The sequence below is a fragment of the Schistocerca serialis genome, chromosome 8 (assembly GCF_023864345.2).
Source record: "Schistocerca serialis cubense isolate TAMUIC-IGC-003099 chromosome 8, iqSchSeri2.2, whole genome shotgun sequence".
Classification (NCBI taxonomy): domain Eukaryota; kingdom Metazoa; phylum Arthropoda; class Insecta; order Orthoptera; family Acrididae; genus Schistocerca; species Schistocerca serialis.
Genome location: NC_064645.1, coordinates 321,570,232 through 321,642,320, shown reverse-complemented (window position 1 = coordinate 321,642,320; position 72,089 = coordinate 321,570,232).

The window sequence follows — 72,089 nt, the reverse complement described above, 5'->3', positions numbered from 1 at the left end:
TGATCTCATCCCGAGGTCGGCTTTTACTAGTTTTTCCATTCGTCTGTAAAGAATTCGCGTTAGTATTTTGCAGCTGTGACTTATTAAACTGATAGTTCGGTAATTTTCACATCTGTCAGCACCAGCTTTCTTTGGAATTATAATATTCTTTTGGAAGTCTGAGGGCATTCCGCCTGTCTCATACATCTTGCTCACCAGTTGGTAGAGTTTTGTCATGACTGGCTCTCCCAAGGCTGTCAGTAGTTCTAATGGCAAGTTGTCTACTCCCGGGGCCCTGTTTCGACTCTTTCAGTCCTCTGTCAAACTCTTCTCGCAGTATCATATCTCCCATTTCATCTTCATCTACATCCTCTTCCATTCCCATAATATTGTCCTCAAGTACATCGACCTTGTACAGACCCTCTATATACTCCTTCCACCTATCTGCTTTCCCTTCTTTCCTTAGAACTATGTGGATATCATTGTGGACCACCTGCATCGCTTCATGTTTGAAGTCTCCCCCTATGACAATGGCATATTCCTACAGGATAATTGACCGTGTTGCAAGGCCAGAATCGTGCTACAGTGTTTTGAGGGGCATTACAGTGAACTCGTATTGATATCTTGGTCAGCAAATGTACCTGATCTGTACCCATTGGCACACATATCGGGCGCCCGTAAACTACGAGTATCATCTCATCTGCTGGAACTGCTTGAACTGTACGTAGAGATCTAGAGCCACATATATCTGTAATCCTTTCAAGCACTTGTATAATCGGTGCCAAGCAGACTCTCTGTTGTAATGCGTTGAAAATTGAAACAACGCGCTATTAAACAGGTGTCTCATCTTCTGCGCAGAACCGAGTCAGGAGAAATGAGGCAAGGAAGGAGACTGCACTGCGGCAGATCTCGTTCATGGTTGTTGCGTATCCGACCATGAGAGCCTTGTCGTTTGGTACTGACATATGTAAAACTCATCTCAGCTGTTGTTAAGAAATACTTCGATTTCCTCTATCATTTACGAAAATGTCAGGTAGTATTGGAGAGCAGATTCTATAGAACGAGAATTCTGTCTAAGCTAGTGCTAGTGGAAGCACCTAAAGCACCACTGAAGTGTGAATTATGAAGAAACAAGATCACTCATGTGATTTTGAGTCAAAAGCATAGTGCATTTCGGAGTGTCAACAAGTTAACTGCTGCTAGTGAGTTCTTCGCTACACAAACTTAGATTTCAAGTATTGCCTTTTGTTTACATGTATTAAAATTATCTTTTATTGTTTATTTATACACAACTGACACCATTCTATATAGGACTGTGACAATGTCTAGCAGAAATAATAATAGTGGAAATGTTAAATTACCTCAGTGGTACCTCTGGATTCTGACTAAACAATATGAGGCTGCACCAAACAAAACATGTAGCATATACATTTTTCTCACTTTCATTAACAGGGAAAGATGGGGAATTCAGGACACAAATGGGATGAAAATAACATGAAAAAAGAATAACATGAAAGAAGAAAAAAGACTTCTTGAAATGAAAATCAGGGAAGCGAACTAAAAATGTTTCTCCAGGAAATACGTTAAGAACATTCAGTGATGAGTAAGAAACAATACAATACGATCAAAGGAACCTTCGAAGAAGACTGGATTCAATGCTGTGTCTGTGAGGGTTGGGCCCATGATAATTGTGCCCATATAAAGTTAAACAACCTTTACTACAAGTTTGATAGACGTTTCAATAAAGGTTAAATTAATATTGGGATTTAAGCTTATTCTACTCAAAACTTTGATTTAATGACTTTATCATGAATGTTTCCTTATTTCAGTCAGTTTTCTTCCGATTTGGAAACACAGTATTAAGTTGTATAAATTGACTTATTCTGGTTTAATATTTTAAACCATTTACGGTCCAAATAAAATGTTTGTAACAAAAACGGTTTTTACCAGTTACAATTACACATCTGATTCAAGCCTCCAAAAATCAAAACGATCAAAATGCAATGGGAGAGCAAAATATAAAAGAATCAACGCACTAATATTCTTATGACGCTGAGTTCTATATTTCTATTAATTAACGTATCGTAGTATGGTCTACTGCGAAGAATGTTTCAATACAACTTTTAAAAAATACATAATTTCGAGAAAGCTTACCTTTCTGATATTACCCGACCTACCCTTATACCTTATAAACTGTTAACAGCTGTAGCAGCACAATGCGGAATATACACAAAATTATGCGAGTCTGATGTGATACGCATATGTCTGAATCAATAGGGCACAACGTAGACAAGCCATTTTAAGGTGACGTGATGGAGAAGGAATTGTAATCGACAGTTTCTCGAATGTTGAAAAGGGACTATTTCTTAGCAGAAACTAGAACTAGAGTTCATCGGAAATCCAGATAGGTTTGAAACTCAAAGAAGAGGTAGGAACACTATTATCGCTGTGATCAGCAACAGTAATTAAACCGTCTCTAGCTTTGTTCTGCCATCAAATATTTTACTCTGCCCATGCTTTCTTTGGTCGAAGTATCTTTCGTCTTGGTTGCCTAGGATTTTAGTTGCAGTTCACCTGTGACTTTGGCGTTCTGCTTTCTTACATTTTTGTTACATGCTATATCCGTTTCTCTCCATGCTTCATTGTTTTCTCATTTAGGTATAATACGTTTAGTTCTTTCTGACACCTGAACTTATGTTCCTTTTAAGCAATGTGTAGCTAAATACGCTCTGTGAAATGTCATCTCCACTCTTTTTACCCTTCTGATACGTCGCTTAGTAAGTGTTGAGCATTCACATCCATACCCATAAAACATCGCTGGCACTCTTATTCCTATATATAGTATAAGTAACATACGTTTGCTGCTACTTTTTTTAAAAGGCCATTTGATTCTCACTCATTGGTATAGAAATTTCTGTAGCCTTCAACTTTACTATTCAGATTCGGATATCATGTAATATTTAAGTAATTTCACATCTCACATAATAAAAGCATATCATTGGGACTAAGGAATGGAAAGTCTATTGTAACACGCTCGCCCGTGGGAAAATAACCATACTATCGTGTACGACCACTCTTATTTTGGCCACAGTTCCTTTTAAGGACATTGTAATGCAACTTGAATTAGAGTGATCGGGGCATCCAATAAACTCTATGTTTTGTTTTAAATGATTGGCATGTGAGTATTCTTCTAATTTCGCGCCCGATTCTCTTGACGGTTACTGTCCATTTCCTGTATTTAGCATCTGTACGTCATGGAAGTTACATATTGCTTTCACTGGACCTCTTGTCAAAAAGAATTTAATTTTTCCTCCAGTCTCTGTTTTACTATTCGGATATACCATATGATGAAACTTTAGGTCACGGAAATCGGTTGTACCGACAAAGGATTATTCAACAGCTGCTGTGGTTTTGTTTAATAAGAATGCGTTCTTACAGCTGTGGTTGTCCACAATACAAAGTGTGTTGCTAACCTAAAACAACCTTTCCACAGAAGAGAAATCCTTGAAAAGGTTAATGTTGTTACTTTTTAGTTTATCAAAAGTCGGACCTCCTTCTACCCGGCGTAGTGCCGCAACTCTACAAGGTGCGTTTGAGAAGTCCGTGCAAAGTCCGAGTGATGGCACCACCGGCGCGTATCGATAACATTTTTAGCTAGTAGCATCTTTGGAAAGAACGCACACCAAGTTTCAGCCGTATTGGTCTACTTCTTTGTGATTGGCATTCGTATGAATCAAGAAAGTCGAGTGATTGTCAAAAAATGGACGAAAAAGAATTTCGTGTGGTGATTAAACATTACTTTATTAAAGGCAAAACGTCTCAGGAGACTAAAGAGAAGCTTGACAAACATTATGGTGACTCTGCACCTTCGATTAGAACAGATTATAAGTGGCTTCAAAATTTTCGGAGTGGCCATATGGGCACAAGTGACGCTGAACGTTCTGGACGCCCTGTTTAGGTTACGACTCCAGAAATCATTGATAAAATCAGTGATATGGTGACGGATGACAGAGGGCATCACGTATGAGCGGGTACATAATATTCTGCATAAACATTTGGATATGAGAAAGCTATCCGCAAGATGGGTTCCGCTATTGCTCACGCTTAAAACGGAATCGTGTGAAGTGTTGCAAGGATTGTTTACAACTGTTCAGGAAAAATCCTCAGGACTTTAAGCGTAGTTTCGTCACTGTGGATGAAACATGGACACATTATTATAGTCCTGAGACCAAACAACAATCTAAACAATGGGTTACCAAGGGAGAATCTACACCAAAAAAGGCGAATACCAGTCCTTCGGCTGGGAAGGGCATGGCGACTGTCTTCTGGGATTCTCAAGGGATAATTCTTATCGACTATCTGGAAAATGGTATAACTATTACAGGTGTATGTTATTCATCGTTATTGGACCGTTGCAAAGCCGAGCTGCAAGAAAAACGCCGGCGATTGGACCGCAAAGGAGTCATTTTCCATCACGACAATGCACCAGCACACACCTCAGCTGTTGTGGTCGCAAAATTATTGGGAATAGGATTCCAACTCGTTTCACATCCGCCCTGTTCTCCAGACTTGGCTCCCTCGGACTACTATTTGTTCCCCAATTTGAAGAAATGGCTGGCGGAACAAGGATTTTATTCAAACGAGAAGGTGATTGCAGCAACTAACAGCTATTTTGCAGACTTGGACAATTCATACTATACGGAAGGGATCAACAAATTAGAACAGCGTTGGACGAAGTGTACAAATCTAAAAGGAGACTATGTCGAAAAATAAAAAAGGTTTACCCCAAACACCTAAGCGGATTTTATTTTGCACCGACTTTTCAAACCCCCCCCTCGTACTTGGCGTGGACTCAACAAGTCATTGGAGGTCCCCTGCAGAAATATTGAGCCACACCGCATCTACAGCCGTCCATTTGAATTTGAAATTTGTGGTAAGGTCTTATGGGACCAAACTGCTGAGGTCATCGGTCCCTAAGCTTACACACTACTTAATCTAACTTAAACTAACTTATGCTAAGGACGACACACACATCCATGCCCGAGGAAGGGTTCGAACCTCCCGCGGAGGAAGCCGCGCGGACCGTAACAAGACGCCCTAGGCGTCGCGGCTACCTCGCGCGGCAAAGCCGTTCATAATTGCGAAGGTATTGCGGGTGCAGAATTTTGTGCATGAACTAACCTCTCGATTATGTCCCATAAATATTCGATGGGGTTCATGTCACGAATCTGGATGGCCAAATCATTAGCTCGAATTGTCCAGAATGTTATTCAAACTAATAGTGAACAATTGTGGCCCGGTGACATGGTGCATTATCATCGATAAAAAAATTCCGTAGTTGTTTGGGAACGTGAATTCCATGAATGCCGGCAAATTGTCTCCAAGTATCCGAACACAACCAGGACGCAGTTCGTTCCATGTGAACACAGACCACACCACAATGGAGCCACCACCAGCTTGCACAGTGCCTTGCTGAATAGGCCATGGCCTCGTGGGGTCTGCGCCGAAGTCGAGCCCTACCATCCAGCTCTCAACAGCTTAAATCGGGAGTCATCTACCCAAGCCACTGTTTTCCAGTCGTGTAGCGTCCAACTGATATGGTCACTATTCCAGGAGACGCCATATTAGCTGCACTGTCCTAACGGATACGTTCGACTTACGTAAAACATTGATTTCTGCTGTACTCTCACGTTGGGTTGTCTGTCTGCTAGTGCTCACAGCTCTACTGAAATGCGGTTGCTATCGGCCTCTCTTGGTGAGAGGTAATGCCTGAAATTTGCTATTCTCGGCACGCTCTTTACACTGTGCATCTCAGCATATTGAATTCCCTAACGATTTCCGAAATGGAATGTCCCATTCGTCGAGCTCCAACGGTCGAAGTGTTAATTCCCGTCGTGAGGCCAGAATCACATCGGAACCCTTTCCACATGAATCACCAGAATACAAATAACAGCTCCGCTAATGCACTGCCCTTATATACACTGTACACATGATATTACTACCATCATCTGTCTTTGAGCACATCGCTTTCCCATGACTTGTCACATCAGTCCAAGCCGTTTTATTATGTACTGTGCCGTGACATGAATACGCTTATATGAGAAAGCTGTATTTTCATTGTTTGTATTATATCACCAACTGAAATATTATTTTATAGATTAGGAGTCTCTGGAAAGTAAACAACCGAATACGAAAGTGTTACATGATGGTATTGTTTTTATTCTTGTGCTGTATGCCAGAAAAACAAATATTTAGTAAAAATATAAGTAAGAATATCAATGAACTAAATTAAACATGCAACTGACTTATACTATAAAATGAAATATGTTAATCTTTCAGAACAGGAATAAATTTCGGTACAAATAGACTTGGTGACATGAAGTATGTAACTGTAAAGCACCTTGTGCTAATACATGTTAATAAAAAGTCAATGAAGCAAAAGAAAATTATTGATGCGCCCCGTCACAAATTCCTCCCCTGTGTCAACATTTTCATCTAAGAGTGGCACTTGCAACCTATGTGCTCAGTTATTTGCTGGATGTATTCTAGTCTCTGTCTTCCTGTACAGCTTTTATCCTCTACAGCTTGCTCTAGTACAATGAAAGTCATTCCCTAATGTCTCAGCGGGTGTCCTACCATCCTCTCCCTTCTTCTTCTCAGTGTTTTCTATATACTCCGTTCCGAGTCGATTCTCTGGAGAACATCCTCATTACTTACCTTATCAGTCCACCCAATTTTCAACATTCTTCGGTAGCACCACAACTCAATCCTTTATTTCTCTTTTTTTCGATATTTCCGCAGTCCATGTTTCACTACCATACAATGCCGTGCTTCAAACATATATTCTTAGAAATTTTCTTCGTCAAATTAAGACCTATTTTTTATATTAGTCGACTTCTCTTTGTCAGTAACGCCCTTTTGCAGTTGTTAGTCTGATTTTTATGTCCTCCTTTCTCCGACCGTAAGGGGTTATTTTGCTGCCTAAGTGACATAATTCCTTACCTTCATCTACTTCGTGATCCCCAAATCTGACCGTGAGTTTCTTGCCCTTCTCATTTCTACTACTGCTCATTACTTTCTTCTTTATTCCATTTACTCTCAATCCATATTATGATCTCCTTACACTGTTCATTCCATTCAGAAGATCCTGTAATTCTTCTTCGCTTTCACTGAGGATAGCAATGTCATCAGCGAATCGTATCAGTGATATCCATTGACCTTGAATTTCAATTCCACTCTTGAACCATTCTTTTATTTCCGTCTTCGATTTTCAGTTCCACTCTTGAACCATTCTTTTATTTCCGTCTTCGATTTATCGATTGAACAGCAGGGGCGGAAGACTAAATCCCTCTCTTACAACCTTTTTAATCCGAGCACCTCGTCTTTGAACTTCCAGTCGTAATGTTCCCTCTTGGCTCTTGTGTGTATTGCATATTACCCGTCTTTCCCAATACTTTATCCTATTTTTCTCAGAATTTCGAACATTTTACACCACCTGAAACTGTCTAAAGCTTATTCTGGGCGACAAATCCTGTGAAAGTAATAATTTTTTCATAATGTGGAGCCACAGTCATAATATATTTCTTTAAAGTCAGTACCGCCATTAGACTGTTTTTTATTTGCAGTGTTATATTTACACGATCAAGATTTCGGCTTTAAAGTACCATTATCAAGTGTTTTAATGTTATACAGTGCCTAAGATGGCATATTGTCGTATTTAAAATACACTATTAGACACACTGTGTAAGGGTGAATATTTCAGGTGAAAGCCTACTGCTTTGTTTTATCACTGAGTATATCATCTTGATTTTTCTTTAGCTTTGCTTTCTTTATCAACCGCAACGTTAGAATTTCCTCTCTAATGGCTTTACCTTTCTTAAATCTAAACTGACCGTCATCTAACACATCCTTAATTTTCTTTTCCATTCATCTGTATACTATTCTTGTTATTAAATGTAGGAGCCGTTAAGCTGACCGTGTGATAATTCTTGCACTTGGCGGCTCTTGCTATCTTCGGAATTGTGTAGATGATGTTTTTCCGAAAGTCAGATGGTGGTACATCGCCAGACTCATACATTCTATACACCAACGTGACAGCCGTTTTGTTGCCACTTCCCCCAGTTATTTTGAAATTCTTATGGAACCGTTATCTGCCCCTTCTGCATTATTCTTAAGTCTTCCAAAACTTTTTTACATTCTGATTCCAATACCGAATCCCCTATCTCTTCTCTATCAAGTCCTGTATCCTCTTCTATGACATCACTGGACAAGGCTTCCCCTCATACAAGTACTATTTCCACCTATCTGCTATTTCCCTTGCATTTAACACTGAAATTCCCATTGCACTCTTAATGTTACCACCTTCGCCTTTAATTTCATCGAAGTTGCTTTGACTTTTCCATAAGCTGAGTCAGTCCTTCCGACAAACATTTCTTTCTCGATTTCTTCACTTTTTCATACAGCCGTTTCGCCTTAGCTTCCCTGCACTTCCTATTCATTTCATTCCTAAGTTACTTGTATTTCTGTATTCCTGAATTTCCCTGAACATTTTTCTACTTCCTTCTTTCATCGATCAGGTGAAGTTACCCGTGGTTTCTTCGCAATTACCCTCTGTATACCTATGTTTTTCAGTCCAAATTCTGTGACTGCAGTTCTTAGAGATGTCCATTTCTATACTACTGAACTATTCATTATCGCAGTATCTACAGACTCACAGAACTTGAAGCGTATCTGTTCATTCCTTGGTACTTCTGTATCCCATATCTTTACACATTGATTCTTCTTGACTAACCTTTTAAACTTCAGCCTACTCATCGTCACTACTAAGTTATGATCTGTTCCTGGGTACGCGTTACAATCCAGTACCTGATTTCGGAAACTCTACTTGATAATGGTGTAACGTAACTGAAATATTCCTGTGTCTCCTGGACTTTTCCAATTATAGCTCCTCCTCTTGTCCATCTAGAACGGATTATTCGCTATTACTATCTGAAATTTATTGAAAAACGCAGTTAATCTTTCTGCTCTCTCATTCTTAATACCAAACTCATATTCTCCTGCAACTCTTTCACATAGTCCTTCTCCTATAACTCCATTCCAGTCTCCCACGACGGATGTACCTTTACGTACTGAATATCCATTCAATATCCTCACAGAACTTTTTTGTCTCTTCATCTTCTGCTTACGACGTCGGCATGTATACCTGAAACATCGGTATCGGTGTTCGTTTGCTGTCGATTCTGATGAGAACGTCCCTGTCACTGAACTGTTCACAGTAACACTACCGAATCCTTCTCGCGTTGTATCATTTTCTGCAACTGTTGATTTTATGCTGTACTTATTTGACCAGAAATCCTCGCTTCTTTCTGTTTGACTTCACTGACTCCCCTCCCTCTACATCTAGACCCAGCCTTAGCATTTCCCTTTTCAGATTTTATCGCTACGCTACCATGTTCAAACTTCCGACAGTCCACTGCCCGGGTAGTAGAACATTATCATTTCGTTGTCTATGCAATGTTTTTCTTGTTGTCACCTCCCCATTGGCAATCTCCTCCCTGAGATCTGAATGGGGAACTATTCCGGAATCTTTTGCCAATGGAGAGATCTTTATTACACACTTTCAACTGCATGCCATATGTGCTGTGGATACACGTTACATGCCGGCCAGGGTGGCCGAGCGGTTCTAGGCGCTACAGTCTGGAACCGCGCGACCGCTACGGTCGCAGGTTCGAATCCTGCCTCGAGCATGGATGTGTGTGATGTCCTTAGGTTAGTTAGGTTCAAGTAGTTCTAAGTTCTAGGGAACTGATGACCTCAGATGTTAAGTCCCATAGTGCTCAGAGCCATTTGAACCATTTTTTCTTACGCCGGAAGTCTTCGGCCGCCATTCCTAACACATTTTATTCAATATTTAAGCAGAGGCGGGGTTCGAATTCGTGACCAAGAACGCTTACTAATACACTACTGGCCATTAAAATTGCTGCACCACGAAGATGACGTGCTGCAGACGCGAAATTTAACCGACAGGAAGAAGATGCTGTGATATGCAAATGATTCAGCTTTTCAGAGCATTCGACACAAGGTTGGCACCGGTGGCGACACCTACAACGTGCTGACATAAGGAAAGCTTCTAACCGATTTCTCATACACAAACAGCAGTTGACCGGCGTTGCCTGGTGAAACGTTGTTGTGATGCCCCGTGCAAGGAGGAGAAATGCGTACCATCACGTTTCCGATTTTGATAAAGGTCGGATTGTAGCCTATCGCGATTACGGTTTATCGTACCGCGACATTGCTGCTCGCGTTGGTCGAGATCCATGACTGTTAGCAGAATATGGAATCTGTGGGTCAGGAGGGCAATGCCGAACGCCGTGCTGGGTCCCAACGGCCTCGTATCTCTAGCAGTCGAGATGACAGGCATCTTATCCGCATGGCTGTAACGGATCGTGCAGCCACGTCTCGATCCCTGAGTCAACAGATGGAGACGTCTGCAAGACAACAACCATCTGCACGAACAGTTCGACGACGTTTGCAGCAGCATGGCTATCAGCTCGGAGACCATGGCTGCGGTTACCCTTGACGCTGCATCACAGACAGAAGCGCCTGCGATGGTGTACACAACGACGAACCTGGGTGCACGAATGGCAAAACGTCATTTTTTCGGACGAATCCAGGTTCTGTTTACAGCATCATGATGGTCCCATCCGTGTTTGGCGATATCGCGGCGAATGCACATTGGAAGCGTGTATTCGTCATCGCCATACTGGCGTATCACCCGGGGTGATGGTATGGGGTGCCGTTGGTTACACGTCTCGGTCACCTCTTGTTCGCATTGACGGCACTTTGAACAGTGGACGTTACATTTCAGATGTGTTACGACCAGTGGCTCTACCCTTCATTCGATCCCTGAGAAACCCTACATTTCAGCAGGATAATGCACGACCGCATGTTGCAGGTCCTGTACGGGGCCTTTCTGTATACAGAAAATGTTCGACTGCTTCCCTGGCCAGCACATTCTCCAGGTCTCTCACCAATTGAAAACGTCGGGTCAATGATGACCGAGCAATTGGTTCGTCACAATACGCCTGTCACTACACTTGATGAACTGTGGTATCGTGTTGAAGCTGCATGGGCAGCTGTACCTGTACACGCCATCCATGCTCTGTTTGACTCAATGCCCAGGCGTACCAAGGCCGTTATTACGGCCAGAGGTGGTTGTCCTGGATACTGATTTCGCAGGATCTATGCACCCATATTGCGTGAAAATGTAATCACATGTCAGTTCTAGTATAATATATTTGTCCAATCAATACCCGTTTATCATCTGCATTTCTTCTTGGTGTAGCAATTTTAATGGCCAGTAGTGTTAAAGACACTACCCCTAAACCTCGGGTGCAAATTCTATACAACGTAGGTAAACTCAAGTAATGAGCTGCTATACTAGACGAGCTTCGCCTCCTGAGATTGAGGTAAGTTGGCGGACAGTGAGCCGCAGTTGTCATTTTGGAGCACGACGCGGTCCGAGACAGGCGACACGTCCTCTTCCCGCATTAAATACCGAAATAGCCTGCCCCGACGAACTGTCAATGTGAAAAATGTCGGCGCCGCAATAACACTAAACTTTGAGGACTCGTCCCCCTCACCCTCCTCCATTCCCCACCACGCACACAGACACACACGCCCACACGCACGCACACATACACACTCACACACACACACACACACACACACAGAATGGAGCTCCCGTCACGCCACAGTGTTCCGCCCAATATAAACGCAACGGAATCTCCAGCGACGCTAGACGCGCCCTATAGCTCGCTTCGTCGCTGTCAGTCCGTGGCCCCAGTATATATACCAAGGAACCGGCTCGGCGCCGGCAGTTGGTGAGGACCTCTTGGGAGGCGTGACCTTCCCGGAGGATACCTGGAGAGCCGCACACAGGTCACCGTTACCTGCACTGGAGGCGGCGGCGGAGGTGAGTACCTGGACCACAGTCTGATCCGCTGCCATTCTGGTACCTCAGATGTGTCCTTCTTTCTGTTTTTAATTTCTGGTCGCGTAGTGAGTATGCAGTTTGACATGAGGATGTACTACATCTGCAGAACTTACAAGAGATGCTCATGAAAATCTGGCAGTGAATCCAAGACACGTTCGCATGTCGTGTGACGGATTACGTGTGTATAGGTAATTTGGCTTAAGGGGAGGTTTTATATCTTTGTCCCGAAAAAAGCATGTTCTTTGAGAAGTTTTTCTCGGGCTGTGTTATAGATATCAATGTCAAATTTGGTCAAAATGTTTATTGATATTTCCTCTACAAACTGGAATTCTGTCGACCGGAAATGTCGAAGAGCAAAGGCGGAAGTGTAGACCTCCACCCGCGGTATGTCACAGGTCAGCCGCCTCGTCTGAAATCAAAATTGAGCTGACGTAAGCGTTTATAAGATTTGGACAATAGGAAACAAAATGGCGGCAATTTGAAAAAATAGTTATTTTTTTCATCGATTTTTCGACTTCGTCGGCCAAGGTGGTACAACTCCTAGACAATGTAGTTAGCCTCGTCGGAAGCAAAGAATCATGCCAATCGGTTCAGTAGATTTGAAGTTACCATACGCGCAACAAAAAAACGTCATTTCAAGAAAAACGCATTTGAAGTTATGACTACATATAAATGCAATATTATGCAACGTACGTTGAATCTGCTACTGCGGGTCCATAAACTAGACCTTCCTCTTCCTCATAGAGGGCGTTCTGCTCGATCTGGGCCATTCTGCGATGCTCCAGAGCCGCTCGTACGGCCTGTGACAAGCGGTTTTCGGCCGCTGGAATCCGGTGGTCGTCCGAGTGCTTGGCGAACTACGTCGAATAGAGTCCCAGGGTCACGTCCATCGTTGTCATAGTCTTCAGAATTGCTGAATACCCTTCGCTGAAGTTGCTCACTGCCAGCGCAATCTCCGCAGTCTTCGCAACAGAATGCAAACACTTGGGGGCTAACTTCCAAACACACGCATTCAAACTGTCATTTGATTTTGTTCGTTTCCTCCAAAGTACCGGTACAATAACTTGTTCTACGAAAGAAAAAAACTGGTGCGTGAAAAAGGCCGATTTTGTTGAACCGCGAATAACAAACATTTCCGTTCCGTATTCGGAAAAACCGTTTCAGGGGTGGATTCTAAACACTTTTATGGATCCAATAATACAATTTTTTTTAAAAATGATTTTTTGAACTAAAAGATAGTAAACCACTCCTTAATTAGAAAAAATCCATGTGATCGCTCACTACCTTTTTTTAGAATTTTTTCTTAGCAATTATTTCCCAACACAACCTACGATCCAACACTTTTACGCTTTCCAGGTTGTCTCTGTCCACTCTGTTTATACAGGGAGATTCAGTGACGCTGTTACAAACTTTCAGGGATAATGCAGAAGGGTGAATTTTTCAATCTGAGCTAAGGGACTCTGTCCCGGAAACTTCCGAACAGATTTATAAGCGAAAATCGTTGTGTTACCTCGACCAGTGGTAATATTGTAGGATAGGACATTCAGAGGTGTAGAGGTTCAGTAATAACTGATCCATTGCACATGGCGTACTGTGTGCTGACAGGAACATTCCTGATGTACAACGTCTCTACCGTACTACACTGCAGTCTGCGTTCACGAGTTGAAGTAATAACGTCAAACAGTGTTCACCAATTGGATTTGAACTCCGAGACGTAACTTGCAGGCACAATTTTCGGGAGCAGCAGAGACACGGGAAGGTTTTACATGACCAAATATCCGCCTAGAAGACATCTGTCTCATGCCGTGTTTCCACGGCTGTTCCAACGATTAAGTGAAACAGGGCATTTGGCAGCACAGGACAGGGGCACAGCGAACAACATGGGCCCCCGATTCAGAAAGTGTAGCGCTTGCTCGCGTGGGCGAGGCGCATGCAATCAGATCTCGATCGGCGGTGCACGTGAAATGAATTTTACGCAGAGCACTGTGCGGCAAGCATAGAGGAAATGCAGCTACGATACTTTGCGTTGTGTTTATTCAATGGTTCCTGCAGTGCCTTGCAGTTGATCCTCACTTTCTTGCCTATGTACTTTTCACCGATGAGGCCTGTTTCACCAGAGATGGAATGGTAAATAGTCGCAATAGTCATGCTTAGGCCGATGTGAATCCCTATGCTACAGTTATGAATAGCCATCAACACAGATTATCAGTCAACATGTTGGCAGTCATAATTATTACGTACGAAGACTGCTTTTCGCTACATCTCCCCCCCCCCCCTCCCGGCTTAAATGCATCACTATCCCCTCCTCCCCTCACTATTTATAAGATACAAACTAGCCAGTTTTCTGGAATATACCACACTCTCAGTTCGTCAGCAGATGAGCTTCCAACGTGATGGAGCCCCAATTCGCTTTGGTCTGAGGGCTTGTGAACAGCTGTATCGGACATTTCCTGAAAAGTGGACAGGGAGGTTCTGATTTGTGGCCAGCACTCTCACCTGGTCTCATCTCTCTTGATTTATTCTTGTCGGGCCAGGTGAAAAGTCTTGTGTATGAGGACGCCTGCCGAGACTGAAGAGGACCTCCTGGTAAGACTTCTCACTGCCTGTGGCACTCTTCAAATGACACCGGAGATATTAGAATGCATACGACAGAACTGTTTCCATTGAGACTGCGGGACGCCAGTTTCAGCAACTGCTGTAAATGTAGCAACTTGTGAAACTCATGTAGGTAAATGGATGTTGCTAGTAATGTACAACTGACTGAGGATTTTTGGTCTCTCTGATAGCAAGTAACGTGTGGCGTTACTACACGAGTACAGGGACGATTAGTAGAGTGTATTGTGGAGTATTTAGAGGAATTCAGGACGTCATGATCAACGTTCCCAAGTTGGTGCCCCTAATTTGAGCGCAGCTTGAGGCTAAGGCAAAACTAATTTTTCGCGTATACCTTTCGACTTGGTCGTTTCCAGACTTGCGTCCCTTCTCTCACACTGATAGTTATACCCTTCTTTACCATCGCTGAAAGTAACATCAAGGAACCGCCCTGAATTGTGCGACTTTGGTGACCCAGTGGGTAGAGCATTAGACTTTGACCGTAGAGGTGCTAGGTTCAGTCCTCGATATGCGAGGGAATTTTTGTTCCACTCCCTCCACGACACCACCGGTCACTCAGCTTGCAATCAAATGCGAACCACGGATGGTTCCCCGGGTTAAAAGGCGACAGGGGCGCTGGGTTCGCCACACACTTACTCCCAGAGCCGCGGCGAAGAAAATTAAGCTAATAATCTGGTCTCGAGTTTGTCCTGCAGACTGTCTTGTAGTGTGAGCGAACCATACGAATTTTTGTTCATTATACCAACAGTGGTCACAGTTTCCCTTAGATGTCATGTCCTCTGTTATGGAACTAATTTCTTCTCCTTACTCTGTAATAGATGACTGACTTAAGCAAATGGCGGCTCAGCACTGGTGACTGGTTAAAACGGTTTGTCTGTTTGGGCCATGAACATCGATAAAGGCTCTTCCAACCCAGCTATCCCAGAACGTCACAAGCATAATTTGCTACATGTGCACAAAAGACAAAGAGTTTAGCTTTTCGACTTCTCATCAAGCTAAAAACTTATAAAAATAGTTCCACCCCAGATTTAACAACAATTAGTCCAAAAAAGCACTTTCCTGCGAAAGGCAAAGGTCCCGAGTTGAAGTCTCGGTCCGGCACACAGTTTTAATCTGCCAGGAAGTTTCATATCAGCGCACACTGCTCTGCAGAGTGAAAATCTCATTCTGGAAACAATTAGTCCAGCTTTTAGTTCACTCGCCAGGTTAGCCGAAAGCGAAAATGCGCTGCTTCCTGGGTTCGGGTAGGCGCGCCAGCCCCGGACCTACTCCGCCGGCGGATTAATGTCGTGGACTGGAGTGCCTGTCAGACTGGATGTGGTTTTTAGGCGGTTTTCCACATCCCACTAGATGAATACCGGGCTGGTTCCCACATCCCGCCTCAGTTACACGACTCACAAACATTTGAAACACGTTCGCACACTTTCACGGTTTACACTAGTCGCAGACAGCTGGCGTGCACTGATTCCATCCCGGAGGGTATGAGGTGGCGACAGGAAGGGCATCCGGCCACCCCTTTAAATTAACCATGCCAGATCCGATTGTAACAACGCCGACCTTGCGAAAACTGTGGGTTAAGGCACAAGAAAAAGAAGAAGAAGAGGAGGAGGAGTCGAGCTTTTAGTCCCATCATTTCCTTACCCTCTGATGTAGTTCATTACGGCACAAATACTGAAAAACCCAGAAAGCTCGAGCTACAAAACAATGCTGGCGTAAGACATGTGTGACGTTCGACTAAATTGTCCCACTCAGCTGTGTTCGATGCGACTGGATAGGTGATGTGATTTTCACACGCTCTCTTTACTTCACTGATTTCTTAGCCACGGGTGGCCTCAGTACCTCTCCTGGGATATCATAGCTGAAACAGCAGATCGGATACCTCCAGCAGCACTATATCTTTCTCCATCTGCGTCTTCATTTCAGCTGTACCACTTTGGAACAAACTGTCCAGTAACCTGCATCTTGTCCAAGACCACTCTGCATTCGTGAGGATATTAATCCTTTATCTGCTATCATCAGCGAGCTTCCCTCTCGGCGTATCCCAGCTGTTTTCTTTTTGTACAGCTGGAAACTCGTGTCTATGCCACGTTGCAAACTATCTATACTTTTCTTAACCCTTTCTATTTCTGCTTCTTCTTTCCATCTCATCTGGTAATCTCATCCCGTTATTTCCCGCTGTTTCTCTGACCAGTCAGTTTCTTGCCCCAGTGGGTCATTCTGCACTGGTTCCACACGTTTCTGTTAGACGCCATTGCTCACATTGAACATGAACTTAATGAGGAAGTTGCTTAATATGATATTAAATAAGAGTGATAGTTCTTAAATTTCATTTATTCACATACATATTGTCATTATTATTTTTAGAACTTTATTATTATTATTATTATTATTATTATATTGCTCCCGTTCTATACAAATTGTGATGTTGACTCAAAGTGGATGTTTGGTTAGACGTAAAAGAAAACCTGAAGGCACTAGTCTTGCCAGGTGAAATAAATGCAAAAATAAAACAGTAAAGTGGATTCTACAGCAAAAACTGACGAGATAATTACATGGCCTACGTTAATAAATAGCAGTTCCCTTCAACGAAAAAGAAGTTTCTATTTCCAGATTCACTATGTTGCCCATTGAAGTACGTTTAAACGGCCGTCAGTAATGCCCACAGACGTAAACAGAACTTTTGGAACGTCTAAACAGACTGCGTATGACCGATTTCAAGCACGTGGATTCTGTGAGGACAACATCGCTAATGACAACAACAGCAACTTCGTGTCTCAAAAGGGAAATAGCCATTCTGACAGAGAAAAAGAAAGTAAATAATTCCACCTCTTTCCACCTCCCATCAAATACAAAAAACCAGTGTTACCTTTTGGCTGCAAGATTACAGAGCCAATAAAACATGTTCACAAGTTTTTTTCTGAACAATTTTCTGCTTCCTCGCAATGACAGCAGCTCTTGCACAAACTTGTCACCAAGAACTATCTTACACATTACAACGTTCGAGTAAACATGTCGACAAACAAAAATCTTATAGAATGCGTTTGTAAAGTTGCTGTTTGTACGTATTACTAGTTGTTTTAGGCTGCTCAGACATTGCAAGTGATCTGTTCGAACAAGAAAAAAGACCCAGAAACGTATCCGTAAATTAGGCAATGAGTATGAAATCTCACTACTGTATACCGTTTATTTCACTACTTTTTGATGATTTCTGTTGACTAAGATGACACTGAGACCAACAGTAATGTGATATTCGACTGAAATTAGTAACTTCAGAAACTACTTTGTGGATGAAAAAAAAATGGAATATAAGTTCTCTGCAAAGGCAGCTACATCTCTGAACTGATCCGTTATCGGAAATACAATGTCGACAAACATGCGGTGGGAATTTAATTATTTCCTTGGTAGAACTAGGGAAATTTTCCATCTACCTTTGATCTAGTCTTCCCCTTTCAACGATGTCAGGAATTGCCAGGAACGAAATATGATTTGGATTCCAGGTGAAACTATAGATCCCCTTTTCTCAAGTAAATAACTGCGGTAGCTTAGGCACACGTAGGTCTCCGAAGTGACGTCCAATTGAGAAAGTTGCACCCAGCCACTTAGCCACACGAAATTCTTATTTACTTAATCAGCATGAATGTTTTTAGCAATTGTCAAACTTCATCGCACGTACGTTTGGTTAGACAGAAACGCACCTTCGAATCCGAGGTATTCCACAAGACTGATAAGCAGCTAATAGTGCCTGAACGAGTCCTATTGCAGGCAAAACCCGTCAGACTCGTTTCTGGAGTAAAGGTAAAAAGAATAGTGATAACGTTTTCGTGAGATAAATTCTTTTTATCTTCTCTTCGTTCGTTTATTTATTTTGCAATTCCCGGATGTTCCGTCACTTTGATAGGAATGTCAGTTTTGCTCCTGTCTCAAAACATGCCACGCACTATTCATTAATGAATATTTTGGTCAGCAAAATATATTACTGTGTACGGAAATCTTCAGACTGATCAAAACAGAGTCAATTTTTTTAGAAAAAAAGTGGAAAATAGAAATGAGTTAATGGCAGATAGGAGTCCTAACTAGTAAGAGTATTCCTTCACAAGTCAAGGGTCGGCTGTTCGAGTCGCAGTCAGTCATAAAGTTTTAACCAGTCGGCAAGTGCCATGATTTCCTGTTTGTAACCTGTTACCATGAATTAGTGTAATTTATTCTAGAATATCTCTTTAAGAGAGATGCTCGACCATGTAGTATTTCTTACATTTGTAGCACAAACCCCTTTATTGACACACGCAGAAATAAACGAAATCTTTACTAAATATTGAACCTTTTTTTCGAAGGAGAACAGGGACATCTGTTGGTCAGTCGTGCAAACTTTATACTGACGACTGGTTGCGAAGTAATCATATGGTAGGACGACTAAACATCCTGAACAGGTGAAACATCTTTCTGTTGACATTAAACAGTTTGGCTCCTAACTGCCACGCTGCAACGCAACCAGTGTAAATCTGACGCTGGATTGTATATGGATCCGAAATCGGTCATTCACAATTTGCGATGCCACTATGTTATATTAAACTCTTACGAAATGGGGTCGTCAACATTGTAACATTTATTTCTTCTCCTCAAGTGTTTTCAGGTGCAGTGCGTTTACGCATAGTTGTTGGTTTAAATTTCATAGCATTTAAGATGCTGTAATACGAATGACAAAATAGGCGGTAATGACGACCTACATAAATAATATATATTTGTTCAGTCGGACAGTTAGTACAGTGACTGGAAAAATGAACTGTGCCAACAGTGCTGTCTCCATTTGCACATTACGACAGAACTTCATTAGGTAAAGATTCTAAGTATGATCGCGGTGGAATGCGCTCTGCTAGTAAGAGTACCAGAATTTTTCTTGGTTATGCTTCTGAAAACAAAGGTAAGTTATTGGTTTACGCGTCATAAAACAGTTTGTGTCTTTTGTCCTTTTCAGCAGTAACAACGATTCCAAAGCTTCTTTTCAGTTTAACAAAGACAGGGAAAACAAGGCGAAGGCACCGTCGTCGCACCGTTCGGAGGCCATTTCCATAGCAATTAATGGACAACACTCCAGTATTACATGTAATAAAAACCATTCTTTTGTACTAAGAATGATTAGTTTCTGAGAAGTATATCCATGACTCTCTGTCTGTGGACGTGACGTACTACGAACAAGAGAGAATACTAGAAGGTACAAACACACTTTTTAAAACTGTCGGTAGTTTTTGAACATACTGTTATTTCCAGAAGAATAATTAGAAACATACTTCGTCGCGTATAGCTCATTCGTGTTCACCACGTAATGTCTTCTTAGTGAGAATTGCTAAATTTATGAGTTCTATTATTCTGCCATATATTGTTTTTGGAATGAATTACAGTAAAAAAATTACAAGGGAATAGCTGAAATGGTTTTCATTACAATAAAAATTAGATAAGACGATCTTTCATCCCAGTTCTAAATCTTCATTCTCGAAGAAGACTTTTTTTTTTAGACTTAATGATCGCATTTTTCGTTCGTAGACGTGGTGGACTTTATCAGAGATTTTCAAACCGTTCATAGTCTTCCCCTCTGTTTGCATAGTACAACCTGGAGCCGTCAATTAATGTATTAGGTACTAAACTGTTGCGTATATCAGAGTTTAAAATACTGCAGTTATTACGATGTTTCTCTAGCTGTTACTCTACGTAAAGATTCAACTATCCGTCCAAAGCAAACAAGAATAATAATCAAGGTCTTGACAAACTGTGGACAAAACCCTAGCGCCACTTAATCCGCCGAAAGATACGAAACAAGACTAAGAGATAAAACATTTTGCAGGTAAGAATTTCAGCAATCATTACATCATAGAAGACCTAGCATTATTATTACAGGAACAAAGCCGTTTGTAAACCAATGGGAAGAACTACATTGCAGTAATTCCCAAGACATAAATATAGCTATCAAGGCAGAAGAAAAAAGTAGCTATAAGGCTACGTAAGGCCTTTACACAATCCGTCATCAAGAGTTGATTTGTACAGAACGAGAATCCCTGTGGGTGCTTTGATTGGCAGAAGAAATTTTTAGCACGTCTCTCACACTGAAAACTGACACTTTCGCGAAACTGATAAGTCTGCCTTGACGTAACAATTTTTTAATCAAGTGAAACACGCCCTTACTGTATTTCAGGAGGGATGGTAATTACTGTAGAAATTATTTTAAATACCACAAAAAGTTGTGCATGAGGCTTGCGACCATTTTGAAATAAAGTCAACCCACAATAATGTGACCACCGCCTACGTTCGATGTCAACGTGCAATAACCACTCACTGCTGGCAGGTGGCAACACTACCAATGGAGGATACATAATGTTACTGTGTAAACTCAAGCGCCGGCACGCCAGTAGGGAACGAGAGAGCAGAGAGGGCTGTGACAAATCGTCAGCACGAGACCGACCCCTCTCCAGGACGACAATCCGACAGTAGCGGCCTCCATGCGAAGAGAACATAAGCGCCGCACCCGGCTCTCCACGGCCCGTTCTACAGAAGCCTCAAGACTAGCGACCTGAATAGAATCATCAACTGTATTACTTCACTTGTATTGGAAATTGTATATACTGAAGAGATTTCTTATTTTGTCTGTTGCCCTTTGCTTACGACACATCTATTGTAATTCTCAAAGTTAAGAATTATCATTCACTTTTCGTAACAAAACTCTTACGACAGCTGCGGATATCTGTGCGGGCGAACAGACCTGTAACTGTTGAGCTACTGACCACTGTAATATTTCTGGCTTAGCCATCATATTAGCCTCCAAGAAGCTGTTCCCAGAGCAGTGGAGATGCAAGAAGTATATAGATGACGAAATGTGGTGTGAGGTACCTGTGACAGATGTTAGATTCGGTACCATTCCCGTGAGGAAGACCGCCTGCATAATGCTACTGCTCTGTGATTGGCTGCTGTGTTCGGACCAAGGGCGCCAAAACGTTAAAGTATAGTTATTATTGTTAGTTAAACTACTCATTGGAATGACTTAACTTTTTACTATAAATATCTCTCAACAGCTATCAATTTTAGAATTATTAAAAACAATTTAAAGCAAAAACAAAAGACTGACGAAATTGCAGACGAAGCACTTCGGAAGCGTTCGGGTCACGCCTTTTCTGGTATGGCGCGCGAATTGTTTCGGGCTGTTCGTCACTCTGGATTAGGCAGTCGAGAAGAACAGACATGTTGTCTGTCGTAGGATGTATTTCCAATTTAAGTTCCTGTTCGTCACTCTGGAATAGGCAGTCGAGATGTACAGTCATGTTGTCTGAGGCAGGATGTGTTTGCAAGTACTCAGTATTAAAATATTCACTCCGGTAGTCATGAGGCACAGACACGTGCCACAAATAGTGTAAACATACATTTTCGTAAACATTGTGTTTGATCGTGTACTTTGCTGTATCAGAAAGTGCTGTATTAAGATCATGTAGTCTTCTCGTGTGGCTATATTAAAATACGCGAGTGGCATCCCAAAGAAGTTATACATTATTTCAGAACAGAACATCGCCAAAACTCAGTTTCAGCCTCAAGATACAGAACCTACTACCTGCGTGCTGCTTTCTGCGCTGGGGACATCAACTTGAAGACAGCAGGTTAGCGAATTGTAACAGAACCTTCGTATTCCACACAGCGCAGTGGAAACAACTAGGCGCCTCACGTGTACTGCATGCACAGAACAAATGCGCTCAGTGACACGTCATCTGCAGTAATGCACAGGAGGTAAAGGAGGATGATCGTTGTCAACACCAAGAATCAATTTATTCTTCCTTTTTTGCCGTACCATTCAGGTGAACCAAGGGGCTTCCAACAGTGTCTCCTCAACCACGGTCGAGAGAGCGTTGCTGCGTATGGACCTGCACAGCATGCGCCTGGCTCCCGCACCCATTCTGATTACTGTTCACTGGCGACGAAGGCTAGAATTTGCACGCCAGTACCGCAACTAAACCCCTCACTGAGTGTCGACAGATGAATCACGTGTAATGCTTCATTGGACAGATGGCCGCTGGCGTGAGCCAGGTGAAACGTCTGAAAGCAAACAACCTGCAACAATCGTCGGAAGGATCCATGCCGGAGGAAGGAAGGTTATAGTCTGGGGAAAGTTTACGTGGCATTCCCTGGTAAATTTCGTCATTCTGGAAAAAATTTGTAAATTTGTGGTAAGGCCTTATGGGACCAAGCTGCTGAGGTCATCGGTCCCTAAGCGTACACACTACTTAATTTAACTTACACTAACTGACGCTAAGGACGACACACACACCCATGCCTGGGGGAGGACTCGAACCTCCGACGGGGGGGAGCCTCGAGGACAGTGACAAGACGACCTAAACCGCGCGGCCAACATTCTGGAAGGCACAGTGGATCAACAGAAATATACATCTATTCTTGGGGACCATGTCCACCATTACAAAAGTCTGCTGATCCTCGAACGATGGTATCTACAATACCAGCAGGAATATGTAGCGTGTCACGTACCTCGCATTGTAAGTGCGTGGTTCGAAAAGCACCGGGATGAGTTTACCGTACTCCCCTAGTCACCAAACTCTCTGCATTTAAGCCCAATCGAGAGCCTGAGGGACGATTTCTGTCGGACCGTTTGCGCCATGCTTTGTCACTGGAGGCGGCGTGGCTCCACATGCGTGTCAATACCTTCCACAAGCTCACTGATTCTCACACTGTACGTCTCGCAGCGTTCCGCAGGTGATTATTCAGGATTCTAACAGGTGACACGTTACTGTGACTGGACAGTGTAGGTGAAAATTACAACCAATTCTGGTATTTTGCGAAGAAAAATAAACTGATGTTAGTTGAAATTCTTTATTACATTACGCGTCTCGCGCGAAGACCATCATCACATAATCTGTAAAAAAATATTTTATGAAATAAAGCATACGGTAATCCATATCAGGAGGTAATACCGAAATACAGTCAGTTCCACAAGAAAGTGTACTCCATAATTTTAAATGTAAAGACCGCAGCGACATCTCTGGTAGTTCAAATGGCTCTGAGCGCTATGGAACTTAACTTCTGAGGTCATCAGTCCCCTAGAACTTAGAAAATGGTTCAAATGGCTCTGAGCACTATGGGACTTAACATCTGAGGTCATCAGTCCCCTTGAACTTAGAACTACTTAAACCTAACTAACCTAAGAACATCACACACACCCATGCCCGAAGCAGGATTCGAACCTGCGACCGTAGCGGTCGCGCGGTTCCAGACTGAGGCGCCCAGAACTTAGAACTACTTAAACCTAACTAACCTAAGGACATCACACACATCCATGCCCAAGGCAGGATTCGAACCTGCGACCGTAACGGTCGCACGGTTCCAAACTGTAGCGCCTAGAACCGCTCGGCCACTCCGGGACCTAAGGTAGTGGTCTCGAATTTGTAATCAATGCGCTTTTGTACATTATATAGATAAACAGCGTGAGAGGTGCATGTTTTGTTTTGTCGATTCAGTTTAAAATGAGTGCAAAATATCTGAAGCGTCAATGTACACATATATAAAAAAAAAAAAAGCATCGCTTCCGTTCCGAGAGTTCCGGAACCTCTACAGAAAATTGGTATAGAGGTCAACATGAACATCATATCCGCCCTTTTTATTGCTCATGAAAACCAGACGTTGCATGTTGTACCACCATACAGTGAGACCTTTAGAAGTAGTGGTCCAGATTGTTCTACACACCGGTACCTCTAACAACCAGTAGCACGTCCTCTTGCATTGATACATGCCTGTAATCTTTGTGGCATACTATCCACAAGTCCATCAATACACTTTTGGTACAGACTGTCCCGCTCCTCAACGGCGATTCCGCGTAGATCACTCAGATGGGTCACGTCGCCCATAAAGAGCCCTTTCCAATCTATACCGGGCATGTTGCATAGGGTTCATGTCTGCAGAACACGCTGGCCACTCTAGTCGAGCGATATCGTTATCCTGAAGGAAGACATTCACAAGATGTGACGATGTGGGAGCGAATTGTTGTCCATGAAGACCAATGCCTCGCCAATATGTTGGCGATATGGTTGCACTATCGGTCGGAGGATGGCATTCACGTATCGTACAGCCGTTACGGCGCCTTCCATGATCACCAGCGGCGTACGTTGGCCCCACATAATTCCACCCTAAAACAGCAGGGAACCTCCACCTTGTTGCACTCCCTGGACAGTGTCTAAGGTATTCAGCCTGACCGGGTTGCCTCCAAACTCGTCTCCGACGATAGTCTGGTTGAAGGCATATGCGACACTCATCGGTCAAGAGAACATGATGCTAATCCTGAGTGGCCCATTCGGCATGTTGTTGGTCCCATCTGTACCGCGTTGCATGGTGTCGTGGTTGCAAAGATGGACCTCGCCACGTCGGGAGTGAAGTTGCGCATTATGCAGCCTATTGCCCACAGTTTGAGTCGTAACACGACGTCCTGTGGCTGCACGAAAAACATTATCCAACATGGTGGCAATGCTGTCAGGGCTCCTCGGACCCATAATCAGTAGGTAGTGGTCATCCAGTGCAGTAGTAGCCCTTGGGCGGCCTGAGCGAGACCCGACATCGACAGTTCCTGTCTCTCTGTATCTATATCCGAATAACGTCGCTTTGGTTCACTCCGAGACGCCTGGACACATCCCTTGTTAAGAGCCCTTCCTGGCACAAACAATGCGGACGCGATCAAACCGCGGCATTGACCGTTAGACATGGCTGGAGACAACACGATCCGTGTACCTCCTTCCTGGTGGAATAACTGGAACCCATCGGTTGTCGAATCCCCTCCGTCTAATAGTCGCTACTCATGCATGGTTGTTTACATCTTTGGGCGAATTTAGTGACATCTCTGAACAGTCAAAGGGACTCTGTCTCTAATACAATATCTAGAGTCAACGTCTGTCTTCAGGAGTTCTGAGAACCGGGTTAATGCAAAACTTTTTCTGATGTGTGTATTTATCAAAACCTTCTGAGGTCCGTTAAGAAGCTATTTGGTTCGAACGAGGTAAACTGGGTGGTTCACGAGGATAATGATCCGAAACATCGCAGTCGTCTCTGCACAGCTTGAAAACAAGACAGTGGGGTTTCCACGATGGATTAGCCTTCAATGTCTCCAGATAAAATCCGATGGAAAATATTTGGTCGTATATTAATATGGTGAGCAAGATGTATGAGACAGGCGAAATACCCTCAGACTTCAAGAAGAATATAATAATTCCAATCCCAAAGAAAGCAGGTGTTGACAGATGTGAAAATTACCGAACTATCAGTTTAATAAGTCACAGCTGCAAAATACTAACGCGAATTCTTTACAGATGAATGGAAAAACTGATAGAAGCCGACCTCGGGGAAGATCAGTTTGGATTCCGTAGAAATGTTGGAACACGTGAGGCAATACTGACCCTACGACTTACCTTAGAAGAAAGATTAAGGAAAGGCTAACCTACGTTTCTAGCATTTGTAGACTTAGAGAAAGCTTTTGACAATGTTGATTGGAATACTCTCTTTCGAATTCTGAAGCTGGCAGGGGCAAAATACAGGGAGCGAAATGCTATTTACAATTTGTACATAAAGCAGATGGCAGTTATAAGCGTCGAGGGGTATGAAAGGGAAGCAGTGGTTGGGAAGGGAGTGAGACAGGGTTTTAGCCTATCCCCGATGTTGTTCAATCTGTATACTGAGCAAGCAATAAAGGAAACAAAAGAAAAGTTCGGAGTAGGTATTAAAATCCATGGAGAAGAAATAAAAACTTTAAGGTTCGCCGATGACATTGTAATTCTGTCAGAAACAGCAAAGGACTTGGAAGAGCAGTTGAACGGAATGGGCAGTGTCTTAAAAGGAGGATATAAGATGAACATCAACAAAAGGAAATCGAGGATAATGGAATGTAGTCAAATTAAGTCGGGTGACGCTGAGGAAATTAGATTAGGAAATGAGACACTTAAAGTAGTAAAGGAGTTTTGCTATTTGGGGAGCAAAATAACTGACGATGGTCGAAGTAGAGAGGATATAAAATGTAGACTGGCAATTCCAAGGAAAGCGTTTCTGAAGAAGAAAAATATGTTAACATCGAGTATAGATTTAGGTGTCAGCAAGTCGTTTCTGAAAGTATTTGTATGGAGTGTAGCCATGTATGGAAGTGAAACATGGAGATAAATAGTTTAGACAAGAAGAGAATAGAAGCTTTCGAAATGTGATGCTACAGAAGAATGCTGAAGATTAGATGGGTAGATCACATAACTAATGAGGAGATATTGAATAGAATTGGGGAGAAGAGGAGTTTGTGGCGCAACTTGACTAGAAGAAGGGATCGGTTGGTAGGACACGTTCTGAGACATCGAGGGGTCACCAATTTAGTATTGGAGGGCAGCATGGAGGGTAAAAATCGTAGAGCGAGACCAAGAGATGAATACACTAAACAGATTCAGAAGCATGTAGCCTGTAGTAGGTACTGGGAGATGAAGAAGCTTGCACAGGATAGAGTAGCATGGAGAGCTGCATCAAACCAGTCTCAGGACTGAAGACCACAACAACAAGAAGATGAAGCTTAAAGGAAAGCCAATATATGCTTTGAAGCAGCTGTCATATCAAATCAGGACGATATGGAGATCGTTACCGAGAGACTATGCAGACAATCTCGTGAAAAAAATGTCAAATAGGTGCCAAGCTATAAACGATAATGGCGGCGAATGGATTAACTATTAGGTAATTCTGCAGTGAGTAATAACACGTATTTTCATGTAAACACATATTTATAACAGTGTCTTTTATTTCATTCAGATAACGGCGTGCGGTTTCTTGTGGAACTGACTGTATATGTCGCACATTAGTACAAATGACATGTACCAAGTAACACAGTTGAAGAAATAATTTTAAAAAAATGCGGTTTTATATGTGCCATACAGACTGCGTTTTAAATCATTTCATCGACTTTGTTACTTGGCTCGTAGCATTTTATTATTTACATTGTAAGGTCGTGCTTACGATTGTTTTATAAAATATTTTTAGACAGATCGTCTGATGACGGAGTACACACTAAGTGCATAATGGAATAAAGAAATTCAATCAAAATCTGTTGATTGTAAATGACTACTTACCAGCATTGGTTATAGTTTTCATATTTTGGAGGATGTGGTAGTATGGATAAATTCGAATAAAATACAATGCTGGACATTAAAACTGCTACACCACGAAGATGACATGCTACAGACGCGAAATTTAACCGACAGGAAGAAGATGCTGTGACATGCAAATGATTAGCTTTTCAGAGCTTTCACACAAGGTTGGCGCCGGTGACGACACCTACAACGTGCTGACATGAGGAAAGTTTCCAACCGATTTCTCATGCACGAACAGCAGTTGATCGGCGTTGCCTGGTGAAACGTTGTTGTGATGTCTCGTGTAAGGAGGAGAAATGCGTACCATCACGTTTCCGACTTTGATAAAGGACGGATTGTAGCCTGTCGCGATTGCGGTTTATCGTATCACGACATTGCTGCTCGAGTTGGTTGAGATCCAATGACTGTTAGCAGAATATGGAATCGGTGGGTTCAGGAGGGTAATACGGAACGCCGTGCTGGATCCCAACGATCTCGTATCACTAGCAGTCGAGTTGACAGGCATCTTATCCGCACGGCTGTAACGGATCGTGCAACCACATCTCGATCCCTAAGTCAACAGATGGGGACGTCTGCAAGACAACAACCATCTGCACGAACAGTTAGACGACGTTTGCAGCAGCATGGACTATCAGCTCGGAGACCATGGCTGCAGTTACCCTTGACGCCGCATCACAGATAGGAGCGCCTGCGATAGTGTACTTAACGACGAACCTGGGTGCACGAATGGCAAAACGTCATTTTTTCGGATGAATCCAGGTTCTGTTTACAGCATCATGATGGTCGCATCCGTGTTTGGCGACATCGCGGTGAACGCACATTGGAAACGTATATTCGTCATCGCCATACTGGCGTATTACCCGGGGTGATAGTATGGGGTGTCATTGGTTACGCGTCTAGGTCACCTCTTGTTCGCATTGACGGCACTATGAACAGTGGACGTTACACTTCAGATGTACGAACCGTGGCTCTACCCTTCATTCCATCCCTGCGAAACCCTACATTTCAGCAGGGTAATGCACGACCGCTTGTTGCAGGTCCTGTACGGGCCTTTCTGGATACAGAAAATATTCGACTGCTGCCCTGGCCAGCACATTCTCCAGGTCTTTCACCAATTGAAAACGTCTGGTCAATGGTGGCCGGGCAACTGGCTCGTCACAATACGCCAGTCACTACTCGTGATGAACTGTGGTATCGTGTTGAAGCTGCATGGGCAGCTGTACCTGTACACGCCCAGTCGTATCAAGGCCGTCATTACGGCCAGAGGTGGTTGTTGTGGGTACTGATTTCTCGGGATCTATGCACCCAAATTGCGTGAAAATGTAACCACATATCAGTTCTAGTACAATATATTTGTCCAATGAATACCCGTTTATCATATGCATTTCTTCTTGGAGTAGCAATTTTAATGGCCAGTAGTGTATGTCACATAATATGTGTAATGGTGTCAGAGGGAATGGGCCGGGCGAGGGGCGAGTAGTTCTCCGCGGGATGGAGTTGTAGACGATGAAGGCAACCTAGTGTTGTTGTCTACGTTTCTTGTTGTTAACCGTAAACAGACGCAGTGCAGCTTACCTGCGGTATGCAGACGACAGGCGACGGGCGTTGGGCCCTGCACCCAGGCCCACCAGTGTGAACGGGCCGCTGTCGGCACTTCTTGGAGAGGCAACCTCGTAGCGAGGGGACAGGTATCGTATTTCCATATGCTGCTATTTTAGCTCTTCTCTCATATGTTTTGTTTGTATTCAGTTTCAGTGCCTTTAAAGTATTTTACAGGCTAGATCACCTTGTAAGTGGTCAGCCAGTCACTTTTCCTGTGCTATTATTTTAGCTCCTCTGCCGTTTAACTTACGTTTTAATCCCAAGTACAGCACTTTCACCCTTTCTCCGTTCTCTTACGGAGTGTGAGATATAGAATGATTGTTTGGGTCAACGCGACTGAGATAGGAGTGAGTGAATGAGTGTCATTTTGTAGATTTACTCCTTACGGCGTGACAACACTTTTAGCCCTTTTTTCCCATTCCTTTCTCTGAATATTTGTAAAGGACGCTGATAACCTCGTCGATGAGAGTCTGTGAACTGCAAACTCTCTCTCTCTCTCTCTCTCTCTCTCTCTCTCTCTCTCTCTCTTACTCACTCACCACACACACACACACATAAACATGCACATGCACACGGGAGGAATTAGCTGACTTCTACCTGGAGCTGTACGAGGCTTGTGACGTCACTTCCTGCCATTTCACGTTGGGGAGCCATTTTGTCACGTAGAACACAAAATATGTTCTGCGAAATTTCGACGTAAGGTAGAAGCTATAAGAAGGCAGAACGCTCTCTACATCACAAGCAGAACTTGCGAGACGCCGTATTTAATTTGTCGTTTTCAGTTAAAGACCGTATTTGGTGATATTTATGTTATGACTTACAATCCATGGATGTATGGTGTTTCTAAGCAACAGCACATGAGCCTCTCTCAAAAATCTGGTTCAAATGGCTCTGAGCACTATGGTTCTTAACATCTGAGGTCATCAGTCCCTTAGACTTAGAACTACTTGAACCTAACTAACCTAAGGGCAGCACACACATCCATGCCCGAGGCAGGATTCGAACCTGCAACCGTAGCGGTCACGCGGTTCCGGACTGAAGAGCCTAGAACCGCTCGACCACAATGGCCGGCTCAAAAATGTGATGGCTAGGCCTTCATGCAGCGGTCAAAATGCTTCAAATGGCTCTGAGCCATCTGAGGTCATCAGTCCCCTAGAACTTAGAACTACTTAAACCTAACTAACCTAAGGACATCACACACATCCATGCCCGAGGCAGGAGTCGAACCTGCGACCGTAGCAGTCACGCGGTTCCGGACTGAAGTGCCTAGAACCGCACGGCCACCGTGGCCGGCTCATGCAGCTGCCGTTGGCTCGCAGCCTGATTGCGTCGATGATAGCTGCCTGAGAAGAGTGTCAGAGATCTCGCTGCAGAGACCGACACGGGCGAGCGTCGACACATAATCCAGCTGTGGCGATTACTCGCTCAACTGGCTCAGGGCAGGCTGATGGAGGGAAGACAAGTGCTGCTTAATACAGGATGCTTATAACTAAAGCTACGTTACCTGAGAGGGCTTCCACGGTAAAAGATTGATGGTAGCAGAACGGAACTTTGTGCAAAAATTTGTGAGGAGATGCGGAAGAGAAATAAAAAATAAACCACTCAAAGGAACACATTTTAATTTCCAAATGAGAGGGTAATATCTGTTAACTGCATACCATGTTCTCGTTCCACAGTACAAACGCTGCTCAGTCTGACGGCCATCTGCATCCACGCCATCCTGGAAGCTCACAAATCTCCACTGCTGCCCGAAACATCTCAGACGGGATGTTGGCTACCTCCCTCCATATGCTCATCTGCAATTTCCAACGTGTGTTAAATATTCCATTGATAAATCCTGTCCTTCAGGTAACCCCACAGCCAGATATCACACGGGTTCAAATCTGGTTATGTCGGTGGCCACGCAGTTTGGAATGATTGGCGAAATGATTCCGTTTCCTCCAAATGTGTTACGGAGTAACCGAGTGACGTCACGAGCCGTGTGAGTTGGAACCCCTTCACGCGTCAAAACATCTGTGTCCAAAGCACCTCTCTCCCGCAGAACAGGTATCACATATTGGCGAAGCAGATCACAGTAACGTGTGCCGTTGACGCTGTGTGCCCTTGATCCTTGGGATCCGAGTTCCTCAAAGAAAAACGGACAAGTACCGGCGTATAACGGCAAGCTATTGCACTAAAACTACTAACAACGCAAATAGTGCAGAAAGTTGGGTACCCAAACGGTAAATAGTTTTCCGTCTACATTGGCTCAAGTAGTGAAAGTTAAATTATAACCGCCCTCTGCTTGAATGCCTTCGAAACTTCCTGAAGATTAATCATTGCACAGAGAAATTGGTCAGTATTGAGCGAGCTGTAAAATTTAAAATCAACTGTTCAAAGAGATTTCGGGATTGCAGCCGGTCGTCGTACACTTCATTCTCGATATTTCGGCTGGACAACCGCCAGCCATCTTCAGGGGGCCGAACGAGGACTGACGAAGACGTTCTGCGCTCCGTCTTATATAGTGCGCTGATTCTACTGCCGCTCATGCGTTGCAGTCGCGGAGACGGAAGAGCCACACCACCCAGCGGCAGCGCCCTCCCCGGTGGAACTGCAGTACTCAGCTGCCGTCGGTATTGTCGCTGGCCACAGATATCGAAGTCTTCTGGCGTCTTCGTCTCGAGCAGATTTCGAAGATGACGGGATTCCACGCGTTATTCAATTGGTAACCACTGTCACGGTTCATTAAATTTTCCACGATGAGTATTTCAACGCATTCTTTGATAATGGAGTCCTAAAAGGTTGTTTCTGTGGCCAAAATCGAAGTTTTGTCATACTCCACTGAATGTCCGTTGGAAAAACAATGTTCCGCATCTGCAGACTTACTGGATTGCAGTAGGCGAGTGCAACGTTGATGTTGCGTACAGCGCTCATCCACTGTATTCCTTGTCTGTCCTGTATAGGCCATACACATTGACACGGTATTTTGTAAATTCCCGCCTTACGCAGTAACAAATCATCCTTCGCCGATCCCAGCAGATCCGAAATCTTAGAAAGTGGACTAAAAACCGCTTTCACATGAAAATTATTAAGAATCCTCGCTATTTTGAAGGAGATATTTCCAACGGAGAAAAGCTAAGGACTTGGTTGGCGCGTTTTCCTCTTTATTCTCTTCCCGGTTCCTGGATTTAGTTGAGAATGCCCTGTTAATTTGCCAGGTCGAGTATCCATTGTCTCTGAACACAGTACTTAAATGTGCAAGTTCCTTAGGCAAATTCTCTGCATTCGACACCGTATGTGCCCTGTGCACAAAGGTTTTAAGAACACTCATGGTTTGGGATGGGTGACGGCAACTTGAAGAATGCAAGTGCAAATCAGTGTGAGTGGGCTTACGATAAACAGAATGTCCCACCGAGCCGACAATCTTCCGTTTAACCAAAACATCAGGAATGGAAGACAACCATCTTTCCTGCCTTCGCCTCCCGAATCTCCTGTCTGGCAGGACATGAGGATTGCATCTTTCCACCATCCTCCACACCTACAAATCCCTCATCCATCCTATCCTCTGTTATGCTAGTGTTGCCTGGACCTCCACTCCCTCCCCCCCCCCCCCCCCCCCCCACTTCTACTAGGCCCTCCAAATCCTCTAACGTCATGTGCTCCGCCTTGCCTTCTGTATCTGCCTTCCTTCCCCCACACGACTCCTGTATGACCTCATCCCCTTCCCCCAACTCCTTTTCTTCCAATATCTCCACATTCTTTACACTGTCTCCAGGATTGATCCACCCCACCCCCTGATTTCCTCCTTACTCTCCACCCCCGCCCGTTGCCACTCCTCTATTGCTGTATCCCTCCCTCTCCCATTTCCAAACCCTCCATCTCCTTCATCAGGGCAATTTCCAGCATCTCCCCCTCCCAGATGTTAAACTTCGCCGTGACATCTACCCTTCCTTCAACTGCAACCTGGCCTTTTCCCTCCCCCCAATCCCCAGGGCCACGTTGTTCCTCTACCCTCCTTCGCCCAGAGCGGATTTTCCTCCTTCCCTCCCTGAGTCCTTACACCCTCTCCTCAGCTGTTGGCTGTTTTCCTCTCCCGTCCCATCCCTCCGCAGCCCTCCTCCCAAGTTTCTATTCATTCTCAAGTGTGCTGCTTTAGTGTTGTCGTTTGATGCTGTCCTCCTGTGTGTCAAGAGCTGTGATTTTAATTGTGTGCTGGACTTGTACATCTTGTTATCTGCTACGCCGTCCGTCGATACTTTTATGCTCCGGTCATACTTCGCCTTGTGTTGTTTAATTGTCCCAGTGTGTGGTTTCTTTTCTTTGGGCTACTTTCTCATGCGTTTTATCTCCATTTTACAGTCGCGCCCCTTTTTGTTTGTTCTCTTCCGTACTGTTCCCCCTTTATATATATATATATATATATATATATATATATATATATATATATATATATATATACACTCCTGGAAATTGAAATAAGAACACCGTGAATTCATTGTCCCAGGAAGGGGAAACTTTATTGACACATTCCTGGGGTCAGATACATCACATGATCACACTGACAGAACCACAGGCACATAGACACAGGCAACAGAGCATGCACAATGTCGGCACTAGTACAGTGTATATCCACCTTTCGCAGCAATGCAGGCTGCTATTCTCCCATGGAGACGATCGTAGAGATGCTGGCTATAGTCCTGTGGAACGGCTTGCCATGCCATTTCCACCTGGCGCCTCAGTTGGACCAGCGTTCGTGCTGGACGTGCAGACCGCGTGAGACGACGCTTCATCCAGTCCCAAACATGCTCAATGGGGGACAGATCCGGAGATCTTGCTGGCCAGGGTAGTTGACTTACACCTTCTAGAGCACGTTGCGTGGCACGGGATACATGCGGACGTGCATTGTCCTGTTAGAACAGCAAGTTCCCTTGCCGGTCTAGGAATGGTAGAACGATGGGTTCGATGACGGTTTGGATGTACCGTGCACTATTCAGTGTCCCCTCGACGATCACCAGTGGTGTACGGCCAGTGTAGGAGATCGCTCCCCACACCATGATGCCGGGTGTTGGCCCTGTGTGCCTCGGTCGTATGCGGTCCTGATTGTGGCGCTCACCTGCACGGCGCCAAACACGCATACGACCATCATTGGCACCAAGGCAGAAGCGACTCTCATCGCTGAAGACGACACGTCTCCATTCGTCCCTCCATTCACGCCTGTCGCGACACCACTGGAGGCGGGCTGCACGATGTTGGGGCGTGAACGGAAGACGGCCTAACGGTGTGCGGGACCGTAGCCCAGCTTCATGGAGACGGTTGCGAATGGTCCTCGCCGATACCCCAGGAGCAACAGTGTCCCTAATTTGCTGGGAAGTGGCGGTGCGGTCCCCTACGGCACTGCGTAGGATCCTACGGTCTTGGCGTGCATCCGTGCGTCGCTGCGGTCCGGTCCCAGGTCGACGGGCACGTGCACCTTCCGCCGACCACTGGCGACAACATCGATGTACTGTGGAGACCTCACGCCCCACGTGTTGAGCAATTCGGCGGTACGTCCACCCGGCCTCCCGCATGCCCACTATACGCCCTCGCTCAAAGTCCGTCAACTGCACATACGGTTCACGTCCACGCTGTCGCGGCATGCTACCAGTGTTAAAGACTGCGATGGAGCTCCGTATGCCACGGCAAACTGGCTGACACTGACGGCGGCAGTGCACAAATGCTGCGCAGCTAGCGCCATTCGGCGGCCAACACCGCGGTTCCTGGTGTGCCCGCTGTGCCGTGCGTGTGATCATTGCTTGTACAGCCCTCTCGCAGTGTCCGGAGCAAGTATGGTGGGTCTGACACACCGGTGTCAATGTGTTCTTTTTTCCATTTCCAGGAGTGTACACATATATATATATATATATATATATATATATATATATATATATATATATATATACGCCATATTTTCTCCTTTCTGTGATTTTAACTGTCTTCTATTATATCATTACTGTCTTTCGGCTGAAGACCAGCGCATATGCTGCTGTCAGCCTGCCCGAGATGGGGCATTGAAACACGACAAAGGAAAAAAAATGCTCCACACGATCTTAGCGTCTACACGATATCTCACTTATACGTTTTCCGAGGCTAAATTGAACAATGCGGTTAGTTTTTACGCGAAATCGCACTTCGCACAGTAGATCATTTGTTGAGTCTCAGAACACCGATCCTAGACGAGTTCGGTTAACACAAGATCGCGGAAGTTCGTTATCCGAGTCCATTTTTAACACATAGTACCGTTTTTACGCGATATCACAGTTTATACATCAGTAGACTTGTAATGAGCTGCCTTAACAGTTTGGCGCCTGTCCGCTCATGGCGCGCTTGTGATTGCTTCTTGGTGTCTGCCAACGACTATCAACAGTAACTGAAACCTATAATTAGTCTCTGAATGCAAAAAGCTAACTGGTCCCAGAAAACATTGCGACCCTGGCACGCCTTTAATATATAAGCTAACTATTTATTATGTGGGCAGTTTTAATGGATAATACAATTTCTAAGGCTATAACTGTAGGGGCAGCAGTCTTCCCGCAGTGGATACACCGGTTCCCGTGAGATCACCGAAGTTAGGCGCTCCCGGGCGTGGTCGGCACTTGGATGGGTGACCCTCCAGGCCGCCATGTGCTGTTGCCATTTTTCATGGTGCACTCAGTTGAGGCTTCGGTCAAGAATACCATCATAACGACCGGGAGAGCGGTATGCTGACCCCACGCCCCTCCTATCTGCATCCTCCTCTGAGGATGACACGGCGGTCGGATGGTCCCGGTAGGAGACTCGTGGCCTGAAGACGGAGTGCTATAAGTATATATCCTAAACGGGAGATTTACACAAAGCTTCACTTTAATATGAATGGAAGGAGTCTAACAGAAACAGTTTTTCAGTGAACACAATAATTTATTTAGTAAAACGTATTAAAATGAACAAATTATCCAATATTGCTGCATGATTTATAAGCTCAATGCATATAACTTTAACTGCGAGATCTTGAATGGTTCATAGCATTGCTTTCCCCAGCGGGACAAATAAGCCCTTCTAATGCAAAACATCAGACAGTAACTGCGTCTGAAGATTCGTTAACCCCAAACGAACACGGTGGCTAGACACCAGCTGCTTATGCAATTAATACAACAGGTGTAAATCAGCGACAGGTTATTACATAGAAGTGCGGGCAAGAATACCCTTTCACGCCAGTGCTGCAACTTATGCTCCCTGTAATTATTTGTGTTCAACCGTGCTGGTCGCCGCTGACTTATGGATGGCAAGTTACCCGCTAGGATGCGTCTCTGGACCGCCGCGATTGCAGCGTCTCGACCACGTACTCTGAACGTCCACCTCAAGCTCTCACCATCGTCTCCTTTTTACCCTAGCCTCTTCCTAAGCCCACCAATATTTTTCCTCCAAGCCATGCATGTCCGCCAATAGAGTAAATTGTAATCACATAGGCCCAGTAGTATGGATTCCCTCCAGCACATAGAATCCTCTCAAGACAACACGTTATAATACCAATCCAAGCGGCCTGCAAAATCGTTTTCCAACTTCTAAAAAACAACCACTTCAGCCTCATGAATCCATCGACCTGCATGTCAGCAGCAGACTGTTCAAGCTTGTTGAGGCTCTCTAATGGTGTGGCACGTGTTAAGCTGGAGTGAGACTCTTGATACGTCTACATACGACTCTGACAGGTGACACGTACGTAAGCATCCTGTCTGATCACCTGCATGAAGTCGCCTACTTAGCTTGGGTGGTACCGTGCTTGCGTCCCATGCAAGTGGGTCAGGGTTCGATTCCCGGACGGCTTGGAGATTTTCTTCGCTCGGCGACTGGGTGTTGTGTTGTTCTTACCTCATTTCATCCTCTACACCGGCGCGCAAGTCGCCCAGTGTGGCGACCAGTGAAATAAGACTTGCACATGGCGGCCGAACTTCCAAGAATAGGGGTCTCCCGGCCAACGATGCCATAAGCTCATTTCCATTTTTAGCTGCATCCATTGTGCATTCCGAAGGACTTGGGCATTTCCAGCAGGCCAATGCGACTCCCAACACGTACAGAATTGCTACAGAGTGGCTACAGAAACATTCTTCTGACTTTAAACACTTCCGCTGGCCACCAATCTCATCAGACATTAACATTATTGAGCATATCTGGGATGCCTTGCAACGTAATGGTCAGAAGAGATCTCCTAACCCTCGTATTCTTATGGATTTATGGACAGTCCTGCAGGATTCATAGTGTCAGTTCCCTCCAGCACTACTTCAGACATTAGTCGAGTCGGTGTCACGTCGTGTAGCGGCACTTCTGCGTGCCCGTGGCGGCCCTACACGATATTAGGCAGGTATACCAGTTTCTTTAGCTGTCCAGTGTATATTTGTTATACCGCTTCCACTTTGTAATTATTAAAATTGAAGCTCAGTACGGCCTTCACCCTTAAATCATTCATCTGAACTTACCTTAATTGAAATGAGTAGCTCATATTAGACTGGTCTTGATGAACCAGTCCTCATGGTGAAGTGCGCACACGCAGATTGCACATGATAGTGAGGTCAGAAATAATTGCACATATGCACTTCAGTAATTGGTAGTATAGAGGAAGAAACAGTTATCTTTGAGTATCTTGGAGATGGGATAACTCTTAAAGAGTACTTTCTTTCCAATTTTCCATTATTCAATAACGATACTGTAGCGTACCCAAGGCGTATGATTCAGTATATACCACTGAAAATTTGCAATTAGCATCTGCAAAAGCAAGTAGACCACAAAAAATACCATTCTGGTTGAAAAATTTTCTAACAGATGTACCATCCATTGTCAAAGTGCAATACCGGAAATTTAATTTTTGTTCAAATTCTTTAGCCGCTGCCAAAATATGTTGTATAACTGGAGTCGTCATAGAAATACCCGCAAGTCTTTCAAAGCATAATTTCAACACTGCGTCGTGTGTAACTCTCTGGTAAATGAAACTCAAATGACGAAGATGTGCCATGACGTTCACGGAGCTACTGTACATCGCGAAATCGGCAGTTGAGCAGGCGGCCCAGAATATACCTTTACAAAAACTGTTTCGTTTAGAAGGGTTGATAGTAATCACTTAAACGAGAATTAAAAACTTGATACTCTGACAGCTAAAGACTGCGGCTCCGCATGGACAGCAGTTTTCCAGTCATGTTAAGAAGGAGTATTTAGATGTGTGGGGCACCCGCTTGTGCTTTCCGCAGAAAGGAAAGGAGAATTTTGACGGGGCCCCAATGAGAAACACTGCAATGCAAATACAAAGTGAACTCACTGTATATATTGTAGTCTTAGTCGCACTTTAATAGTAAAAAATCGATGTAACAACTTGAAACTTCGTGGCAGATTAAAAGAGAAAAATCATTCTGTAATATAACAACTTGTACTTCAACTGACGCCTGTTGACATATGACAGAAAAAGCTGAATTTTGAGACACTTTTGAAATTTACATTGTGGTGGACCTGGAAAACAGTTTGTGTATTGCTGGGTGTCTCCGTATGAGCCACGGAGTACGCAGTGAGGACTCTGCGCGCTATATTTCTCAGATTATGGCCAAAACTACTTCATCTCCTTGAACAGATATAAACGGATACAAATATACGACCTGCATAAACTCAATAAAATTAATTCGTTTTCTTCTTGACCGACAGACATATGTTCAAGGCCTGTTGGGTAGTCCAAAGTGACGTGCTGATCGCCCGCTAAAAAATACGTCTCCGCAACGCACCGACGCGGTGCTCGTAGGGGTTTCATTTGGGTGAACGGGCAAGCCAGTCCATACGCCGAATATTGTCTCGTTCCGAGAGCTCCTCAACCTGCGAAAGTTGCTTCCGTTTTGCACACCAGTGTATCAACCGTTTGAGCTTCAGTAAGTTTACTGTAGTTTACTTCCTGGCAGATTTAGTTCTTGTAGCACGACAGGCTCCAAAACTCCCAACTGCGGTGTAAAAATGGCAATTGTAGAAACTTGCCTCTCTCTTGGACAATTATCTGAAAACGGCTATGCACAACAATTAAAACATCAAGTTCGAATTCAGTGTTAATAGCTCTTTATCTGAGCAGCATTCTTTTTTTTTTTTTTTAATTTAGCAGCAAATTTCGTCTCATCTCAGGAAGATTGCGAATATCCTGACGATAGAACGGAGCACAGAATCTGAGTGCGTCGCCGGAAATGAGATTCATGTTTTGAGAGTTAGGTACCGCTAGGAGGAGAACAGCACCGCCTTACGACAAATGGTTCCCCTGCAGATGGACGTGGGAGATAACGTGTGGCTGCTGCACGGAAGGCCGCCCAGGGAGACCGGCGCTTAAAACGAGAACAAGGACTACGCACTGCTGCGACGCGTGGCTAACAAACTTATAGAGTCTGCTACGCTCTCAGCTCGTTCACGAGCATTCCCTTTCCATCTTTCATCTGATTCTGTCTTCGGTACATTTTACATTTTATGTTGCCCAACGACAAAATACGAGGGCTATTCGGAAAGTAAGGTCCGATCGCTCACGAAATGGAAATCGCTGTGAAATGAAAATTGTTTTATTTGCAAGAGTTAACTACACCTTCCAGCTGTTTCTCTACACAGTCGCCGCTCCGACTTAGACACTTGTCGTAGCTTGTACCAACTTTCCATAACCCTCGTCACAGAAGGCAGCTGCCTGTGCTTTCCACTAATTCTCTACCATTGTCCACAGCTCGATGACTGTACCAAAATGTCTTCATAGCCAGTGATTCAGGTTAGCAGAGATGAAACTCAGGAGGAACCAATTATGGGCTGTATTGTGAATGATCATACGCTTCTACTGGAAACGCTGCAGGAGCATTGTCACTGCCCCTGTGGAGTGCGGCTGAAAACTCTCAAGAAGAAGGAAATGCCTGACATTTATGTTATGTGGGTTGTATGACATCAGGCGCTATCTCTCACCAGGCCCTCATACTTGGTGGGAGACACTATTTATCTATACATCTTTACGTGCTCCCAGAACTTTCCATAACCCTCGTCATAGAAGGCAGCTGCCTGTGTTTTCCTCTAATTCTCTACCCTTGTCCACAGCTCGACGTCTGTACCAAAATGTCTTCATAGCCAGTGATTCAGGTTAGCAGCGATGAAACTCAGGAGGAACCAATTACGGGCTGTGTTGTGAATAATCATACGCTTCTACTGGAAACGCTGCAGGAGCATTTTCGCTGCCCCTGCGGAGTGTGGCTGAGAATTTCCATGAAGAAGGAAATGCATGGCATTTATGTTTTTTGGGTTGCATGACATCAGGCGCAATCTCTCACCAGGCCCTCATACTTGGTGGGAGACACAATTTATCTAGACATCTTTACGTGCTCGCAGAACTGAAAAGAAGGACGTGACATGATCGACAGGCATGCTAGAGATACTGCCCAACACATCTATGTACTGCTTCATCGGATTTTAACTGTGGTCTCCATTTCGCGCCCGATCGGACCTTACTTTCTGATCAGCCCTCATAGTTTCCAATCACTTTCCGTCAGCAGAAATGTGGCTGCCTATTTGTTGTATCAGTAATCACCACTCACCGTCCCTTCTCCCTTCGATTATTTAAAGAGTCGAATCCCCATCTACAAAACGGCTCCGTTTTAACAGACCGTAATTCTTCATGCATCTCATTGTTCATGACGACATACCCAAGTCGTACAAGAATATAGTTTTGCAACTATTTTCAGTGGTATATGTGGATACTGCCTGCAAAATTTCTTACAAATAGAGTCAGTGGTAAAGAAGTATTAAGCTTAAGTTCTACGGCATCAACAGTGAAAATGAGTAAGGGCGGTACGTTTTTCCATTCAATATTCTGTGAAGGGCATTACCAGGAAAACATTCCCAAAATGTTTGAAATTATGAAGGAAGTTTATTGGAAGTTGCAAAGCGCTCTCATTCCCAAATAATGGATGAATATACGAGTAATTGCGTAGTTTGCGCCGTGCATTGCGCTCCTCCAAGACATATACAGTGTTCGTAGGTTTAATACTTCACTTACAGTGTTAAATCTTTAACATAAGGTTATATCTCTTAATGAGTATTAGAAAAGAATTTTAAATTTTTAAAGTATACCGAAATTAAATTTTTCTTGCTCCTGGAAGCCGTTAGGTACGAAACCTGCAACTAGGCTGTACAGAAATTTCTGCTACCAGTCACAATAAAACATTATTATTTCGTCACAAGACCGCTTTCGGGCTTGTGCTCATCCTCAGGTGTTTATTTATTCACGTAAATGTATATATGGCTGGAGATCACTATTTGAATACAAAGAAAATTGATGCTGGCGACTAAACAGTTACAAGTGCAACAACTGCAAGTAGCAAGGCAGCAATTGCCAAAAATATATCTGTACATACGTAAAGATGAAGTATCCTTATTATAATTATGCTGTGGTGACAATTTTTCCAGTCAGTTGCACATTTAGTACTATTTTCACGTCCATGTTTCAGTTTTTTTAAAATTTAGTTGCATATTTCAGTACTGTGTCATGATGTCGATGTATCACTGTGTTTACATTACATGTGGGCTATGGTCAAAGAAATTAGACATGGAGGTGCAAAGATGTTGCTCATACAGAAATACGTAGGTTATGGTCATAAAACTTAGACATAAGAAGTACAAAGGCGAAAAACACACAGAAACGAAAAAAGCAATCATAAATTGCGAAATTATTGATCCACATTATGAAACTTTTGATCCGCATTTTTATCAGAGACCTTAGATCTACGAAGTACAATGATGTTATACACATGTAATTTTGTATTACAAGTAACGAAAATACAGTTAAAACTTTTGTTTACAATATGACTTCTACAAATTACAATAATGATAGTTGTACTGTTGTATGATTGCTACGTCAGATTTCCATAGCATATTACTTTGTTATTAGTTGTCAGAGGATAATGAGTTCTTGTTTTTGAATAGTTCATGAAATATGTGGATATAAGATTTGTTTGCAAGCTCCACTTGTTCGTTGAGAATAAGCTGCGGTGAGTCAGAGCTGCGGATATAAGTTTCTAACTCTTCAAGCAAATTCATTTTCTTTCCTTTGTTGACAGTCTTAAGTATTTATGGGTTGTCTATAATGGTTGTGGCTGAGTGACCATGGTCATTTAGATGTATTGAAAAGGTGGATTTGACAAAGTATTTTAGCCGGAAAGCATCCATATGCTCACGCTATCTTGTAGTGAAAGTCCTTCCAGTTTGGCCTATGTAGAACTGAGGGCAATTGTCCCATAAAAGTTTATAAATACCTATTTTGTGGTGGCATTGGTTATTTGTCTTACTGTTGGGGATGATGTGCTGTTGTAGCTTGTTGTTAGTGCTGAAAGAAATCTGAATACCAGTTTTCCGAAAGAGGTTGTCAATTTGGTATAAAATTTTACCTATTAAGATTATGTGGGCAAATTGTTTTTTCCTGCTTGTGAATGTCATTTAGGAGGTGCACCATGTTTCTTTTTGTTGTTGTTAAGTTTATCAATTAAATCTGGGCTGTATCTATTTCTACGCGCAATTTTTTTGATAATGTTAATTTCTTTTTGTTCATCATGGGGGCTGAGTGGGGTTTTATGTATCTGATTAAGTGTGGATCTGAAGAATGCCATTTTATGTTCAAATGTTCAAATCTGTGTGAAATCTTACGGGACTTAACTGCTAAGGTCATGTTCCAAAGCTTACACACTACTTAACATAAATTATCCTAAGGACAAACACACACCCCCATGCCCGAGGGACGACTCAAATCTCCGCCGGGACCAGCCGCACAGTCCATGACTGCAGCGGCCCAGACCACTCGGCTAATCCCACGCGGCGCCATTTTATGTTGTACTGGATGACAACATCACTAGTGGTGGGTTTTCTGCAACATGGACGTGAAAATGGTACCAAATGTGCAACTGACTGGAAAAACTGTCACCACAGCATAATTATAATAACGATACTTCATCTTTACGCATGTACAGATGCATTTTCGACAAATGCTGCCTTGCCACTTGCAATTGTTGCATTTGTATCTGTTTAGTCAGCAGCAAATAATTTTCTTTGTATTCAGATACTGATCTCCAGCACTGTAAACGCGTACATGAATGTATAAACATCTGATGATGGTCACAAGCTTGAAACCGGTAGTGTGACGAATAAATAAACTGTTATTGTGACTGGTAGCGGAAATTTATCTACACACAGAAAAGGAACAGTCACAAAGTTCAGCAGCACCCATTTTGGTTAAAATTCACCTTCAACAAGATCTGACTGACCGCTTTAGCTGTATATAATATAGGGTCCAGTCACGTTAATGCGACCACCGCCATTATTCGACGTCAACGTGCAATAACCACTCACAGACGGCAGGTGGCAACATTTGCATACAAAGCATGTCGCGGTATGCGGACCATAATAAAGTCGTTGTTGTAATTCGGCAACAGAGCAATTTATGTGACGTCCAACAGGGTATGATCACTGCGTTTTGGGACAATGATGTAACCATTCCCGAAAGGGTGACGTGTGTATAGTGTTCGCGTGTCGCCGTTGTTAAAGTATCCTGTAATAATCGTCGGAGGAGTCCAGGCCGGAGGAAGGAACGTTAAGGTCCGATGAATGTTTTCGTGGCATTTCGTTGGTGAACTCGTCGTTCTGGAATGCTCAGTGGATCAACACACGTATGTCCCCAGAATGAGATTTTCACTCTGCAGCGGAGTGTGCGCTTATATGAAACTTCCTGGCAGATTAAAACTGTGTGCCCGATCGAGACTCGAACTCGGGACCGAGTTCGAGTCTCGGTCGGGCACACAGTTTTAATCTGCCAGGAAGTTTCAACACATGTATGTATCTATCAACCCGGGGGGACCACGCCCACAGCTACATGTAGTTTTTCCTATGTAAAAAACCTTCTACCGGTAGGAGAATGCAACGTATCACACAGGTCGCAGTATACGTATGTTGTTCGAAGAGCACCGGGATGAGATTTCCGTATTCTACTGTTCGCGAAAGTTCTGGGATTGAAACACAATCGAGAATTTGTGAGATCGCATCAATCAGGCTGTATGCTCCCTGGAAACCTACAGCTGAGCGCGGTACTGTAGTCGGCAAGTGTCCATGTCCACATCACTGTCGGTATCTTCCAGAACATCAATCACTACGTTCCTGCATGACTCGCACCTTTCCGCGCTGTAAAAAAGCGGTTGTTGAGGCTTTTTAGAGGTGCTCACGTAAATGTAATAGGATAGTGTAAATGTTGATAGGCCACATGCAGTGTCCTCTTGATTTGGCTTCACAGGGTGTCTTAAGCCTTCAGGGGAAAGATACACAGGTCATGTACAATCCTAACTCGGTACTCTGAGATGAGAAAGTAAACTACACCTACACGAATACTCTGCAAACCACCGTGGAGCGCATAGCAGGGTGCACGTGTTATATTTTCTTTCCCCTTCGAGTCGTATATGGAGCGCGGAAACGCTACTTAAATGTCTCTGTGCGCGACGTAATTTGTTCATTTCCGTCTGCACGGTCTCTCCATTATAGACTGTGGAATAGCGCCAGGTTCTCCTAATTTTGGTAATACAGCCCTTGAGCTGATACGAAATTGTTGCTGTTCATCTGACAACGGGAGGTTTACCAGGATTGTAAGGGTAACCGGTAACATACTCTGCATTCATTCATCCTAGGGCCTCTTGTTTGTAAAAAATCGCCAAAAAGAAATTCTTGTGTTTTGAAAATGGAGGAGTACTGCAGCGATTAAGCTTTATGTCTGATATGCCGAAGGTTGTGTGTTCGATTCCTGTCCGATACAGGCTTTTTACATCTATATTTAAATGACTATGATTATCCTTTTTATTCAATTAATTGGTCTAAATATATTTTTATTTATAATCCCTTACCATATCCTTTTGATCACTGTATTAACTTTTTAATTTGCTCTCATTTCTTCTCTCTTTTATTCTTTTTTCACTTGGAATCGTCGTCCATGTGATTTTGATTATATTTATTCAGCTGTAGTGATATTTAAATGTTTAATAACACCGATCTATCGGTTACAAAGCAAAAGATGAAATAATCTTGTTATATCGGCTGTGCAATTTTTTCTTTACATGATGCTCATTTTCCGGATGGTAGTTGTCAAACAAAAATTTAAGGTAAAATTTATTGTCACACTGCGGACAAAAATATGCAGACGAACATTTAAGTGACATAAGTTTTATAAAAGAATTAAATTGAAACGAAAGGAGTAGCAAAACTAACGAGTCCAAAAACACGGACAAAAATTAAACGAAGGAAAGGGAGAAATTTAAGTGAAGGAACGCATAAAAGTAACTGGAGTCTTATGGGCAAAGATGCCAAATGAAATCAGAAAAAGAAAGAAAAAACTTAATGTGATGATTAAAATGAAAAGGCAAAGCATCAGAAACATGTAAGTGATGCTTAAACCAATTAATTGAATATAAATAATGATCAGTCACACAGGTAATGTTGGGAAAAATAGACAATAATCGACTGAATAGAACCCATAACCTTCAGTATACCAGACGAACAACTTATCTGCTGTGCTACAGCATTGTTTCATTATGTTTCTTGCCCAATTAGACCCTGAGATATTCTGTTTTGTTGGTTACGCGCAAGTGAGATTCATCAGAATGAATAAAGAAAACCAATCACCACAGCCGAAGCATCAAACAAATTTATTTCAGACGTCTACTTTCGGCGCAAAACTTAAGTCATCTTCTGATCTTCTAAAGACCGAAAGTGTACTTTCATTCCACGTATCAATGAACCCACAGAATACATGTTGTTCAAATGGTTCAAATGGCTCTGAGCACTATGGGACTCAACTGCTGAGGTCATTAGTCCCCTAGAACTTAGAACTAGTTAAACCTAACTAACCTAAGGACATCACAAACATCCATGCCCGAGGCAGGATTCGAACCGGCGACCGTAGCGGTCTCGCGGTTCCAGACTGTAGCGCCTTTAACCGCACGGCCACTTCGGCCGGCATGTTGTCGTGGACTGCATACAACAGGAGTGTATCCTCTATAACTTATTTTCACCGCTGTATAATATACATTCTTGATGTATGCAGTCCACGACAGCTAGTATTATATGGGTCTACGACACATGGACCTAGAAATGAATGTGCCCTTTAGGTTTATTGTGCACCTGAAAATGACGCAAGCGTTGCGCCGAAGCTAATCGTTTGGAATAGATATGATGATATGGCTGGGGTAGTTAGTTTTATTTATTCATATCATCATCCGTTGTCCCAGGTACACAAGGACGATGGTCTACCACAGGCAAGACGAATGGCTGCAGCTTGTGGTACTTGGCAACCTAGCACATAACAAAGTATGTGTGATTTGCCTTCTGAGCTCTTGATATTCATAGAGGCGCTTCTGTTAACCAAAAATCCCAATAATTTTACTGTAAGCTGCATTTATATTCCACTTTGTCATACCCTACCAAATCATTTTTGGACTGTACAGCAAAATCCCTTTTACCCTCTGGAGGTTGGAGTGTAGCAACTTAGTGGTAGAGCCAGCCCATAAGTCTTACTCTCCGGGTCTCAAATGGGCGCTTAAAACTAGTCACTCAGTGGTCTTTGTGGCCCCACTATATCGCGGTTGCTCGCTTAGCAGCATCTGCATTTGCGCAGTAGCCGCCACCATCCGAGAAGGAGGTGGCCGGTCATGACCCGTGCCCCATTTGACAGATCGTGACTGGTACCAGCGACGCAGTTAGTGCCTGAAAGACTTCGCGGAAACAATCCAGGCGGCGCCGCCAACACTGAATAAGCCGGCAGTTTGCAGACACTTGCTGAAGAAGCACCGGGGAAACCTGACTCCGGCACACCCACTGAACATCTCTGATCAACATCGGACGTTTGCCAGTAGTATTATGGCTTACCGGCAGTCGGTGTGAAGGTGCTGGGGCAGCCAGCGTGTATGGCACCAGGCGGTGCCCAAGGTGGAGTCGAGGTGCGTGACCTGTGGTGGAGGGGCCGTTCACCCCAGAGCAGGGGCCAGCCGTAACTCAGGAGGGTCCGGCGCGCCACGACAGCCCGCATACCAATGGCGGGACCACTTCCCAGCATTTGTCTCCGCGGGCGCGCCTGTCCTAGCTCGGTTACAAAGACGAATACGTGCGCCACGCCACAGCACGCTGAATTTGTACGCCGGTTCACTGGGCCCTGTGCTAAGCTTGCACCGTCGATTCTACCGGCGACACAAAACTGTTCCACAACAATCCGCGTGAGCAAAGTAATTGTCCCAAATATTACTGACACCTGTTACCCTCTATAACAACCCAAGGCTGTCTCATTCTTCTACACGAAATCATTTGCTATAGGATTCTTACAGGGAACCTCCCCATCGCACCCCCCTCAGACTTAGTTATAAGTTGACACAGTGGGTAGGCCTTGAAAAACTGAACACAGATCAATCGAGAAAACGGGAAGAAGTTGTGTGGAACTATGAAAAAAATAAACAAAATATACAAACTGGGTAGTCCATGTCCAAGATAGGCAACATCAAGGCTAATGTGAGCTCAGCAGCGCCGTGGTCTAGTGGTTAGTGTGAGCAGCTGCGGAGCAAGAGATCCTTGGCTCAAGTCTTCCCTCGAGTGAAAAGTTTATTTTCTTTATTTTCGCAAAGTTATGATCTGTCCGTTCGTTCATTGACGTCTCTGTTCACTGCAATAAGTTTAGTGTCTGTGTTTTGCGACCACACCGCAAAACCGTGCGATTAGTAGACGAAAGGACGTGCCTCTCAATGGGAACCGAAAACATTTGATCGCAAGGTCATAGGTCAACCGATTCCTCCACAGGAAAACACGTCTGATACCATCTATACGACACTGGTGACGGCATGTGCATCACATGACAGGAATATGTTGTCGACCCACCTTACTTGTACACTTGGCGAATGGGTAAAAAGATTCTTCTACCTTGCCCCATCTAGGTTTTCTTGTGGATGTGATAACCACTCCCAAAAAAGTGATGAAAACATGAGTTTGTCACATAAACTGCAAAAAATGAATGCAACAGTTTCACAGTCGCACAATTTTCCCTGCGCTCTGTCAAAACATACGTTTTTAACGTTTTCAAATTTTTCCGTGTGTAGACCGTCAAATCCTGCATATGTCCAAGCAAACCTGAACAAGTCCTGGAATTTTGGAAAGCGAAGTTGATTATGTGTGAGTGCCTGAATTTTGATAATTGTCCGAAAATAAAAAATTAAACTTTTCACTCGAGGGAAGACTTGAACCAAGGACCTCTCATTCTGCAGCTGCTCACGTTAACCACGGGACCACGGCGCTCCTATGCTCACGCTCCCCATGATGTTTCCTATCTTGCGCATGGACCACTCAGTTTGTATATTTTCCTTATTTCTTTCATAGTTCCACACAACTTCTTCCTGTTGTCTCGATTGATCTGTGTTCACTTTTTCAAGGCCTATCCACTGTGCCAACTTATAACTAAATCTGAGAGGCGTGCGATGGGGAGGTTCCCTTGTAAGTAGATGAATTGTCCGATGCTATGTGTTAATTATTTAACAAGGAAAAGCTTCGAACGAAGCACTTCAAATACGAATTCAAGACATCCAGAAACTGATGGCTCCAGTATCCCAATATCGATAGGTTTCAGAGTCTATACATGAGGTGCATATCGGGCCTGAAGATGACATACTGAACTGCCGAAACTATTTGTGAAAATAAAACAAAATAATTTCTCAAATTGCACTGTTGTTTGGCAATTTTCCGTGTTAAGTGTGTGACCAGCCGCTGTCCCGTATCCACAATAGATCAACGGAAATACCACTTTTGATCGAATTCTCGCGATCTTCTATTTCTTGTTCCAGAATTCAAGTTTTCATAACTTTCATCCTGGTTTTCTGTTTCACTACCCGTTTTATAAATTATAAAAAATTAGTGTACATTACGCAAAATGTTGGTTGCCCCCAAAAACGTAATCACCCTTACATTTTTCACGATCAATTGAAATAAAAATAGCCGGCCGCGGCGGTCTAGCGGTTCTAGGCGCGCAGTCCGGAACCGCGCGGCTGCTGCGGTTGCAGGTTCGAATCCTGCCTCGGGCATGGATGTGTGTGATGTCCTTAGGTTAGTTAGGTTTAAGTACTTCTAAGTTCTAGGGGACTGATGACCACAGATGTTAAGTCCCATAGTGCTCATAGCCATTTGAACCATTTTTGAAATAAAAATAAACAGAATGGTATTGTATAAAGTAAAAACATGTTTTAATGTAACAGACTATTACATCAAATCAGAAGGTCATCGATGTTGTAAAAAACACAGAGTACTTATTTTACTGAAAACATTTAGACACAAATCTCTGACATGAGGACCCTTTACAGTTGCCGATCAGATCATTACTGACAGTAATTAGTTGGATGTTGGCTTCGAGAAGAAAAGGAAGTTGGACATATTTCTCTGATCTTATAACTGATTACTGTTGTAGGTTGTGGCATCAAGAACCAGTATGCATGAAATTGTATTTTAAAGTGATGTCAAATATTACTGATGTTGAAACAAAGAGCTCGCAGTAAATCTGCGATGTTAGAATGACACTGGTGTTTCCAATCATTTCGAGACGAAGACCCGGGACATGTAATTTCAGATCTTGAAAAAACTAAGTCTTCCCATGGCCAACTGCAGCCATTCCAAAAGATAAGTACTGACATAGACATATAACAGTCACACAATATTATCATTATTCATGTTGCAAAGCAGTGATGATTCACTACAATGCCGATTATGATTTTGTTCGATTATTAGTTGATTATTACTGTGTGTGCATGATATGCATCTGGACCTCTGTTCTTCAAATAACCGATCAAACTCCAGTGTATAAAACAGCTTCACACGTCTGATTACTTTCCAAATGAGATACTGTGTGAAATGTTTGACGCTACGCATGTAAGGATTATAGTGGGCAAAGTGAATAATCAGTTTCGGTTTATTGGGAGAATTTTTAGGAAGATGTGGTTCAAGTGTAAAGGACACTGTGTTTAGAACAGTAGTGCAACCAGTTCTTGAATACTGTTTCAATGTTTGGGATTCCCACTAGGTCGGATTACAGAAAGATATCGAAGCAATTCAGAAGCGTGCTGCTGGATGTGTTATCGATAGATTCGATCATCACGCGAGGATTAAAGAGATGCTCCTTGGACTCAAATGGGAAGCCGTGGAGTAAGGGAGAACTTCTTTCCACGGAACACTATTGAAAAAATTGAGATAAGTGGTATCTGAAGCTGACTGCAGAACAAACCTACTGCCACTAACGTATATTTCGGTTCATTTCGCGTAAGGACCACAAAGCTAAGAGAGGCAAAGTTATTGAACAGGGTAAGCTATAGGGAAGGTCGGGTAAATACAATCTATAAAAGAACCAAGAGGGAACAAAGAGAGTGAAATGCCAAGAACGAAGTGCACAGATCAGAAAGGGTGCGAGACAGGGATGAAGTCTTTCGCCTCTGCTTTCCAGTCTATATGTGAAAGAAGCAATGACGAAAATACAAGAAAGGTTCAAGAGTGTAATTAACATTGAAGGTGAAAGGATATCAATGCAATGATTCGCTGATGATATTGCTATCCCCAGTGAAAATAAAAGAGGAATGATCTAATGAGTACAGAGTATGGTTTGAACGTAAATGGAAGAAAGACGAAAGTAATGAGAAGCAGCAGAAGCGAGAACAACAAGAAACTTACATCAAAATTGGAATTCGCGAAGTAGATGACGTTAAGGAATTCTGTTACCTGGGCAGCAAAATAACCCATGACGGAGGAAATAAGGAGTGAATAAAAAGCAGACTATCATTGGCAAAAAGGGCATTCCTGGCCAAGAGAAGTTTACTAGTATCAAACAGTAACACAGATCTTAATTTGAAGAAGAAATTTCTGAGAATGCTTGCTTGCAGAAGAGCGTTGTACGGCAGCGAGACATGGACTGTGGGAAAATGGGAATAGATGAAAATAGAAGCACTGAAGATGTGGTGCTACCGAAGAATTGTTGTGACTTGGCAAGACAGCCAAGCCACTACGAGGTGAAGCCGAAAGGCACGCGTTAAAGCTCACGCAGGATGGCGTGAGGTCTGGAACAGGTCAGGGATATGAGACTAGCAAAAATAGTACGTATCTGTTGGAATACTTAACTTTAATCCATAATTGGTGAACATCGGTCTGACGGTACATGCATCGCAAGATAAATAGCAAATGATAATGGCGCCTTGCTAGGTCGTAGGAAATGACGTAGCTGAAGGCTATGCTAAATATCGTCTCGGCAAATGAGAGCGTAATTTGTCAGTGAACCATCGCTAGCAAAGTCGGCTGTACAACTGGGGCGAGTGCTAGGAAGTCTCTCTAGACCTGCCGTGTGGCGGCGCTCGGTCTGCAATCACTGATAGTTGCGACACGCGGGTCCGACGTATACTAATGGACCGCGGCCGATTTAAAGGCTACCACCTAGCAAGTGTGGTGTCTGGCGGTGACACCACAAGAATGTCGAAAATTAGATGGACTCATAAGGAAAGAGGTAGTTCTATGCAGAATCAGAGAGGAAGGAAATACATGGAACACACTGGCAAGAAGAAGGGAGAAGATGATAGGACATCTGTTAAGATATCATCGAATAACCTTAGTGGTACTTGAGTGAGCTGTAGAGGATAAAAACTGTAGAGAAATACAGAGGTCAGGATACATCCAACAAATAAACAAGTGCTACTCTGAGATGAAAATGTTGGCCCAGGAGAGGAATTCGTTGCGAGTCGCATAGAAGCAGTCAGAACATTGACCACCTAAAAAAATAAAAGTAAAATAAACAGTGCATTTAGACAGTCCTCCAGTGGAATAGAAAAGTAAATGACCAGATCTATGTAGATGCAGTGACAAACATGGACGGAAATAGCTGAAAACTATAGTGCAAGCAGAAGTAAACCACTGGATATAGTATAGCTGATGATCATGATTGTAATATGGTGCTACATCTGAAAGGATATTCTCCAACATCTGTGATATTTCGTCTGCTTCCTCAATTGTTAGCATTTCGTGTTAGCAACTGTCGAAAAAGTTGGAACATACTGAAGTAGATATCTGTAAAAGGTTTATTGCATCCAGATAACATAGGAGTTTTGGGCGCATATGACTACACTCGTCACTTACGGACAGTCTTCTTATTCTTGTAAGGTAGCCAGCCGCATCGCAGCTTCTCGGGCGGTGCCACAAAGGAGCCCGTGTCTGTTCACATGAGAACAAAGGAAGGCTGGCCTCCCTGTTTACTGTGCTCTTTCGTTAACGTGGCCACATATCATCGGCAGCGATCAGACGCCCCAGATAATGCTCACTGTTTACAAATTCTGTCTCTTTCCACTTTGTTGCCGGGCGCGGGGATCCTTATCTGCTGTTTTCTGGCTCGTTTCTCCCTCGTATAAACACTTGCCGCCTTCCGGCCGGCCACCATTCTGGAGCGGCGAGCTGTCAGCCGGAACCAATCACGTGATAGCAGTGCCGCCCCATTCCACCTCGTCTGCTCCTCGTGCTTTCTCATCGCCCTTTGCAGCCTGCTTTGTGCCATCGGGAGTCGTGGACAACAAAACTGAGCGACTCCCAGCTCTGGGAAGCACGCTGTCGTGCAGTTCCTACAAGTCTTTCCTCACTCACGTCTCTTTCCAATTTAATGATGAAGATAAAACATGCTGTATTATCTTGTGACGGGTCTCTAAAGCAACGACTAAAAGTTGTAACGTGTGGATTTGGGTTTTTTTGGGGGGGGGGGGAGTCCGCTTTGAGCAAAACACAGTTTTAGTTTTTGTTCTATCTCGCATACATGTTTCGCTGAAATTCCAGCATCATCAGTAGGCTTTTATTTTCCTTCTATTAAACAGGAAAAATGCTCTCTAGTACTTGTACACAAATAAATTTGAGTTTTCAAGACAGTATTTACAAGATTGAGAAACACGCACAGCCTTGTGTATATAAGTGGTTACAACATGCTGGGTTTCTCCTGGGTTTTTATGTTTTTTATTGCACTTATTTTCTTCCACAGTTTGACATCTGTAGTCATACAACATTTAAAGTAGAAAAGCTGTTTAATTCGTAATTTTACGACTGGGAATATTATGTTTAGCCCTAAAATTAACTAATTTTATGTGAAACATTTTCATTTTCTTTTCTGTTTTCCCCAATATCTTCACTGTAAGGATTTTCACTGTAACTGTTTACAAACTACAAAACAAGTTGGCAGACAGTTGTACAGTTGAATGTCTTCAGGGTGGCAGTTTGGAACCTTTGTAAGGGTTATCTGTCATTGTATGTGTCTGTGTGTGTGTGTGTGTGTGTGTTTTTGTGTGTGTAAGTGAGTGAATGTGTGGGTAGGGTTGGTGGTTGTTTATGGGTTGGAGTAGTCTGATAGCTCTTTGAGGGCAGAGAACAGAGATCAATTGCAGAGAACTGTGTATTGATTTATTATTTATTTCCCTTCACCTACAGCTTTTAATACTTGTTAGTTTTTTTCAATTAATAGTTTTTCTGGAGGTTGCTGTTGTTTCATTTGTGAATTTTTGAGTCACTGTTGATGTCTACAGGCTACTTTTCATGTCCTTAAGCTGTTCAACAAATGTAAAATGACAGATGACACTTTTAATACTCTTCTGTGTTCGGTGTATCTGGTGAGGACGCACACACAATCCTACTGGCGCCACTTGTGCATGTATTTCATCGATTCTTATCATTTTTGTTTGGTTATGTGCTCCCTCTGGGGCTGTGTGGTAAGAAATGGTTGTGGGACATGAAACTGGACGGCTGCACCTGAGTAGTCAGCAACCTGGTGATTGCAGCAAGTTGAAACCGTTGACTGTTGGGCCATGGGAGTTGTAGGGCAGTTTGTTAGCGCAGGTTGCCTACATTCAGGGGCAAGTATACATTCAGGGGAAAACCAGTTGTTCTCTTTTGATCGACAGGTTCTCAGCCTACTGTTCTGCTAAGATGATTATGGTGCCTTGGGGATAGCCCTTCCTGTTGATTGAAAGGTCCTTAACATATTGTTCCCCACTCAGCCCCCTCCCCCGCCCCTCGCTATTACAAGCTGACTTTTGATACCAATTTGATTAACCCCTACACCTCTGATAAACCACCAACCCACCCCTCCCACCTGGAAACTGGAGGCTCTGTACTGGAGAGGAATGGATCTCATGACAGGAAATTCAATTACCATGAAAAGAGTACTGAGTAAAATCAATAAAACTGCTTATTCTGAAGGACCGGAGTAGACTGATGCTACTTACAAACAATAGTGGAGAGAGAGGAGGTATTCTATAGACGTGATGTCAAGGCAAAACTGCAATATTATCCCAAACGTGTAGTTTGCAGGGGCTGGATCTCTCTTGCTTTGCTGTTTGGGAAAGTGCAAATCTTGGTAAAGTATATCAAATACGAAATTAAATCGATCGCTTTTTTTTATTCTGATCGTTCAAGCAATACCATCATGAAACAGTCATCACACTATTAAAAATCTTTCGATAGCAAAGCACACACTGTCCACCGTCCCCATCCACTGGCCCACACAGAATGCCGGCTCGCGCGGCGTTGCAAGCACAGGCTGCTCGGGACCCCACAGAGTGACACGTCCATCAGTGGCCACGCCATGCACCGGTGTCCAATGGGTGTCCACTTGGGGCCCATGATTGACAGACTGGATGTCATTAAAAGACATATTTTGCACTGCGGGCCCCAAAGAACAAAACTTATGGACTTCAGTGTCGTACACAGATATGGGGAACTTACTGAAACACCTAAGGATATGTATTTACAGAGCACCTGTCGATGGCAATTTGCCTAAATGGGCTCATTGCGAATGAGATAAAATATAAACAACTTACATAACAGTGTAGCTGGATATTATTCACAAATAATCATGTCATTAAAAGATATATTTTGCATAGCGGGCCTCCTAGAACAAAATAAGTATTATTAGTTGAAAATAATCTTTAATTTCTCATTTAAGTACTGCTGTGTACGTTAATTCCTGTCAAACTTGTTTGTTGTTCGGTATACGTCGACCACCTTGTATTGCTAGTGGTTGTCGTGTTGTTCTCCTGCTGGTCTGGAACAAGGACGCGTTTTCCTCCTGCTTCAACGGCTTTCCCATCATCAAATGAGGCCTAGGTGTTGGCAGTTCACACATGGTTCTGTGAATCTCCCGTTCCAGCCTCAAGTTGACTAGTTTATTGCCATTCTTTTGGTATCGTGCCGCGACAGGGGTGTCGCCGGATTACAACTTGTCTTGAGTGATTTTGGGGAAGCAATTTACTCAGTATTTCTGTTTGTGTAAGATCCTTGTAGGCGTGTGATGATCATTTTAATAGTGTTTTAGGAGCTCAGTAGCTAATAAAAGTAATTAACATGATTTATGTGTATTAGCCTTGTGGCCAACCAGTGAAGTATTACTGTTTTCTTTTATTTTTACACTTGGGTAGCATTTGGCCAACTTGGCCGTATCTTGTGTATGGGAGCAGAATAGCATTTTCGTGTGAAACCTAAGTGTTATCATTTGCCTTATGCTCCCTAGTATTGTTAGTAAAAGGTAAATTTAATGTCATTGTGTACCTCTAAGTGGTGAGGTGGCTAATGGACTTTAGATGTCAACATTATATGTACATGGTTCTAATTGCTTGCTTTGAACTAGGCCCGGAGCTTACTGTTGCAGTAGAGATGTATGCATTTTAATGTCTTTTATTTAACATTTTTTGAACTTATACTCAAATCCTGTTGTGGGATTGGCCCACAGCTGAGGTGCTAGTCACGCGGACAGAGTGCTGTTGCAGGTTTCTTTAATCAGTTAACTGTTTGTAATCAGACCACTACAGTATTCCATGTTGACATGTTCTTCGAGTACAATTTGTAATTCCATGTATAATGCAAATGTTCTTATGAAATGTGATATTAATTTAACAACCGTAATAACTACTTGTATGAATTTGTCAAGAACTGTGGCTCATGATAGAATTGTTATTAAATTAAAATATTTATTTGGGGACAATAAATGACACATCAATTCGGACCGACCTTCAACGTGAAGTCTCATTTGGTATTAAAGTTTTATCCGCCTACAGATTGGAAGAACATCTGGCAAGATGAGGTTTTGGCTACTACCTTCCGCAAATGGTGGCTGTTTTTATTACATATATTACTTTTGCACCATTGTTGATGCAGCCATGCTTAAGATTCTAGAAGTGCCATAAAACTTGTTATGAAATTAAGTAACTTTCCTTACAGTTGCCACCCATGTGTGTGTGTGTGTGTGTGTGTGTGTGTGTGTGTGTGTGTGTGTGTGTGTGTGTGTGAGGGAAAGAGAGAGAGAGAAAGGATATTGGTCCTTTTATACAATTACTATTTTTTTATTTTATTTTTTATTGTGTGTGCCTGTAAATAGTTGAAGGTTTTGGTTTCTTTATTTCTTTTTATTTTATTTATTTTTAATTTTTTATTATTATTTAGTTGTGTGTGTGTGGGTGGGGGGGGGGGTATTGTTATGGGTGTTTCTTGTACATGAGTGCTTGGGTATGTGTCCTGTGCATTTGTGTTCTGCGTGTTTATTCATGGATTGGTGTTGTCCTATAGTTCCTTGTGAGCAGAGAATAGAGTTCTGTTACAGAGAACTGTGTATTCATTTATTATTTGTTTTCCTTCAACTATGGCTTTTGGATTTTGACAGTTTTCTTCATTCATTAGTTTTTGTCAGGGGCTGTTGTTGCTTTTGAGAATTTTAAAGTCAGTGTTGAGGTCAGTATTCATGTCCATAAGATATTCAGCACACATGGAGTGCTCTTCTGTGTTCTGTATATGTGCTATTAAAGTTTCTGCCTGTCTGTCTTATATAAATTGTTTTGCAGTCCTGGCACGTCAGATGTGAAATATCAAATCTGTTGTGTTTGTCTGTGCTGTACCAATTGCCCTTAGTTTCCTCTGAATTTAGTTGTTTCTCATGTAGGTTTTTTGAGCCCTGTTTCTTTTTGAAGTACATTGCTGTGGGCTGCTTTGTTGATGCAAATAAGAGAATTCCATTTGCATGTTGTTAGGGTGTCTCTTGTTCATGTGTGCTTGGGCGTGTGTTCTGTGCATTTGTGTTCTTTGTGTTTGTTTTCTGTGTGTCTGAGTAAGATGGTGATGGGATGTTTTTGTGTTTTAATTTAAAGATATAATTTCTTCATAATGTTTGTATCATTCTATTGTCTACAGCTATTTGCAGTTTTCTTCACTGAGTGAAGTTTTATTTAGTCTGTGCAGCATGTATTGTGAACCAGCTGGTTGGTGCAATTATATGACTAGGGAATTTGTGTATGGCTGTGCTGATGGTGGTGACTTCTCTGAATATGGAGAACTGGTGTTGGTTCTCGTGTCTGTGCATTGTGAGGTCTGTTGTTCTAATTGTTATATGATGATGATCTGGTTTCAGTGGTGAGCATACTCGTGTATATCAATGTGACATCAAATGATGCCAGTATGGTTGTTGCAGATATGTTGATGTCTTTGACTTTTGGTATCATCTCTTTGGGTGTTATGTACGTTTCTGCTGTTTGTGTATGCATAATGTTTCTGTAAATATGTGTGTAAATCTCCGGCAAGGTGATATGTGGGTGCATTTCTGAAATTTTATCTGGATGTATCGGAATATTTGTTATTATCCTTCTTGTGGAGCTTTAGTAGGCTGCTCAGTGTGGGCATTGGAGTACTTTTGTCTTTGACATTTCACTTTATGTTTTTTGAATATGTGTGAGATATTTTTAAAAACATCTCTGTATTTCTCTGGTATCTTTGTGTTGGATCATTGGTTACCTTTGCTATGTTGATCTCTTCTAGAAAGGTTTTATCTTTGTATTCCTCCTGTTTCATTACTATCATGGTCTAGTCCTTGTCTGAACTTGTGACAAGAGTCCTGTTGTCTTTAAGTTTGTTCATTTTGCCCTCTGAATCTTTACTGGTGACATTTCTGAATAAAATCTTCTCAGTTTTCAAGCCGCGTCAATTCGAATAAAATTCTCGAGATTTCGATGGTTTTTACTGATGTTTACCAGTGACTATCAGGGCTGCCACGATTGCAACCTCTGGCGCGAATCAGATAGGGCCGAAATTATGCGAATGCAGAAGACGAGTTGCGCAGCTTATAGCAGCTCTGGCCTACGATGGTACTGGGCACTATGCACTGTAAAATTTCGGTTGCTTTTGATGAAAGTATTCATCTAGTTGGTGTTAGTGCTGTTTGCCGATTTTGGTAAAAAAGTTAGTTTTGATCGAATAGTTAGCTCAAGGCCCCACGAGCTATGGCACGAAAATATATATATTTGTTACACTGAGCACTCAGCTTAATTGAGCGGCCCCAGGGAAGTGGCTGGTCTCAATGTTTGGCTACATTTTTCGTCATAGGGTGCCAGGTCAAACCTGTCGTAAACTCGATTTTAAGCTCAAATAAAATATTAAAAAATGAAGGCAGGTATTGAGGTGAAATTTAAAATATTGAGTCACTCACGTTGATTTTTAATTTGAACAAGTAATTTATTTATATTTTTCCACGAGTAGTCTTCAATATATTGACTAAACACTTAAAATGCTGTGTGAGGGGCTTTTACACAAGCACGCCCGTTAATAACTGATGCTACAACACGTCACTATAAAATTCATATATCGCGATCAAGGCACTCGACAGTCTGTTCACAGTTCACAAAATACGCTGTTATCTGTTGTCCCACACCACTATATTGCGCTCAGCTTGATCGTTTTCGAACGTCGCTACATACATATTTGTCTCCGGTCGTGGCTACCAACCTAATACTCGCCCCAGATAGGCGGCACGTCCTGCTCTTAGCGTCGCTCCCACTCAACTGACCGAAAGATGACAGCCCTATACACCCTCGAAACGACTGCCTAATTCAAAACAACGTTGACAAAAAAATTGCGAATATTCTAAAACTAAACACCAAAATACATATGATGCATTGAAAAATATGGAAATTTTCCGGGCAATAGCAATTTAAAGTCCAATTTTTTGTATCTTCCACCGTTTTCTCACAAATAATGTTCTAATGGCGTGATTTTGCTTTTCTGGATTTTTTATGCTAAACATAAAAAAACAAAGAAAAATATATAATTACTCACCTACCGCTTTTAAATATTAGAATCCTGCCGCTAGTTTCGTCTCTTTAAATTTATTAGCGAAAACAAAGTTTGTCTCTGTCGAATCGCATATTCCGACCTCTCATTCTAGTAGAGCTGCATAGAGCAATCATAGCCGATTTAGCTCTACTAGCCAGATCCGTTGACACTTTGTTCATATTAATTGGCCAAAGCGTTGCTGAGATATTATCTTCTGAACTTTCATAAATTTACAATTTTTAAGAAAACAATAACTTTTAAACTATTATATATTTTGTGGCACATCTAGATAATTTAGCTTTACATATTTTTCTGTCCATGAGTGCCAACTCGCACCTTCGTGTTACCCTTAGTTCTGTTTTTATCAATTTTTCTCTGGCATATAAGATCCTCCAAGCGCGCAAATACGGCCATACACTCCCCTGCCAAGCTTCCGCTCGAGTTTTTTCAAGTCCACATAATCGCTAGCCGCTCGCCACAGCCCCGTAGCAACAACCAGCCACATGCTCTGTGGCAGAGTATTGCCACTCTGATCTCCCCCCACAGCTTGTACGCTCACAAGCCCATCTCGGGTCCGGGACCAACGAGATATACGCGCCCTGCAATGAACTTGTAACATCACACTAGTCGGCTTGTCCGCCACACTTTGTGAGAGCTGAGCTCCATGTAAGGCCCATGGGAAATCAATATTTAATTGAAAAGGTGCCCAGCAAAGGTCGTAATTTTGTCACGTGTTACTGAGAACTTCCGAGCATTTAAACACAAAATCAAAAATTACTAAATTCTTCTGAAATAGTTACTCGCTCCCCACTGGAGACGGCTGCTAGCGCTCGAAAGACCTGTAGTGTCACGTGCTGTGACATAGGCGCCACAGCCTCGCTGCGGATCCGAGTGACGTCAGGTGACCCGAGAGGCCGGCGCCACATTTGAAGCTGCCTCTCCCACCTCCCTACAAGTTTCAAGCATCCGTCTTTGCTTCCTTTCAAGAGACAAAACCTGTATTCAACCTGTGCTACATGTTTACCCCTGGAGAGGACTAATGTGGAATGACTAATTAAAAGTAACTGTAAGAAAAGAAGAAACCAGGGGGAGATTCATTGAAAGAATCTTTATGAAATGCAGTAGATCCACGAATGAAGTGGCTTATAAAACACTTGTTTGTCCGATTCTTTCTTGTTCTTCAGTTTGGGAGCCTTACCAAGTTGGATGAACAAAAGAGACAGCGAGAGAGACAGTAGATCCAAAGAAGAGCAGCGCAAGAGCCTAACATCCAGGGTCAAGAAATTACAGTGGAAGACATTACCTGAGAGGCGTTGTGTTCAGGGGTATCATGGAAAGGCCTACAGTTGAAATTCCTTGAGAGATGTTCCTGGAAGAGTGGGGCAGTGTACTACATCCTGCCACCTATGTCTCGCAAAATAACCATAGTGAGGGATCAGAACTAACGCAGAGGTTTACCGACAATCATGCTGTTCACGCGCAATCCGCGAATGGAAAAGGAAAGTGGGATACTCGTACCAAAAGTACCCTCCACCACAGACCTTCAAGTGGATTTTGGTGTACCAAAGTAGATGTGTAGGTATAACTTTAAAACTTTACAAAGTTTACACAAACTCTGTGTAGTACTTACATTGCCAATTCTGCCACTGACATCATACAGTCTAAGGCCCTTTGACCCACAATTAACACATGCACATGAAACATTAATCACATGAGGAAGTATTTCTAAGTCAATTAAACTAAATCCACTGAAAAACTTCTCTTTGTACTGTACACAGCATCATCAATTCATTTATTAATTTTCTTCTTCGACGAACTTACTGATTTTGTCAAAAATTGTTGTTCATACTTAGGGCAGCAACTGTAAAACTATTATTTATATTAACAATGATAATTTAAAATATACGGGGCGTTTGTTTTAACGTGAGACATCTAAACATTCCAAAAACAGTACATCGCATAAAGAAACGTGGAAAGTTTATATTGGTAAAGAGGACATCTGTCTGTCCTACAACCGGCTACCTCTTAACTACCATTCCTAAGTAAGTGTGGTAGGATCAATGTACCTTTACAAGTACGACACAACATGTGGTTCATGCACGATGGAGCTCCTGCACATTTCAGTCGAAGTGTTCGTACTCTTCTCAACAACAGATTCGGTGACCGATGGATTGGTAGAGGCGGACCAATTCGATGGCCTCCACGCTCTCCTGACCACCACACTCTTGACTTTCATTTATGGGGGCATTTGAAAACTCTTGTCTACGCAACCCCGGTACCAAATGTAGAGACTCATCGTGCTCGTATTGTGGACGGCTGTGATACAATACGCCATTCTCCAGTGCTGCATCAGCGCATCAGGGATTCCATGCGACGGAGGGTGGATGCATCTATCCTCACTAACGGAGGACATTTTGAACATTCCCTGTAACAAAGTGTTTGAAGTCACGCTGGTACGTTCTGTTGCTGTGTGTTTCCATTCCATGTTTAATGTGATTTGAAGAGAAGTAATAACATGAGCTCTAACATGGAAAGTAAGCGTTTCCGGACACATGTCCACATAACATATTTTCTTTCTTTGTGTGTGAGGAATGTTTCCTGAAAGTTTGGCCGTACCTTTTTGTAACACCCTGTATAACGTACCTTTCCTCGTAAACTAATCAAGCAACAAAACTGGGATGTCACGGTTTGCAGCTGCATAAGAGGCTAATAAAACTTATGGAACAGATTTTTGTTTAAGGTTATAGTTGCTTTGAAATTAATTTTCCAGTTTTGTGTTACCCAGGTGTGTTCCAATTTTCTCAAATTTTAAAAGAGAAGTTTTCTCAGAGAAAAGATAACGGAAAAGTGCTGCATAGCATTATATAGTAAATAATTCTTAAGAACTACACCAAATTTCAGGTGAAACATCCCCTTAGAAAATTTTGTGAATTACTGTGCTGGTAAACCTCTTACGTCATTTGATTTTAAACAGCTAAGCAAAACTGAACATACTCAGACATTTCTCTCTTTACTTATTCTGATCAACACGAAACTGACACACAATATTTTTAACGCCACGCAGTCTGACTTTCAATAATCCCTACAAAAGAATGGCGTTGACTAACAATAATTTATACCTTTCATGAATCACTTACCTCACAAAAATCTTCGTTACTCGAACTACTACAATACAGCGAGCGCCAATACTGCCAGCTAAATAAAAGATTCTAACTACGAAAGGCACTAACTGCTGATAGGCACAGTTAGCAAATGAAAGATTTTGATAGAGAACAAACAATCTATTTACCTTAATAGTGTTCAAAAGTCATTATATATATATATATATATATATATATATATATATATATATATATATAAGTTCATGACATCCAGTCTTACAAATTTCGTTTTCTGACGGACACACGTCCAGATCGTCCGCTCTCAAAAGTCTGCCCACATCCACCACTGCTGACGGCTCACCTCCAACTGCGCAACGCTACGCGCTGTTCACATACAACTGCCCAACACTACAATAGCAAATATTCCAACAATGCAAACCAGCCACAGACTGCACACTGCACTGTCAGTGATTTTCATACAGAGCGCTACGTGGCGTTACCAACATAAATACCTAAACAGCCTACTTACACAAGACGTTAGCTTTTATATTTTCTGAGAAATGGTACATTATACTCAAAAAAGTCAATTTATGGCAATTCGTGTTTAAAGTTTTTATTTTAATTTTTGACAATACTGCTATACCTGTAGTGACTAATGCTGTCCATACCCATAATCTTTATTCTCTTCCTCGTCTTCCTGAAGTAATCTCTCCCTTGCCTCCTTTGCCTAGACAACTTTTGCATTTTTGTTCTTCTGTCTGAGATTTGTCCAGTCAAGCTTCATCGCTGCTTCTGAGGAACTTCAGTGTGAATGCACCTGGAAGGAAGCGTTGTCTCTGTGGACACTTAATCCTACCTACATTTCCACTATTGAACACAAGACAGGCATCATATGCAGCTATCTTCACAAAGTTGTGTTTTTTTCACAACACATCCATATAAGGTGATTGTAGCTCTCATTTTTATTCTGTGTTTTCCGATGTACACATTTTTTCAGCTGTTCTTGATTGGCTAGGTATCTGGAAGTTGATTTTATAGCACCTAAAATACCAAGTGGCAAACCATGCTTATGGATGCATGACTTTACATTGGCTTGTGCCTAGCTGTATTTGCACCACCATATTTCAAAAAGGAAATGATGAGGATTGTCATCTGTGGAAAGTTTGTGAAAGAATATCGTCCACACTGATTCCTGTATTGTTTTGACACTATGTAAGTTATCCCTAATAGCTTTTCCCTAATACATTTGTAAAGTGTGAATTTCCTTGCTTGTCAGTCTGTTAACACCTCCCAGTGCTTTTCCATCTTCTAATTTCTTGCCTTTCATTTCTTTCTTCAGTTTGAGAAGTCTACATCCCATTCGCTTTTGAACATATCCCACATATTCCAGTTTTAGCTTGTGAGCCATAACGATTGCTGTCTAAAACAATCTTAAAAGCACAGGAATCTTCATCACCTAGCTACTTCAAATACCTAACATCATATTGTTTAACTGGCCTTGGCAAAATTAATTTCATCCCAGCTGCTTCCATCCCACCATTTGACACCTGGTAATCCTTGCTGCACACTTTCTTGTGTTCCTGCTGCCACCTTTCATCTTCACGGCCATCATTGTTCTTTCTTGTGTCACAATGAGAGAAGAATTTTCTCATTTCTTGGAATGGATGATACATCATGAAGTGATGTATGATCCCTATTCATCCAGGTTCGATCACAAGAGACACACAGATCTGTCTTCACTATACAGTGTCTTTGATCCCCTTCATTGCTAATATCTATAACCCTCAACAGTTGCTTTCATGTACTCCTTGCACTTAGCTTCAAGAGCACTGAGGAGTGTTCTGTTGCAATCACTGAAACTAACCACTTGTGCAGGCTTGCTCATCAAGCCACAAAACAAATTTGTGCCTTGTATGCCTACACCTAAGCATCTCATGGCGTAACACAAACTTGTATTGGCCTCATATATCTTCCCATAAGGAGGAGAACTCCTGAACTGAACATCATATTTACAAAGTTTACACAAACTCTGTGTAGTACTTACATTGCCAATTCTGCCACTGACATCATACAGTCTAAGGCCCTTTGACCCACAATTAACACATGCACATGAAACATTAATCACATGAGGAAGTATTTCTAAGTCAATTAAACTAAATCCACTGAAAAACTTCTCTTTGTACTGTACACAGAATCATCAATTCATTTATTAATTTTCTTCTTCGACGAACTTACTGATTTTGTCAAAAATTGTTGTTCATACTTAGGGCAGCAACTGTAAAACTATTATTTATATTTTCTGCAACTTTTACAAGTGAAATTCCACATATCCTCACTTTTTTGAATATGCATCTACTGTTACGACTCATTTCGAGCAAAGCAGATTGATGCATGAAAAACTGAAAACTGAAATAAGTTTGTAACACATACTAGGAACAAGCAAAGATAATCATTCTCACAGCCTTCTGCACTCATCTGTAGTTCCTTTGGAGGGTATGAACGAAAAATTAATGCACAAAAAAATCCAAATGTGTGTGAAATCTTATGGGACTTAACTGTTAAGGTCATCAGTCCCTAAGCTTACACACTGCTTAACCTAAATTATCCTAAGGACAAACACACACACCCATTCCCAAGGGAGGACTCGAACCTCCGCCGGGACCAGCCGCACAATCCATGACTGCAGCGCCTTTGACCGCTTTTTTTTCATGAAAACATTTATTAAAAAAACAATGTTACACATTCCAAATACATACTAAGTTATACATACATGAAGTTATTTAAACAAAACGGTTTGATTATTTCAATTACGCTGACGTTAAGGAAAGACAACAACAACTAAATTACCAGAAAGAATTACGTTACATCAAGACAATTTTTTTTAAAGACATTCAAACTTCAACCCGAAGATGTAAAATCTGCACTTTGAATTACATGAGCTGCAATCTTTACAGAAGCATAATTTATTTATGATGGATATTAGCAAGTTTGTGGGATAATTTTAAATATAAAACAATTTAATAATCATATTGGACAATTTCTGAAATACTTGAGAATGGCGGAAAGGAGATATATAATAAAGTTGACTAGCCCTCCAACTACAATTTCTGGACATTAATTGAATCTTAAGTATCTGAAGTGATCAGATCTATACAATCAGTCTTTCACTGCGAAAATGACTTACACACCACTGTGCAAAAATGAACAGGGCAGTGTCACAGCCATTGAATATTACATTTATCAGATAGAATCTTACGGTTTTAACCAATCGATAAGGAGATTTATATAAAAACTGTCTATTTCCAAATTTCTAGTATAAGCCAATAATGCAACTTTAATGTTTTGTGTTTTGACACTATTAGACACACAATCTCAATGTCACATAAGTTCTGTGCATTAGCTTATAAATTTCAAACACCACTCTCTGAAGTAGAAAAAGCACACATCATAAATATACTGTAAAATCGTAAATAGTATCCTTAAGGTAACTACAATACATCATTGTCAACACAGTCTTCTTTTTCATATTAACCAATGCCCATTCTTTCAAATACAATTTTTAACATATTACCGAACTTTTTCTTGTGATTCGAATGACTTCTAATTTTGTGGAACTCACACAGCATGTGTACCTTGAACTCTATGGTGCTATCGGATCCTAATTTGTTAAGGACGTAGTTAACAAAATTTCCTAGCAACCAGTACACAGCGTTATTTTTTGCTTCTGGGAAATAGCGTGCTTCGGGCCTGTGTATCAATGACAGCGATATATACTCAGGGGATGTTCTTGTAATCAGAGCTCCCGGATCCACTTCCAACTATTCATGTGACCACTGCAAGTATATCTATGAATTACTGTGTCAACTAGATGGCATTGTTGACATAAATTTGTTTCACAGAGTCCGATTGCGTGCTAACTATGTTGTTAACTGTCTTGTACTATGACGTTTTTATATTAGCCGTGAGCACATTAGAACTAATGTTTTTCCAAATCTCAGTCCACTCAATGTTTGGAAACTGTCGTTCTATTTTGTTACTTCCTTCACTTTTCTTTCGTTCCCGCATTATGGCTCTCGATGTTAAGTGTCGGGACTGCCTGAGTTCGACACTGACAGAACTAAACTCAACATAGAAAATCCTCACGTGCTGTAAGCGACTGTTGATATTCTGCACGTCAATCGGGGGAAGCAGGCTTGGAGGTTTAATGATCTCGAAAAGTTGGCTGGTTATGCTTTCTCGCGAGTCTCTTATTAAATTAACTTGCCTTTTGATAAAAAGAGCAGAGGCTTTATCCGTTATATCAGTTAATCCTAGTCCACCATTTTTAGGATCTAAAGTGGCTACTTTAGCAGGTACTCTGAACACTTCACCTCTCCACAAAAAGTTGGTGATTTAAGATATTATTCTCCTCGCTATCATTCTCCGTATTGGAAACAGCTGGGCAGTATAATAAGCCTTAGCAAGAATGCATGTGTTGATATACTGTGTTCTTTGAACTTGGTTCATATATCGAGTTAAATTCTCTACAATGACTCCTTGCACTTTATCTGCTGCAGCTTTCCAATTTAAAGCCGTCATTTTCATAGAGCATGCTGTCAGGGTGATCCCAACTGTTTTATGTTGTCGGACTAATTTTGCCCACTCGACGTTTATATTATCAAAACCTCTGAGATTTAAAATCTTACTTTTTTATCGTTTGCATTGGCCCCAGATGCTATACAGTACGAATCAATCACTGTTGCTAGAGTGGTTACCTCGCCATTGTTCCTTATAATGACCCCTATATCGTCAGCATAGGCTCTTATAACTGTTTTATTTCCTGATAATGTTAAGCCTTTTAATACAGCATGGAAATGTCGGAGGAAAGGTTCCATCGAAATGGCGAAGAGCGACATAGACAGAGGACTTCCTTGAGGAACACCTCATTGTATTTGCATCGGCCTGGATTGTTGACAATTCACCGCTATTTTAGCATTTATTCCAGTTGCTATGTTCTTAATCAACTGTATGACACTATCGCTGAAACCTATTTTCTTCAATGTCTGTAGAAGATATTCATGATTTACTACATCGAACGCTTTATAAAAATCTAAAAACAATAAAGCACACTTTATGTTTGTTACAGAAGTTATTGCAATGATATCCCTGAATTCCGCTAGCTTTTGAAAAATGGTTCTGCCTTGCGCACAGTTCTGATGTTGACTAATAATTTTATCTGTAAGGCATGAAATTCTCTTGTTTATTAGTCTAGCTATTAATTTATAATCAGAATTCAGCAGTGAAATTGGACGAAAATTATTTAAATCTTTGTTTCCATTATTTTTTGGCACCAGAACAATTTTACTCACCTTAAACTCAGCCGGAATCGTTTTACCCTGAATAACCTCATTTACAATGTCCGTGATTTTCGCACCTACTATTGGCCAGTAACGGATGTAAAACTCTGCTGGTAGACCATCCGGTCCTGGGGATTTTTTTGGTGGTGAGGCGCACAGCGTCTCATACACGTCTTCTTCACTGACAACCACGAGAAAATTTTCGTTGTCATCTTCTGTCAGTTGTGGGACTAGGATGTCAAGGAATTCTTCCAAGGAAGTATCACTACTTTGATGTACAGAATATTGCTCGCAATAATAGCGATAAATCTCGTCCATGATATCCTGCTGGGTTCTGAGAATCGTACCGTGTTTTGTTCCAATTTCATCAATAAAAGTCCTTCTCCCGTTTTTCGTATGCTGCACGAAATGATATAGGGAAGTAATTTCATCTTCTGACACCGAATTTGACTTCGATTTCATTTTCAACCCTTCCATTTGACTTCTCTTGATATTAAGTAACTTGGCTTTGACTTTTTTGATGTCTGCTATCCGAAGTGAGAAACCTGCTGAGACCTGATCATATAGATCTCTCAAAACGGAATAGTAATACTCTATAGTGCATTTCATTTCCCTTGCGCTCTGGCCACTGTATTGAATAAGAACTTTCCCCAACTTTGGCTTTGCCATTTTAACCCACCAGTCAATAGCAGTGGCATATCTACTACGGGCTCGCAGGCATATTGCCCATGTTTCTTTAATCAGATCTTCTAAATCATGATTTACTAACAAGGAAGTGTTCAAATTCCACTGATTCTTGAATCGGCGAACCGGCTGTCTTGTTAGATTTATGCAAGTTAAGACACTTGAATGGTCTGAAAAGTACGTAGGAATGATTTCTACTTTTGTCACGGAAGTTTCAAGATTTTTAGAAATATATAGTCTATCAATCCTGCTACGTGATGTTGCCGTGACGTAAGTGAACTCAACAGTGGAGGGGTATTTGATTTCCCATATATCCTTTAATTCTAAACCAGTAACTAGTTGTTTTAGTTCACTTGAGAAACTAAAATTAGGTAACTGATCTTTTCGATTTAAAACACAATTAAAATCACCTCCAAGGTGTCTTGGCGATTTCCTTAACAAGTATATCAGGTCATCTTTGAAGAAACGTGCCCTGTCAGCTCGATGAGAACTTCCTGAAGGGGCGTACAAGTTGATGATAGTCACATCATAGATATTTAGTCCTATTCCCCTTCCGGATTCCAGTCGTTCCACCTCGCTTACTGTAATACCTTCCCTCACCAAAATAGCTGTTCCAACACTTGTTTCGGGAGACACATTTATGTAACTGACAAAACCGGGAATTACCAAATCCGAAATTAGAACTTCTTGTAACAGGGGAACATCAGTCGCGGATTCATACAAAAATTCCTTAAGGGCCGATAATTTCAAACCGGTCGTGATTTTATTTATGTTTATAGTGGTGACAGAATAAGATTGCGTCATTGTGCTGTCACTATGTAGTAGTTTTAATGAACTAATTTAGTTTCCTGTGGTTCAGGGTTCAGTTAAGCTGTAACAATTTTCTCGGAAGGCTGAACATGGAATAACACTTCCATCAGTTTATTAGTTACTGTCCCGTTTTTTTCTGCTTGTGATGTTTTCTCTTGTAACGCAAGCAGACTGATTTCCTGGTAAACTTTCTGATTTTTCCTCCAGTGATTCGTGTACGACCGTTTCGGACTGAACATTCTTTGGGCTTGGATCGCCCCTACCGGATTTTCCCCTCCATTGGTTGCGAGCTACATTCTCATTTGGTTGCGTCGGTATGGTATTTCGCGGCTTATCTGGAGCAGCAGTAGACGCTTTCGCAATTTCGGTTGCCGGCGCCTGCCCTGAGGTGTTGACCGTGATTTCAGTTTGGCCACCACTTCCTCGTTCTTAATTAATTTCGCTCACTTTCTGATCGAGGGAAACAAATGGAGACTGCAGTTTTGCTACCTCTCCCTGAATTTGTTTATTATCAGATAGATTCGGATCTTTGCAATCGGCTACTGCACCTGTTGTTTCTTGCAAATTGATGCTGCTTACACCCCCTTCACTTTCTGGTACCGTATGTGTATTATCTTTCTGTTCATTAGTTTCCATTCGCATTTTGCCTTCAGGTTCCTCTGCCTCCTCATCGCACTGTTTTTGCTTGCGAAGTGAGGGAGTGGGACAAAACAGCTCGTCCTCTGAACAACTATCAGTTATCTCCAGAGGTCGTTTTTTTGTTTGCGTTTCAGTTTCACGAGTAGTGGCAACAGGGTTTTCTTTTGTTGTTAACGGGGGAAATTGACTGTTATCGTGAAGGGGGACATCAAATGGCTCTGAGCAGTATGGGATTTAACATCTGTGGTCATCAGTCCCCTAGAACTTAGAACTACTTAAACCTAACTAACCTAAGGACATCACACACATCCATGCCCGAGGCAGGATTCGAACCTGCGACCGTAGCAATCGCGCGGTTCCGGACTGAGCGCCTAGAACCGCTAGACCACCGCAGCCGGCAAGGGAGACATCAGCTTGGACTGCTGCGTTAACATCCTCAACCAGTAGTTCCGGGCTATTCTTTGGTAACAGCTCATTTAAGGTAAGCTTCTGACGCTGTATCAAATTACTTGTAAGAACAACAGTTCGCCGCGGACATTCCTGTCTGATGTGGCCGGTTTCGTTAGATATATGACATGTAGCTTCCTGACCTCTATAAACAATTTGTGCCTTATACCCACAAACAGTTATGTGAGACGGAATATTCGTCTTAACGTCCATCTCTACACAGCGGACCCCGTTAAAACACTGCAGTTTAAAGCGAGGCGACCATCTTTCATTTGCAATTGATTTAACGCCTCCGTAGTTTGAAAGAGCTTCCTTAATCTTATCATTTTCAATTTCAATGGGAAGATTCAAGACACGAACTGTTTTGTAATGAATGTCCGCTCTATAGACGGAAACCCTACTTTTATAACCATTTCTATGCACAAAATCTACTTCATAGCCCCACTTTCGTAACACTTTATCAACAGTCGAAGCACTGATTAACTTGACAAAAGCCGGCCGCGGTGGTTTAGTGGTTCTAGGCGCGCAGTCCGGAACCGCGGGACTGCTACGGTCGCAGGTTCGAATCCTGCCTCGGGCATGGATGTGTGTGATGTCCTTAGGTTAGTTCGGTTTAAGTAGTTCTAAGTTCTAGGGGACTGATGACCTTAGAAGTTAAGTCCCATAGTGCTCAGAGCCATTTGAACCATTTTTTGACAAAAACACAGTATTTTTCCTGATCCAGTTGCCAGGTATGAACGGTTTCAGAATTTAGACCAATTACCTGTGTAATCCAGTCATCTATTTCCAGGGATGTCGGCTGAACAGGACGGGATTCCTTGTCAAAAGCAAATACCAGAGTATTCTTCCTGAGATTTGTAGCCATGGTTAATCCAGCGAAGCAATTTCGGTTAAAAAACCGAAATTCCAAGTAGCAGCAGCAAGACCAGAAAGAGCTATGAGATCACAAGGAACAGGAACGAACACGGGGATTAACGGACGGACGGCACTCGGCGATGCACAAGTACAGCGATTTAAACTCTGAAGTGCAGCGCAACAGTTAACAGCGGCCACTCGCGAGCGCGGCTGAAACGGAACTGACTGAACATCATATTTACAAAGTTTACACAAACTCTGTGTAGTACTTACATTGTCAATTCTGCCACTGTCATCATACAGTCTAAGGCCCTTTGACCCACAATTAACACATGCACATGAAACATTAATCACATGAGGAAGTATTTCTAAGTCAATTAACCTAAATCCACTGAAAAACTTCTATTTGTACTGTACACAGCATCATCAATTCATTTATTAATTTTCTTCTTCGACGAACTTACTGATTTTGTCAAAAATTGTTGTTCATACTTAGGGCAGCAACTGTAAAACTATTATTTATATTTTCTGCAACTTTTACAAGTGAAATTCCACATATCCTCACTTTTTTGAATATGCATCCACTGTTACGACTCATTTCGAGCAAAGCAGATTGATGCATGAAAAACTGAAAACTGTAATAAGTTTGTAACACATACTAGGAACAAGCAATGATAATCATTCTCACAGCCTTCTGCACTCATCTGTAGTTCCT